Consider the following 61517-nt stretch of genomic DNA (forward strand, 5'->3'; position numbering starts at 1 on the left):
TTACTAAAATATTAAATCTCTTATAATATATCAATTTACAATACTAATTTAATATAGTTTCTTTTTCCAAAATAAATAGATTATAGGCAAAACTTTATTAATTAAAATTTTAAAAAAATTATAATTTTAAGTAAAATTAAATACAACTTAACTTCAATCAATACAAAAAATGAAAAGATAGGAAAAATTATACAATTAACCTAAAGTAGAATATTATTCAAAAAAATAATAATAATAAAATAATCATTTCAATAAAATCTTTTCATATACTTATACCACTAATATTTAATGATGGCAATTATTTGTCTTTCTTTTAGGGGCTAGTTAATGTATTACTTTAATCTAACACAACTTTGGTGTTTAATTTTTAGGTACTTTGGGTATTTCTAACTCACTTTAGACTCTTTGATTGTATTGCCCAAATCTTATTTTGACCTAACTAAGGTGTCTTATTCTTAAGTAGGTTGAATATCTTCTACTTGCATTGAATCTACTAGTCTAAGTCTATCTATTATTTAGACCTTATTTTTCTAGATCTACCACTAAATTAATTGGGCTGGTCACTATTCATTTTTTACAACTTTTGTATATTGTAAAACTTACAGAAGTTTTACTTTTGTCACTTTCATCCATTATATATATATATATATATATATATAATATTTTTCTAATATTTCTTTAAATTTAAAAAATTTAAAATTGGAGATTATTTCTTAGATTGTTTAATCTTAGAAAAGACTTTTTTAAAACAAATTCATAAAGATTACAAAGATAAACTATATTGTAAAAAAAACTTCTAGTGTGATTAAAGATGTCAATGGTGTGATCTATGGTAATAAGCTTTTTAGTGTATACACAAGGCCAGTAGTAGATATTTATTATATTTTTTAAAATACTATTGGTAGGAGATTTTTATACCTATATTTATTAAATAATTGCAAGTAATAACTTACTGTCAAGGACAAGAACTCGATGAAAGCTAAAGAGTAAGTGAGACTTTTCTCAAAGAAATAGGACAAAATAGAAATATGTATATTAAGAAAGAAATTAGAATGGCTATTGCCAAAATATAAGAAAACTAGAGACCCTTGAAACTAGACTAGAAGCAAGAAAGGAGTTGACAAGAGTGAAGAGGGCTTCACTCTTGCCTCTATATATACTATCTAACTAGAAGCCACATGGCGATGTTCTATAAGACCTCCAATATATGTTGACTTTCTAGGCCACATGCCTTTGCTTACAAGGCAAGTTTTCTATGGATGGACCACGTAGTTAGCTTGTTCTTTAAGCTTCCAACATGTGTGGCACATGGCTAACTTGTTGACCAAGTTTCTAGCCTAAAAGTCAACTATAGACTCCTATAAAGTCAAAGCAGCGTCTATGAAGCTTCTAAGAAGCTTCTCTAGAAGATATTACACAATTAACCTACTTTTATCTACTTTTACATACTTTGATCTATTCATATAGGTAATTATATGTATGTCCGTGACATTACCCCTCCTTCTAGGGACGAGTTCCACGAGGAGCGGTGATTATATATTGAGAAAATCTAATATGCGGCGAATTGTATTTGCTACATACTCTGATCTTTGTTCTCTTCGAAGATAGTTGATGGGTCCTCTTAGCCATCGATAGTGTCCCATTCCAGGGCGAGAAAACCACCCTGTTATTTGATCACTGTTGAGGCCTTCATAACTTCCTTCAAATAATACATTTGAAACACCATCAGGAGTCGTTCCTATCTCCAATAATATCACCAAACATCGAGAATCTCTTCCAAGGTCGTGATACCAAATGCGTTGTATCTCACCATCTATTCGAGGAAGAACATGTCGTTCTTGAGGATCTTCATCTCGGTTGCATCGTCTTGAAGGTTGTGACAATCGCAATGTCTCATCCGGTAAGTCAGCAAACGAAGGTTCTTGAGTTGAATCCGCTGGTTGTTGGCTCTCCATCTAATTAGCGTCACAAATGCAAAGAAGTTACAAACAAGGATAGGAAATTGAATGTTATCTTGCCTCAATCTTGTCTCTTTTATAAGAGAGGTTTTCATCTTGGTTTTGATGGATGTCGTTGATGAAAAACTTTGACTTTAGCTGATGCATTTGCTAGATTCCTGGATGGCTCCCATGTGCGCTCATTAATATCATATCCGCGCCAATGAACAAGATATTCCAGCTTATTTCGGCGCCGCCTTGAGTCTAATATCTCTTCCACCTCAAATTCTTCATTATTATCTACTTCTATAGGAGGCGGTGGCATTTGTCTTCTTCCTTGTATATCCACTGTCTTATATGGTTCAAGAAGAGACACGTGGAATACAGGATGGATCTTCATTGACTCCGGTAGATGTAACCGATATGCAACTGGGTTGATCTGTTCAGAAACAGAAAAGGGGCCAAGCCTATGATAGTCCAATTTGTCACAAGGTCGAGTGGTCTTGATATTGCGACGAAGTAGCCATACCTTATCACCCACGTTGAGTTGTGGTTGCTCTTTACGATATACATCTGCATTTATCTTTTGTCGTTCTTGAGCTTTCTTCAACTGCGCCTTCATTATTGCATGTAACTCTGACAACCGATTTGCCATATCTTCTGCTGCAGGATTATCAACTTTTGAAAAATCAAAAGTATCAAGTCGTGGATGATAGCCATAATTAGCAAAGAAAGGTGTTTGTTGCGTGGAAGAATGTACTGTATTATTATAAGTAAACTCTGCCAATGGCAGAAGGATTGTCCAATCATCTTGTTGGTAGTTGATGGTACACCTTAAATACTGTTCCAAGACTTGGTTTACGCGCTCTGTTTGTCCATCAGTTTGAGGATGGAAAGCTGAAGATAGCTTTATGTCCACTTTTAAAATCTTGAAAAGAGTCCTCCAGAATCTCGACACAAATTGAGTTCCCCTATCCGATATGATATCTTTAAGTAATCCATGATAGCGATAGATATTATCAATGAAAAGCTTAGCTGTTTCTTCACCTGTGATAGATTTTGTACATGGCATAAAATGTGCCATCTTGGTGAAACGATCTACTATCACAAATATAGAATCATAAGATCTTGAGTTTGGAAGATCTGTGATGAAATCCATAGAAACAGAAGACCATGGTTGTTCTAGTATAGGTAATGGCTGAAGAAGTCCGTAAGGTCGATGTCGAGGAATTTTTGAACTTGAACAAATATCACATGATTGTACAAAGTCTTTGACTGACTTCCACATTTGTGGCCACCAAAAATCTCTTGATATGAGTTCCAGAGTCTTATTATATCCAAAGTGACCTGCTGCTGGAAAGTCATGACGTGCTTGAAGAACACGCAAACGTGCTTTTCCTTCTAGAACATATAGGCGTCCTTCAAAATATAATAGATTATTCTTGAACTCGAACTTAGAAGAATCATGAGACTTGAAAGAATTATTCTCGATATCATGAACAAGAGGGTCTGAGGACATACTGGACTGGATTTGCTTGAGAAAAGTTGAATCAACAGTCAGTGTTGATTTCACTGCTCGGAGATGAAATTGCTCCGGTTTCAAGAGGACCGTTCTTTGTTGCTCAAAAGCTGCATCTCCTTCTTTTGGTGCAAAATAAGAACGTCTAGACAGGGCATCGGACAAACCTTGTTGTTTTCCTGGCCGATAAGTGATAATGAAGTCGAATCTTGACAAAGACATACTCCAACGAGCTTGACGACGATTCAACACGCGTGCTGACATGAAATACTCGAGGTTCTTGTGATCTGTATACACAGTGACTGGACTAGAAGCACCTTCTAGATAATGACGCCATTCTTGAAAGGAATCCACGATTGCAAGAAGTTCTTTATCGTGGATCTCATAATTGATCTCGGCTGCTGAGAATTTTCTTGAATGAAAAGCTATCGGATGAAGTTTGTCATCTGTTCCCATTTGTGATAAAACTGCACCCAAGGCAAAATCCGATGCGTCTGTTTCCATAAAAAATACCTTGGAAAAGTCAACACGATATAAGACTGGTGCAGAGACAAACGATGTCTTCAAGGCTTCAAATGCTGCTTCCGCTTCTTGATTCCATTGGAATTTATCTTTACTAGTCAAGCGTGTAAGTGGAGCTGCAACTCGTGAGAAGTCTTTGATGAAGATCCGATAGTAATTGGCAAATCCCAAGAAACATTGGACATCTCTTACAGTCTTTGGAATCTTCCAATCCATGATTGTTTGGACTTTCTTAGAATCCATCATAAGACCATCATTTGAAATGATGTATCCTAAAAAGTCAACTTGAGTAGTATGAAATACACACTTTTCCATCTTGGCGTACAATCCTGCATCTCTGAGTTTTTGTAATACTTGACGAACATGTATTTCATGTTCTTCAACATTCTTAGAATAAATCAGGATATCGTCTAGGTAGCTGACGACAAAATTGTCTAAGAATTCACGAAATACATCATTCATGAGATGTTGAAAAGCAGCTGGTGCATTCGTGAGTCCAAAAGGCATGACATTGTATTCAAAGTGTCCGTACCTGGTTCGAAATGCAGTCTTCCATTCATCTCCTTCTTTGATCCGTACTAGATTATATGCTCCTCTTAGATCTATTTTTGTATAGATCTTAGCTTGATTTAACTGGTCAAGGAGTCCTGATATCAAAGGTAATGGATACCTGTTCTTGATTGTGATCTTGTTGAGTCCTCGATAGTCAACACACATTCGTAAAGATCCATCTTTTTTCTTTACGAATAAAATTGGAGCTCCTGCTGGAGATTTTGAATGGCGTATGAAATTCTTCGCTAAATTCTCGTCAATATATGTCTTGAGTTCAGCCAACTCATCTTGCGATAAACTGTAAATTGGTCCAAATGGTGGCTGAGTTCCTTCCTTGAGATCGATTGAACAATCGTATGGGCGATGCTCAGGAAGAATATCTGCATTGTTTTTCTCAAAAACGTCTTGATAATCCTGATATTGACTTGGAATGCCACTTGAAGTCTTTACGCTTTCAGAAATAGGTGCAGCATAAATAGCAAAAGTTGATCCTTCTTTTGCTGCGTGTATAAATGCTTTTGTACCTATAAGTGCGGGTTTTACTATACTAGACTCATGGTTTTTTACTTGATTAATAGAACTGTTACTAATGCTCCGAGGAAAATCAAGTTTACGAGAAATCCAATCTATTCGAGGATTATACTTTTCTAACCATGATAAGCCTAAAATTACTGGATTAGAGGGAGATCTAATTATATTAAAAATTACGCAACTACTATGACCATTTATTACTACATCTACAGGAAGTGTTTCGTGAGTTACATCTCCAGAAGACAACGGACGACCATCTATGACTTCTACGTGTACAGGTTTAGTTTTTTGTATTAATGATATTCTATGACATCTAGCAAATTCTTCATCTAAAAAACAAGCTGAGGCTCCTGAATCTATCAAGGCAGAGGCTTTGTAATTATTAGGTCCTAAACGCACATCTATTATAAAACAAGGAGATGGTTCTGAGGAGAGGATAGGACCTTCATTAGAAGTTGTACAAGATTCCAGCCGCACGGTCCCTATTGTAGCTGGACGTACTCGTTTTCCGACATACTGTCTTCTTTGACAGCCGTACTCCTCATTTTGTAGTTACGTCGCTTCTTTGGACAATGTTGAGCAGTGTGCTTAGGTTCTCCACAATATAAGCACAATCCTTCTTGTCGACGATGAGACTTTTCTTGCTCAGTAAGAGGTTTGAAACGTACCGCATCAATTTGCATATCCTCTACTTCTGAAGGTATGTGTTGAGGAGACGTCGGTGTTGCCATTGAATTGTAGTAACGTTGAGGCCTACTTGTGTGACTCTCGGATCGAAATTCAAAAAGTCGATTGTCGCACTTCACAGCAAAGTCAATTGCTTGACTCAATGTTTGAGGATCAGATAAATTAAGCATCAATTTCTTTACCTCATATTGTAATCCATAGAGAAATTGACTCACAAGTGCGGCATCATCCCACTTGATATCAGTTGCAAGTTGTCGAAATTGCGAAGCATATAATGTTACTGATCGATTGCCTTGTCGCAAAATATGGATCTTGTTGGTTGCAACACGAATTGCATCATGTTCTCCAAACATGGATCGAAACTCCGCCAAAAAAGCCTCCAGATTATCCAATATTGGATCTCGTCGTTCAAGAAAAGATGAAAACCATGACAATGCTGAACCTGAAAGAAGTGTACCAATGAATCTAACTTGTGACCCTGGAGTTGGATAGCTCTGGGGTTGAAGTTCAATCACTAATTGGACCTGATTGATGAATCCTCGAAACTTGGATCTGGTACCATCAAACTTCTCGGGCAAGGCCACTCTCGGTTCTCTAACACTCGAAGGATGTTCCATTCTGGGAGAAGGGACATGGTTTGGTGGAGATGTTGAAGCAGCCCCAATCATCTCTATATCTTCACTTCCTACCATTCTTGTTGCTCCTTGTGGTGGTAAATTGAGTTGATGCATCGCAAGCATTAACTCCCTCAATTGTTCTTGCATCTGTGCCATTGCACTCTTCATTTCAACAAGCTCTGCCATAGTAGCACTTAGAAAAGAGAAGATGTCTAATAACGCTCAAAACAAATAGAAGAGAGGAATTGATAACAAAGAAAATACTAAGAACAATATCAGTTTAAAAGAGGGTAATCCGCAACTTCTAATGCGCTTATGTCTTATCAAGAAAAAGGGGTAATCCACTCTTAATCAAGAAAAGACAAAGCTCTCATATTGTAAGTGTACTCTTGTCAATCTGTCAAGGACAAGAACTCGATGAAAGCTAAAGAGTAAGTGAGACTTTTCTCAAAGAAATAGGACAAAATAGAAATATGTATATTAAGAAAGAAATTAGAATGGCTATTGCCAAAATATAAGAAAACTAGAGACCCTTGAAACTAGACTAGAAGCAAGAAAGGAGTTGACAAGAGTGAAGAGGGCTTCACTCTTGCCTCTATATATACTATCTAACTAGAAGCCACATGGCGATGTTCTATAAGACCTCCAATATATGTTGACTTTCTAGGCCACATGCCTTTGCTTACAAGGCAAGTTTTCTATGGATGGACCACGTAGTTAGCTTGTTCTTTAAGCTTCCAACATGTGTGGCACATGGCTAACTTGTTGACCAAGTTTCTAGCCTAAAAGTCAACTATAGACTCCTATAAAGTCAAAGCAGCGTCTATGAAGCTTCTAAGAAGCTTCTCTAGAAGATATTACACAATTAACCTACTTTTATCTACTTTTATCTACTTTGATCTATTCATATAGGTAATTATATGTATGTCCGTGACACTTACTTACTTGGCACCACATTCGATATTGCCCACATCATATGATATCTTTAATTAAAAAATTATTCAATATAGTTTTTAAGGAGAAAGTAATAGTGAAGAACAAGTTATATCTTTGTTAGTATAATATAACAATAAAGCAAAAAATTTGAAAAGAATTCATCATTAAGATAGTTTTAGGTATTATTTGAAATGGAATTTTTGTCATTTCAATCATTCAATTATCTAATTCAATTGTCCTATAAAAATCTTTTTTTATCCAAATAAAATTATAATATCTATCTATCTATCTATCTATCTATATATATATTAATAAAAAAGATTTGTATGTACATTTAATAAAACTTCTATATACTATGGAGTCTATATTTTATAATGATATTAGAAAAAGATTAATTTTAAATAACAAAATATATTATAAGATATAATTTGAAATATGAATTTCATCTTTTTTTGATGATACATAGTTTAAAATGTTTAAGACAAAATTTAAGTTAATTTTTAAGTAACCAAAGTGCCTTTAAAAGTGTCTTAGAATATAACTTAAATTGTAATTTAAGTAATAATTTTTTTTGATAACGGTAGTAAATAGAGCTTTTTATGGATACTAAACTCTTGCAATATTATTTTTCTAAAACATACTTTTTAATCATAAAAAAATTCAATAACTAAACTTTCAGTCTTTTTACTCATTCTATTCAATTTACTTAAAATAAAGAATGTCTTTTTTATAAATATTTTTTTAAATAAAATTTTAGATACTATATTCTAAAAAAATATTTAAAATAATATAAGAATATACATATATATATATATATATATATATATATATACACACACACTAATGTATTCAATTAATATTAATCACATTATTCACAAATCATTCATCACTTGGTAAATATCTATAATGATCATTAAAAATAATATATTTAAATTTATAGAATATTTATTTAAAATATATATTGTATCTTTACCATGGTTAATTCATCATAATGTGCATGTTGGCGCCAATTGAATACAATTATATTTTGATTTAACTACCAATTTCAAAACTTTGCAGAGATAGATTTAATTTTTATGAAGATGGATACAACTTTACAAAGAACACACTAGACTTTGCAATAACAGATTGGACTTTGTAGAAACAAACTTAATTTTATAAAGACAAATCCAACTTTACATATTGGAATTCATTTACTTTGTAATTTAGTTTCTTTCTTGGATATGCAATTCTATTCATTGCAAGTGGCATCTCATGTAAAACAATTTAACATGCATATTTTATTTGCTTATTGTGTCTATTTTTTCTATGAAACCAAATTTGTTTAATATGAGATTCAAATCTGAAACAATGGCTAAAACCGTGAAACTAAATTCTACATCAAAATAAGTCTAGATAGATGTATTTACATTTATACCTCAAGCTTTTAAAATTTTGTAGAAAGTTAAAAAGCTACAAGTAAAAGTAATGAAATACCCAAAAAACTTCACTAAAAACCATGAATACTATATACAAGTAAGTCACAAAGGTACACTAAATTTTGAAAAGAAGCTTTATATTGCCCATGCTACTGAGTCAATCTCATTCCGGGCATTCTTATAAAGCTCTAGACGCTGAGAACAAGCCTTTCTTTGTTCTATCAATGCTGGATCTTCATCCAACATTTGTGCTAGCGGTTTTCTCTTTAAATCAAATGCAAGTCTGTGTGAATCAAATGCTTTGCAGCAAAAAGTTAAAAGATAACGTGACGGAATCATCTGATACCCCTTTATCATGATATTAGAGTGATAGTTTTCTCAAGTTTTGTGGTTAGAGAAGAATCTTAACATTTTAATAACTGAACTGAGTATTACAGGGTTCGTGGAGGGATTTCGTGAGTTGTAGACAGCCTCCATATCCATATACCTCAATTTTGCCAACCCATGCGTAGAACATGTCCAGTACAGATTGCGTTGCCTCTAGGACTTAACAGTGCACTACAGCTTTCGGTATTGTGGTTGTTAGTACTTTGCTGACCATGCCAACATAGGCAGACACATTTGAACCAGCACTACGAGAAACGAATCATGACTGGTTACTTCTTAGATGAGTCTAATCATATCATTCAGCTTTGCGTGATCTGAATAAAAAGTGGTGCCAGAGGCAGCGGTTACCATCATTACAAACACACCACAGCAGAAAAAAGTGAAGCAAAAATCACCTATCCGTCGGTAGTGCACATCGCTATAACGGTCCAAATTAGTAGGAACAGGATTCCTCCTTTCTCTAAATCTTGAGGAAGCTCCCTGAGGAAATCGACCGTCAAATAAACCTGTTCCATTTCGACCAATTTGGCGGCCATCTTTTTGCTGTCATCACGGAACTTCTCCAAAGATGCAGTTGCAGCTGCAGTAAGTTCTCCTTGCAAGGTTGGGAATCGCATCAGCTCCTTTAGGATACAGGATAAACTTCGTAGTTGCGGACTGAGAGAAATGTCCTCAGATGGTCATGCCGAGACCAAAGTTACTTTTTCTACTAATTACGATGTTTCGACCTTTAGGAGCACAAAATTTGTGCGATTCCGCTGCGTCAACACCTAAACCTATCTAAATCTACTTAAGCTTTCCATTACTGCAGAAAACATGCCCAAATCTAGTGTAAATAGTATATATATACACACTCTCTTACTCCCAACCTCTCTCTCTAAACAAAAAATTGTTAAAAAGAAAAACTTTACTTGAGTTTCACTAGCAGATTTGCGAACAAGCTCCCTTAGAATAAAATGTACCTGCACATAAGAACAATATGCACGTTCTCATCTACCTATTTCCGTATCCTAAATGTAACAATAATACACAAGGCTTGGCTCTGAAATTTCGAACTTTATTCCAAAATGCCCCCAGGTTACTCTAAGAGGGTATTGTAAGACTACCACATCAACTGTGGCCTCCGCTGTACCGCGGAAAAGCTCCAAAGTCCCGGCAACAAGTCTCCTGTAACCCTGTTCTGGAGCAATCAAATGTGGCTGATAACCATCTACCTCTGATACCACTTTTCGAATGTTCTGCATTGAGAGTTTTTTAACAAAAGGGGAACCAATAACCTACCCCGCATCAGCTGAAATTGGTCTTCCTAGTTGATTCATATTATTTTCCAACTCGTAAATGCTTTATTTACATTAAACAGAATGTTAGGAATGCGAGCTTTTATTACTGCCTCCAAATGCTGCAATAACAGGAGAGAAGAACTAAAGGTTGCCAAAATAGACTCAAGAAATTGCAATAAATGTAATTAGAAGACAGAGAGAAAGTAAAAGAGGAAGAAAGTGCGAAAATAAGAAGAATCTCAACTCGTTAACTTGTTATTGTTGATAAAAACTAACGTAGAAATTACATGCAAGTATTAGCAGTCAATCGATCATCACTAAGAATACTGAAATTCAAATATTGATGCAGTTCTATCTTTTGGAGTTTCATGCTCTGAACACAGGATAAGCAGTGCCAAAACCGACATATTTGCGATCAGTAGTACCTTGGATAGAAGCTTCGCTAGGTATTCTGAGCCCATCCTCTCAGCCATGTATCGATAATTTTGAAAGTAATCTCTCTCCTTGCGTCTTGCCGCTACAATATCAGTATTTCTATTGATGTCGGTCTGGAATCTCTTGGCCACTCCAACCCATGGATTTGCAAGACGATATGCTCGACCTTCCAAAACCTGCACGTGATGTGCAGAAGCATATCTCATAAATAGAAGATAAGATATCCGAATGGTTAATCATTGACTACTCAGATAATCAGACCATAAAAGGAAACCTCACTAGAGAACGGAAAGGATATTAAGGCACCTCCAGGATCGACGTCACGTGCAAGCTTCATTGCATCTGACGTTGCAATGTCTTGATTCGCAGGTGATATTGCCAAAATGAGGGAGTTTGGCTGCAACAAGGATAAACAGACTACGCCTGGTAAATTGATTAAGAAATCAAGTTGTTGGAGAAGGCAGAAACCGATGTGGTAATTCCACAATATATATACACACACACACACAAACGTATTTATTGCAACAGCAAACATAAGCAATTTTATTTTTATTAAGGAAAGACTACCGTGGGAAAGGGTTACGACCAACCTTTTTAACATACGACCTGACCATGTCGTCAATGTCACTCACAATACTGTCTGGCTGTCCCTCTGAACAATGAAAACCAAAAAAGCGATCACTTCGAGTACATTTCTAATGTTTCTGACTCTGCATTTGCATATAAAATCAGCTTACGAAGAATTCAACACCATCCCCTCCGCAGAAAATAGATTATAGTGAGTCAGATAATACTTACCAACAGCCACCTTTGTGAGACCAGGCAAGTCAATTAAGGTTAATTTCACCACTGAAAAATGCCAGAGTGAGATGTCAATAAATTACACGTGCAGAAATTATTACAATTTTTAACAAAATGAAATCGTATCCAACAGCTAATTACCTCATACTCAGTGCACTCTGATATGGAAGACTGGTTTTAAGTTAGAGTGTTACCATGGGGTGAGTAAATGCTAAGATGTATTGGTACAGGTGATATCTGCTTGCTTTGTCCTACAACTCTATCAGTCTCGTCCTGAATCTCCTTCCGGACTTGTTCTACATCGCAAAATGAATACTTGAACAATCACCTCAACACATGGAGATTAAAGTAACCCCATCTTATTAGGCTTTGCAAAGGAAATTCCTTTCTTCCCAACAGCCACCGCTGTATTAATCATTCGTCAACAATTTCCGAAGGTTGGTGCAATTTCGAAATGTTGGTCTTAGGTTTTGACAACATATAGTTAAGATAAAGAAAAACAATAATCTACTTACCAAAATCATAAAACCTCTTCCAAGGAAGGTGTAGAAACTCGCCATACTCGGGTACTACTTCGATCTTGTGCAATTGAAGTACAAGAGGTCGTCTGGTAACAATTCCAGACTCCACAAAAACAACAGTTAAAATTCAATGTCCACGGCATTGCTTGCGAATCACATCTTTGCTTATAGCTCTGAAGGTGGAAGTCTCTTTTGCATGAGAATCAGCAATAAGAAGGATCATCGATCATGCCTGAACCACGAGGTAAAAATATCACGTCCTACGATGCTCTCCAAGACGGATGACTTGCCAGAGCTCTGATTCCGCATCCATTAAATCACGAGTATTTCAAGACGAGGTTACTTTCTAAACGTCGAAAGTTTATAAATCTTACATTTTCTACTGTGGCGGGCACAATGATTCAGCATCTGCTGGTTGAATCAAGGCGCTCCTAAGACAAGATTGTAGTTTGGGAACATGTCTCTGTTCTGGATTCAGATCAATGTAAATTATAAAAGAGCCTACCAATTGTTAAAAATTTGGCACGCAACATGAAGAACTTATGAATTCATTGTTATACCTGACCTCCAACCACAATCGTGGGCAAAGACTCCCACAGACTGGGTAGATAGGAATCTCTTCCATTGTATTCAAGTGCTGTACTCGCCCTTTGAATTCGATTCACCAGTTCTATCAAGTTCTCCATATCAAGAAATTCGCACCAAGAGATTACAAGCCTCTCGGCTTTCTCTACAATGGGAAGCAATTGGCCAATAACTAGATTGAAAATCTGCTCAAAAAACTAGCCACAGATTAAAAACAACTTCGTAGTCCAATAAATTCAAGCGCGGTGACGAAGCACGAGAAATAGCGAAGAAGTAGTTCGTGGCCATGAATCCTCACATCAATCACCGCAGCTGCTGCAGCGACACAACATATTGCGAAGAACCGACTGAATTCACGAGATCTCGTGCATCGAAGCGCACTCGCTGGCCAGAAAAAGGCTCTGCTCCGTTTGTTTGTGTCTGTCTTCTCCCATTGTTCCTATTCCCGCCATTTCCACGTCACAGTGCAGTAGTCGGCCACCTCAGCTCAGAACGAGAGAATTTTGATGTGTCACGGTTACTCAAGGGTCGGTTTTAAGGTAGGTGTCTATGGTTGCTGGGGATGTTGGATTAGTTCTTCGAAGGGTCTAGGATTAGGTTCAGCCTTGGAGAGTGGTTCAGCTTCAAGTTTCTAAGAATATGTCTCCTGAAAATCGCACGTTATATTTGTAGAGATGTTGTGCTGTTCGTACGTGGGCTCGTGAGACTTCTGCATGGGTGACGCGATTTTGATTCAAATGTAATATGTGAATGATACAGAGGGTCGTGTACACTGAGTTTGCAGCATTTCAATTCACCTAGCACAGTTCTGGATTTGGGGACTGAAACTGGAATGATGGAAACTTTGTAGGTTATTTGAATACCATCTGAATGCATTCCGAATGCTAGTATGGATTGAGTACATCCAGCATGAACATTCAAAATACAAGAACAAGCTGCTTGGGCAGATACCTCCTGACCAGGTTAAATGTGGCGATAACTACGTCGGAATTTGCCTGGCTTATTGGTCCAGATTACTATTTCACGGTTTGAATGAAAGTTGATCAGCTCAAATATCATTTGAAATGCAGGCAAGCAAGATTAGAGCGAGATTCTCAGTGTGTTCAACAAACAAGCTCATTCCACATGATTGTGAAGTTCACCAATGCCCTCAATCTTAATGCAAATTTTGTCCCCGGGCTTCAGATGTCGTGGTGGGTTGAATCCTGATCCAACTCCTGCTCACAGCAAAACAGACGGTCATATTTGACGATGTGATTGTGTAATTGCAAACCTAAAGACAATGCGAGTGTTCATGAAACATCAAATCCTCTAACAGCATACTCGCCATTACTCACAGCCAGTATTCCATACCCATTATTCCTCGTCACCCGTCTCCTCATCAAGGTCATGAAATAGAGTACGATTGGAGGGCACACTATTCCCAGCTTATGGAATCACTGCAATCATGGATACTCACCAGATGGTGTGCCTGTAGCTAGTATGTCTCCAGGTTGAAGTGTAATTCCGACAGATATAGTTTCAATCAGCTCCGCAATCGAAAAAATCATCTGAGATGTCCTCCCGTTCTGCAGATCGAACAGTGACAAAGTGCTCAACTAAAGTGTTACTTTTGCCAAATGAGAACCATAGATCAGAAATAACAGAAATGTAGGATAGTAATAGTAGAGAATAACAAAGCTTTCAACGTGAGTATACCTGCCGAAGCTCATCATTGATCCAGCACTGTAAGGCAAGATTCTGACCGTCTAGTTGAGATGCTGGTACAATCCACGGTCCCATGGGGCAAAAGGTATCACAACTCTTGCCGAGGAACCACTGTTACAAAAACCAATAGTAATTTCACGAGCATTCAGCTAGTGTTACCTTGTATGTTAAAGTGTAGCTCATTAAGTTGGTAGTTACAAAGTTCACAATTGTACAATTTCATTCTCTGACCACGGAAGTGTAATATGCACGACCTCGTAAAAACTGATGAGTAGGAACCTTGCACACGACCATCTGTTAGTCACAAGAAGGACTTACCTGTTGGTGCCGCTTTTGAACTTCTCTCGCAGTTACATCGTTGATTATGGTGTAGCTGATCCAAACACGCGCGCGTGCGGGCACACACAAACATCAAATATATTATGCCGTGTAGAATCACATTGATTGTGTGCCAGACACGTCAGAGGAGCAATAAAAATTGAGTAAAAAATTCCGAATAGACCAGATAAGCTACAAGAAGAATAAATTAGTAAATGACACTAACATGTTCCCTTGAAATGACTCTCACCCAAAAACATGTTTTAAAGCGTCCTCTTTGGAAATCCCCCGCCCAGCCTTGCCAATAATCACCGCTAGCTCTGTCGAAACCACATATACTAGTCATCGTAATGAGCAACAAAAAATAAAAATAGATAAAAATTAAAAGCAAGAAACAATAACTCAATGTAGCATGACCAAAACATAACTCGTGCACGCACTTACCTGCTTCATAATCAACACGATCAGACCACCCATGAGGATAAACAATAGCAGCTCCAGGTCCAACAACAGACTGTGGTGCCTTTGTAAAGACTATGGGATGCTGTCAGGGCCAAAAACGAACTATTTAATCAGATGCGCATACAGTACATACATTGTATTCATAACACAGAATGCTTGGAAACTAGGGTAATGTAAAGGTAAACAGAGACACTAAAACTTGGCAGAGCGATTCTCGAGGTGGTTCCTATCCAGGGTGAAAGTCAGTTCATTTCCTAAGTCTGAAACTTCAAACTACAAGAATTAACAGAAAGCACCTGCAACTTAAGACATGAGAGAGGGGCAAGGTTAGAGCCCCTATATAGACATGAATGACCTTAGGAGCTTCTGGTTGTGTAATGCCAGGATCAGTCTTCCACGTGTCCACTTCCTTCACGTGATCCAAATAGTTTTTCCCAATGCACATGATAGTGCCCGTCGGTCTGGGTATAGGAGCTTGTAACTTGACATCGCTCAAGTCAATTCCCTCTCCCTCCGCATGTATGCTGTCATCACAGTGTGTCACTTCATGTGACAACTCTAGATAAACCTATTTGTTTCATATTAGAAGAAAACAAAATTGTGTTCAGGAACTGAAGCTACCAGAAATATCAAGGATGAGTAGTTTAATGGACAAGCACATTACTGCTTTTAACTAAGTACTGTTAGAACATGGGTATTGGGAGGAAGACGTAAGAATACAAACAAACGGATTGTACAATGTAAGTACCTATCCTTGATAAGATCCCAATTCCGGATAACAGAAACCATGTCATTCACTTGTAATGGAGTGCTGCCAGATTGGAATTTCAAAACCTCCTGCAAAGGCCTATACAAAGCCTATTTAGTTTGGAGCATTCTGCTGTTCACGAAATAAAGTGACTTGTTTCAAAAAAATTAAAAAATAACTAATCTAAAGTACTGATGAGAAGAGTATGCTAAACTGGTAACAAGAGTTCCAAATTGTTTTGGAAGCAAAAACTATGTGTATTTGATAAAAGTTCTACAATGGTCTTGATCACTAAAACTCACCATATAGAGTTTTCACGAACTATTCCTACCCGATCTTCATCTGTGTTTGTTTTGAATGTGGCCAGCTTGAAGCCATGGTCTGCATCGAACATGTCAAACGGTTTCTCTAGTTCTCTAGATCACAAAAACAAGCCAGAAAAGAATGTAACAGTCGAACTCTCACATAAACCAAAGGAAGAAGTTCGAAATAAGAAGACGACCGCAGCAAAAGTTAAACGAAATTGAGCCAAGATTGGACTGGAATATTTTGAAGAATATCTACCAGAACTTTCATTCAAAGATGCCCTGAGTGCAGTTGACTGCATTCTCCTCTGAGACATGTTTGGTAGCAATCGTTGAGTGGGTAAGCATCTATGACCAATGCTAGAACGAAAGGAACGGTTCACTTTCACCGCATAACCCAGGCACGGACGAGCAGCAGCCATAATGCTGCTCATAGCTCCTATTTATCTTTCCAAGGGAAAATGCCTCACATAAACGCAAGAAGTAACAAGGCCTACAAAGGAACACAGATAGAGAAGATATGTGCAGTAAGTACGCGTACCCCTGTTGCAATGAAATAGGAGAACGAACAACTATGCAATAATATAGGTTTAGAAGTACCTAGAAGAAGTAACCTGATTGCATTATGACGTACCAAATGACAGCAGAGTAGGAAACTCAACTCTACAACTTCCCCCCTACATAGTAACCATATTGCGAATTTGGTCATGTAACTTGTATCATGTCGAACCGTGTATAAAGAAAATGCTAGCAAGATATAATCAATGTGGCCCCACCGGTCTCACATTGACATTGAACATGAGAATGATTTCGTCTAATATGGTAGTGTCCATGTAATCAGTAGATAGTAGTAAACTAAGCTTCAAGTTGCAAACATGGGAGGAAGTCAAAGTCAAGGAAATTTATAACAAAACAGCATCTCAAAATGAAGGAGATGAAGACTCAAAGCGAGCTTTGAAATCAACATTTCTTAGCAAGCGTTACTAAAACGTACTTTGCCGCCCCTCACAAACTCAGCACAACAATTTACAACCTCTTTCAGCTACTTGAAGATATCTCCGTCGACGAAACACATGCCGCGACTAAAATAGGTTAGAACATGCTACATTAAACTTCTTCTCAGCTTAATTCTTCCACTATTTTCCACCACTGCATTTCCGAAAATCTCTAAAAAGAAACTAAAAAAGACACAAAGGTGATACCTTCAAACGACACAACAATCATTATATGAACATTGAAATTGAAATTGAGTACACAACCTTCTGAGAGGAATTGCGATCAAGAATAGTAACCACATCCAAACTAGTAGTGCAGGACACAAAACACACAAAATACCTTCACAACTTCAATCTGAAAGAGCGAAGGCGATCAAGTAGAATCATTAGTAAAACCGCATTTCACGGTACAAAACATTGTTCTTAGACACTGCACTACAACAGCATTCCGCAAAGTAAAGAAGAATATGCTGAATGACATGACAAGCATCCAAACGAAACTAGGGCATTCGAACCCCGACTCAGCCTGAGGGATCCTCCCCGAAGATTAACCTCACAGACGAACCTCAAAAGCTGCGATTACTGAAGCCGCAAGGGCTGTCAGTCACAAGTCAAGCGCTCCGTCGCCAATTCGAATCCGCGAAAATCGTAAATGCATTAAAATACGCGCTACAAGATATGGATGAGGAGTAAGCGAGCGGACGAGCACCTGATGGATCGGGGTGGAGACGCTCCTCCGTGCCTGCCATTGTCAGGATCCGACGTCGTGTTGCGATGCTTGTCGCGTGTGTTTGTGTGTATGTCCGCTCCCTGGAGCCCAGCGAGATGTTTTCCGTCGACGCCGCAATTGCACACTTTTCCATCGATGCAGAGCTCCCTTCGCATCGGCAGGGTGTGCAAAAGGGCGGGCAGATCTGGGGTCCAAGGCATTAGGATGCAATTCATCCACAAGAAGCCTGGTCCAGGTTCTGTTTCTGCGTGGCCCAGTGACGTCCCCACTGAAATGCTCACTCGACTGGTAGGATAATACACATTCTTTTGCTGACCATTGGTCTGAGATTAGCATATCAACTCTAAAGGACTTATTCTGCAGCAATCATGCCGCACGCTTGGGTGAATGTGTGGTGGATCTCTTGATTCTGCTGGATCTAGGGTTCAGTCTACCAAGAACCCCGTTTGCTCGACGGAGGCTCTCTAGCCTCTCTTGCTCAGCCTCTCTCTCTCGCTCTCTCTGTTTTTATCTATCTCTCTTCCTCTAGTTTTCCTCTCACTCGTGCTCTGGTCTTCTCTCGTTTTCTGTTTCTTCCGCTTCTTCTCTCATTTGTCTATCACTTGCAATTGGTCGCCCAAGCCAGGCGAATCCTTCGTTGTTTTTATTCTAGGTCTGATGCCAAATGTTGACTGGGTGTTGCTAGTCAGTTGTGTGTGTAGTGTATTCAGTTGTTTGTGCAGTGCTCAATACAGTTGGACATACCGAAGTCATGTCTCATGCACAACGGTCAGAAATTGAATTGAACCAAAGGCAAGAGGCTGTGAGTATACCAAGGGAAGCTTGGAAAGCGCAGTTTCACATTGGGAGGCGGTAAATCCTTCAGCAACAAGGTGATCGTATATATTTTCAGACGCTTCGCAGCCTGCCTTCTCTGCCCTTCAGTAAGAGATTCCTCGGCTTGAGACGTGGATTGATTACTGCCCCTGGTATTTAGAAGCAATCTACGCAACCGAACCACATTCTCCGTCAACAAATTCACTCGGGCAATTCCACGGCTCGCTCCTTGATTCCCAGCAGCGGCAGCTTTCGCTTCCTTGCTGGATTCACCAGCCTTGCCAGAGCTTTACGCCTTGGTCTTCTTGGGAGGCATCTTGTCTGATTTCGATTACGAGCTTCTTACATCGCGTACATTCTGCCACTGCAAAACCGAAACCCTAACTATCAAAGATTTGACATTGCTACAAATATTAATATTATTGTTAGTTTTTACATCAAGTAGAATATATATTGATGAGTTTTGACTAATTTCAAGTGAAATTAATGTTTTTATTTGAATATGTGAATGTGTGATTTAGAATCAAGTTGAAATACTTGAATGTTAGTATTTCATCATGACTTATCTTCTAGAATCATTTACAAATCATTTACAAGGTTTTTATTAATGGCTTGGCGGGTGGTAGTGGATTTTTGGATTTAAAGATTTATAAACAATGTTGAAAATATTGGTACTACATTAAGTAAGATACTAATGAAGATATTTGGAAAGAATGGAAGAATGCAGGTTTTATTGGAGAAGGAAGATCATTTGAAGAAAAAACAATATACAAGTCTATGCAAGAAAATCGATTGTGTTATGAAGATCTTTTAGTAGCTAATGACTTGCAACAATGATAGAATACAATATAGACTTTATTACATGAATTATTTGTTATAGTGAGTAAAGTTGAATCATTGATAAAGAATTGTAGAGATCAAAATTGGTATCAAGGGTGATATTCCAATTAAAGAACATAGAGACTTTTAGAGAACTTCTTTGGGATTTAAAGTATTGTTATGATGTGGCAAGTATTGCACTTAGAGAGTACAATGGGAAGACATTTGAAGATACTACACTTACTACTTTTATTGGTTCAACCTTTAATGAAGTAGAAGCTAATAATAAAGATCTATATATGAGGGTGATTTACAAGTAGAGATGAAAATTTTGAATATTGTAAATTAGCAATGCATCTATTACAAAGGTTAAGGACATGCATTGCATAGAAGGTGGAGAATTAGATGTATTGAAGTTGTCATTAAATATGACAAATATTAAAACTATGGAATTTATAAGCAAAGTATCTTTTGGAGAAGTTTACAAAGTAAAGTGAGGGAGCTTTTGTATACAATAAAAAATATTCATGTTGGATTTCATAAGTTTTTTATTAGGAAAGTGAGCAATATGGATTGAAGCCATCCCAACTTCATTAAGTATTATTTTGCAATGATAAATGATGATAATGTGATCATCAATATTATGCTATAAAAAACACAAATGGAAGTTTATATTTGGAAATAGAGTTGATGCAAACAAGCTTCAATAATATGTTGAAAAAAAAGAAGAAAGACCATATGTTTTTCTTGTTAATAATGTTTATCAAATTGCAAGGGGAATGTGCTATTTGTATGACATGTATATTGCACATTTAGATTTGAAGTCAAACAATATCTTATTTAATATTGTAGAAAAAGAAATAATGAATAAGACTACTAAATGTGTTGATATAAAATTAATTGATTTTAGAATGTCTAAAGTTGATGTTGGAAGGAATCCAAAAACTACAAACAATAATAATTTCTATAATAGTGTAAAGTACATGGCTCTTGAAGTATTAAGAAACAAATTGGAATCAATAAAGTTGTAGCCATATAAAGTGGATGTACATTCATTTGCAATGGTATGTTTCAAGATTCTTCCAAATGAAGATCCATTCTACAATGCTAATATACCAAGTGAGATATTAAAAAGAATAAAGAAAAGTGAAAGGCCAAAGTTGCCTTCAAATTGTGATGAACTAACAAAGCTTGTTGAAGAATGTTGGAGGTGGAATCCTTAGCAATAACCAAAATTTGCTAGTATTTGCAAAAGATTGATGAAGTTGAAAAAAAAATTGGTAGAAAATAGTGTTGTTAAAATACCTTATTTTGGTTTATGGAGAGAGAAGATTCATCAATTCATACAACTATGAGGAACTCACAATAGGATGCCATTAGTAAGACTCATACAAACAAATATGGTGAATATACACAAAGTTATTTGGATTGATTTTAATGTTATATAATTACTTATCTTTATGATGTGATAATGATTAGATGCCTTTAAATAAATATGAGTTTATAAAATTAATATAATAGAAAACTTGATTGATTTATGGTTGTATTTGTAAATGTAAGTTGAATCATTGGAAGATGAGTTATTGGGCAGAACACAATATCTATTGCATATCAAATAACTATGTGCAAAAAATATAAAGGCAATATGTCTTAGTGGAATGGATGGAATAGATAACACCATAATGACAAAGATTGCATTTAATAATGTAAAACATATGTATGATAAATCATGCTTTGTTAAATATAATAAAAGTGGTGGAAATTACTTTATAATATGTTGCAAAATTTTAGAAAAATCTTAAGAGAAATCAAAACCAAAAGATATAAAAGAAGCTTAAGAAATATGAAAATCTTTCTCTATAAAGAATAAAATCATTCTAGTACTTAATGATGTAAAGAAAAAAAGCCAAATTGAAGACATTGTGGCTATGGATGTATTGTTTGTAAGCAATAATAATACATTAATTGTGACAACTCAAAATTAAAAATCAACAAAATATTTTGATGTAAAATTTTATAAGATAAATATTGAACAACTTGATGAAAAAACAAGTATGAGGTTGTTTATTACTCATTCTTCTGGATATGAAGAAACATTACCTAATGAATTTATTGAAGTCGGCAACAAAATTTTAAAAGCTTGCAATGGCCTAACTTTGAGTCGTAAAGTCATGAGTGTATTATTAAGAAGCCAAAAGAGGTTGAGATGTTGGAAGAGAGTTTTACAAAGATTGAAGAAGAAATGAGATTTGGATGGAGATAAAAAGAAAAATAATCACAAGATATAAAATATATTAAGAATAAGCTTTGACAACTTGAAAGATGAAGAAAAGAATATGTTTTTAGATATATGTTGTTTATTTGATAATAATGTCTATCTCTAAGGCATGTTGAAAGAAAGAGCCTTGCAAATATGAATTAACAATGAAGATAATATTTTAGAAGAAGTTGTAGAAATTGCATTGGATACATTGATCTATCAATCATTGGTAAGAATAGATAAAGGTTGAAATATAACAATGCATGATCAATTATGAGACATGAATCAAAATATTGTTGAAAGTGAGTTGAAATATAAAGGCACAAGAATCTAAAACATAAATATAGAGCTATTAGAAGGATTTGAAAATAAGGTATGTTCTTAACTTTTATCAAAATAAAATATATAAAAGTAATGATGAAAAACACAAATTAGTATGTGGATATTGGAAATATGATGTTTTTATATTACAGTAAAACTTTTGTATATTTTAAAGTAGGTTTAATAAAAAATATATATATTTTGATTTTAGGTTATTATAATATTTGCATATACAATAAGTAAACTAAAAGTGTCACAATTTTAAAGTGGTTATGTTTGGATTGTATTGTATAATTGAAAGGATTATCTTACAATAATAAAAATAATAACATGATTATTGAAATTAGATGATATATTTTTCAAGAATTCAAATATTAAGCTCTAATATTAGTCGAATTAAATCAAAGGATGTTCTAAATAATTTGAATAGATTTCTTATGTTGGTAGAATATTCTATTAATTTAAAATATCTATCATTACAATTTTAAAAACCATCATAACTATTAAATAAAAAAAGCTTGACATCATTGCGACAAGAATTATGTGCCTTCATATCTTTGACTACATTGAATATAACAGAGCATTAAAGCTTTATATTATTACCAAATAAAATATATAACTTTACATCTTTAATTATTTTCAATATAAGTTGGTGTTCAAAGCTTGAAATCATTGCCAAAAGAATTGAGAAACTTCAGATCTTTGATAATATTAAATATATCAATGTGTTCAAGTTTAACATCATTGCCAAAAGTATTAAGCAACTTCACATCTTTGACTATATTAAATATAAAAAAAATTTAAGCTTGATATTATTGTATTATAGCATGTCTATTGGTTGAAAGAAAGAAAGAAAGAAAAAATTATATTATAAAAGAGCTTAATTGAAGATATTGTAGTAATTTACTTTATAAATATAGATAATAATCAAGGATGTAAAAAACTAATAAATTTTAATATTAATTTTTTGTAAAATAAGATTCTACTTATATTATATGGCCATAAATAAGGTAAAAAAATTAAATAAGAAAATAATTAATGTAAGCATCTTTAAAAAGAATTAAGAATAGTTTTAGCAAAAATTACCTATAGAAATTAAGAATTGATATTTAAAAAGATAAATTATGAACTAAGATCTAAATCGAACCTTGAGGCATAAAATTGCACATCCATAGCAGTTCTAAGGTCCTTATTTTAATTGGAGAAAAAAAAAATTGAGAGCAAACTATAACAAAGTTTTTTGAATCATAATTTTTAATATTTTTGGATTGTAATGACTTTATAAAGGCTTTACAAAGTTAGAGTTTTTTTGAGGTGGTGTTGGATTTTTGAAAAATATAAAGGATTTATACTTCAATTTTTTTTGTAAAATTGGTAGTTGATCTATAGAATAATTTTTTGTATCTGTAGGATTAAAGTTGTATTAAATGTGTGTTATGAGTTTGGACTTGATCAAAAAATTAATTTAAAGGTTATTGGAATTCAAATCTATTAAGATCTTAGAAATTGGAGTTTAAAGGATCAATGAAGGTTTTTAAGATTTGTAGCAATTTTTTTATTAAATTGAGATAAAAAAATTTATATTTGTAGCAAACATAATTTTTGATAATTAAGAAAAATTTAAGAGCAATTGAATGATAAATTAAAGGAATTTTTGTGCTTGAAGATTAGCATCAAGGATGTAGAAGATGACTAGCTAATGTTCAAGCAAATTATGAGATTTATCTTTCATTTGGTAGTTTTGATCTTCTTTAAATTTTGTTGTTTTAGATTGATATCATTATTAAATGAAATAGGTAACCTCACATCTTTGAAAAAAATGCATATATGAAAATATAAAATCTTGACACCATTATCTAAAGAATTAGGCAACTTCATATCTTTGTTTGCATAGAAGATTAAAAGGTATTCAAGCTTGCCATTATTGCCAAAAGAATTGAACAACGTCACATTTTTTACTTTATTGAATATAAGAGGGTGTTCAAGCTTGAAATTATTTCCAAAAGAATTAGATAAGTTCACATTGCCATATAGCTCTTAGTTAAATAATATATATGAAAGCAGGAGTAAAAACTTTTTTTTCTTGTTAAAGCCTATCTTATTGTTAGTCTTGTTTCAAGAGTCTTTATTCTTCTTATATTTGGCGATAGATATTTTAATTTAATACTAAATTATCTTTGAATAAATATCCACTCTTTGTTAATGATACAAGAGTGTACTAATCTTTTGCTTCTTTGTAATTCATGTCCTTAATAGTTTGACAAGAATGCTAATTTATTATTTTTATTTTATTTTAAAAGTGAGTAGATTATCCTATCTCTTTTATTATGCTTTAAAGATTGTAGATTATCCACCTTTAAATTGATATTTTTTATTTTTTAATATTAATTTTTTTCTTAAAAAAAATAAACTATCATTTTTTTATAATTTTTTATTTAATATTAGATATTACAAATTATCTTCATATAATTTTACTTGTAGATTTATTAAAGTTATTTGTTATAGAAATAGAAGAAAAAATTATGAATGTTATATTTGATAATAGCAAAAATATATTTGTAATTATTAGAGATCTTCATAAGCTTTTCAATCATCTTAGGATATAAATCTCACATACTATTAATATCAATTATTGAGGTAATATTTCTATGCCTATGGAAGAAGTCAACAATGATATCCAATGTCTATTCCAAGAAGTTATATATTGAAAAAAAAAAAAGTAAATCAACCTTAGAATTAAATCTAAAAAGTCTTGCTATTAATAATATGAAATAGATAAGGATTAATATGCCAAAAAGTTTTGATATAATTAGATCAAAAGTTTAAGGATTTCTACAATAAATCAAATTCTATCAAAGGTTATATCTTTCTCAATATCTTGATGGATTTATTCAAATAAGATTCATAAGAGCATTTCTATTTAAATATACTCTCTTACTTTATAAATTTGATAAAAAAAAAGATTTATAATTCTTATATGAAATTTATTCTTGAAATTACTTACAACTATATTTTAAGAAAGCAATTGAAAAAGGATAGCAGAGAAAAAATTCATATTTTTATGAAAAGGATTACAATTTATTACTATATTGTTGTTGAATTCCAAAACCTTACTTGTAACATAGATTAAAATAATAAATTCTTTATTGATAAAATTTTATATGGATTAAAAGATAATATCAAAGTTTTTTTTATTGTCAATGCCAAAAGAAAATTTATTAGAATAGTTTATTCCTCAAGTTGCTGTATATAATAATCAAATTTTTAAAAGATACTAAGAAAAAAATTATAGTTACAGAGGAATAAGTGAAGTTATGACAAAAATTCTTAAGTTTCCATAAAATCATTTATCAAACCTTAAACCTATACAAATTAAACTGATAAAGTTTATCTTTTATAATAAGATTAATTTTTCACTTAGTAAGAAAATATTTGATATTATCAAGAAAGATTGTACTTATATTGTAGAAAATCTAAGCATATTTTTAATATTGTCCAAAAAAAAGTAATGAAATTGTAAAATAAAAAAAATAATTGATAAAAAAGATGTGTTGAAAAAAATATATATTTGAACTATAATAAAGACAATGTGGTTAAAATCTTATACAATATCTAATAAATGACTAATTCTTTCTAAAATCTTATAAAATATTTAATAAATGTGTAATAAAAATCTTGTATAATATCTAATAAATGTCTTAATCTTATATAATATTCATTGATATCAAAGTTAGTCAAAGATGTGAGATTGCTCAATTGAATTGGTAATGATGTTAAGTTTGAATACTCAGTATATTAAAGATAGTCAAAGATGTGAGGTTGTATAATCATTTAGAAATAATATTGGTATAAAAAGTACTCAAAGATGTGAAGTTTCTCAATTTATTTAGCAATAATATCAAGTTTGAATAATTTCATATTTTAGAAGTAATTAATAATGTAATATTGTACAATTTGTTTTGCAATGATATTAAGCTTGAGTATCCACTTATATTAAAGATAGTCAAAGATATAAGGATATTCAATTCAATGGACAATGATATCAAGCTTAAGTACCTACTTATATCAAAGGTTGTCAAAGATGTAAGGTTTTTAAATTCATTTGGCAATAATATCAAGCTTGAGCAATTTCTTATATAAAAAGTAGTCAAAGATGTGATGTTGTCCAATCCATTTGGCAATGATGTCAAGCTTGAAAATTTCTATATTCAGAAGATAGTAAAAAATATAAGGTTATTCAATTCATTTAACAATGATGTTAAGCTTGAGCAATTTGATATTTAGAAAGTAGTCAAAGATGTGAGGTTGCTCAATTTATTTGGAAATGATATCAAACTTGAACGATCTCACATATATAAGATATTTAAAAATAAAAGATTTCTTGATTCTTTTGAAAGTGATATCAAACTTGAATATCCACTAATATCAAAGATAGTCAAAGATGTGAAATTGCTTAATTTAATTAGCAATGATATCAAGCTTAAACATCCACTTATATTAAACATAATCAAAGATGTGAGATTGTCTAATTTATTTGGTAATATTTTCAAGTCTAAGTACATTCTTATAATCAAGTTTTTTAAAGAGAGAAGACTTCTCTCTGATATTGGTACTGATCTTAATTTTTTACAATCTTGTAAATTTAGTATTTTCAAAGAAGTCATATACTATGGTTTATTTAATAGAATAATTAAGTTTGAGCATTCTTGCATATTAAGTTCGAGTAAGGTAGAAATTTTAAAGAATGAATTTAGAAATTTTTCTATAAAAGAATAATTTCTCAATTATGAGACATTTAAGCTCTCAAACTTTTTCCAATCATCTTTATGATGTATCATTTACAATACTATGTTTGATAATATGTGTTTTAATTTATATATCTTTTGTATGTCTAATAGAAATTATTTTAAATTATATGAATGCTTTACCAAGACAAAAAATATGCTTAATATGCCTATTATATCTTTGGATGCAATAACACCAACATTATAACTTAAAAATTGATATAATAATAAGTGGAGATAACAAAGTAAATAAATATATAAGATGTGAGGCTTCTATTATATATAAATATTTACATATTATTAATTACATACATATTTTTTAAATATTTGATAAAGAATATTTAATTTACTTAAAATAATGCATCTTAAAACCATTAAGTATATTTAGTACTAGAATAATCACAAATTTTAATGATATCAAATTTAATTTTTAGATATTTTTTTAAATTATAAATTATTTTTTATTTATTTTTCTTGATTATTCTTTATTTTATTTTATTTATTTATTAATAACTTAAACCATCTAATTAAGTCATAAGAATTTAGATGAGTGAATGTTTTTCTAAGATAAAGCCTCTAAAATTTATCAAATTAACATTATAAAAGATGATTAAGGTTCCCATTAAAACAAAAAAAAATATATATATATATATATATATATATATATTAATTAGAAAAAAAAACAATTTCTTTTGTACTTGATATTATCTTTTTGACAATACTTATTATCCATACTTAAACTTTTTTTGTGAAAGATTAATGGCAATTATGCTTTGATTTAGATAAATTTGGATTGAATTCACTCATATTATTATTTAAATTAGAATAAGCATCTGAAATGCATGCATCTATTATATAAATAGAGCTTTTTGCTTTTTATTATAGAAATTACAGATTTTAAAATGACTAACAGATTCTAACTATGGATTTTTAGCCAGCTCTCTTGCCATCAACAGTGTTGATTAATCCAACTTCAATAGATCTTAAATAAAAAAAAAAAAAAATTATAAATTTTCTTATAATATATAATTTTTTATTTATAGCTTATAAAATAGGTTTAAAAACATGGTGAACACACATTTAATCAATATATATATATATATATATATATATATATATTCCTAAGAATTTTAAATTTTATTTTATATAATATATATTATATAAAAGTATAGAAGATAATTATTTTGTTATTTTCAAATTATTAAAGATAGAATATAATACTTAAGTTTTTTTTTTCTTTTTTTTCTTGATATTATGGTAGAACTTTTATTTTATTCATGTATATATATATATATATATATATATATATATATATGTATATATACTTTTTATATCAAAAGCAAAAGATCTAAAGTTTCTAAAACTTTAGAATATTGTTGATGATATGCCATGTGTATATTTATTTATTTATTTCAATAATTACCTAAATAATATAAAAAGATAGAAGGAGATAAAAGTAGATAAATTGAATAATATCTTAAAGAGAATTTTTTTTTTTAAGCTTCAGAGAGGTAGCTTTGCCCTCATGTGTGTGTACAAGTGATTGATAAATTGAAAACTTGGCTAATAAATTAACCATATGTTTCATATATTGGCCACTTGTGGAACAAATTAGATATGTGGCACACAAACAAGAAGCTTGTCTTGCAAGTTAGATACATATTGGATGTCCAATTGGACATCACTACATAGCTCTTAATTAGTTAGTATATATAGGAACAAGAGTGAGGCATTTTTCACTCTTGTCAGTTCCTTTTTTGCTTCTAGTCTAGTTTCAAAAGTCCTTAGTTTTTCTAATCTTTGACAATAGCCATTCTAATTTTTTCTTCAATATATATGTTTTTTAATTTCTATTTTTTTATCTCTTTTTGATACACATCCTACTTTTTTATGTATCTTCTTTAAGTTCTTATACTTGAAGTGGTAATACTAAAAATTGATAGTATTGTAAGATCCATAAATACCCAATACAAGTGGTTGAATAGTAGGAAGTTAAGCAGTGTTAAAGACATTAATAGAATATGATTACATAAAAAAATATCAAAAAATATATACTAATTTTTTTGTAAATAAGTAATATTTCATATATTATATTATTATTATATTATACAAATTTTTATGTATATAATTATATTTAAATATAATCTAGTTAAATTTTATTATCAAAAATTACAAAAAAATATCAAATAGTTGTTCTAATATTCTATGGTTTTAAAAAGTATTCATTTTTTTAAGATATATTTATTTGAAATATATTTTATTTAAAAAAACTAAGATATATTTTATTTAAATATATTTTTAAAATTTTTCTTAAAATTTATTGAAATACCTTATTTTTTTTATATGTATCTTTAAACATAAAGAAGACATAATGCACCCTATGCATAGTATTAATTAATTTTCAAGCATCCATGATTTCAAATAGAGTAAGTCATTAAAATGTGCAAGTAATATGCTTGTTTTATCTAATTTTAAGATTAAAAATATTACAAATTTAAAAATCAAATGTTATTTCTAGTTTAAAAAGTGCAATAATTGCATATTATTCTTAGTTAATGAAGTAAAATTAGAATACTAATTCTTCTTTTTTATACATACAACCAAGTTATATTAATTAATTTTAAATATAATTCTAAATAGGATAAAAATTATACACATGCAGCAACACTTTTTCAATTGTTAAGTTATACATATTTATACATATCTGTTATAAGATTTACCTATACAGACCACAAAGTCATAAGAGTTATTAAAATGACATCAAATTTGTAATTTCTAAACCTATTATCATAAACATTGTGGCTAGTTATAAAATAATGATTTAAATTGTAGTTGTACAATAGAATTATATCCAAGTATTAAAATTAACAATAATATTTATCAACGCATTAAATGAGATTTTTTCTACTAGATTTATAAATTTCTAAAATTATAAATTTTAACTTGATGCAACAACTTTATTAGCATTTAATTAAAGCAATGTATTTTAAGCTAATTTATAACTAATACTTCAAATAATAATAAAACAAAATAAAAATGTTACAAAAATATTCTAGCCAAAATATAATTTCAAGACCTTATTAGATCAATAAATGACTATTTATTTTTATAAGAATGAAAATTAATATACTACAATATTGATTAAGAAGTCTACCATGATACACTTTGCATCTTGCAACTAGTAAATTAAATATTTACTTTGTTAGCATTATATTGATATTTTCATAAGAAAATCCACAAATTTAGTGCCTTTACAAAAGATACATCAATAAAAATAGAGTTGAGTCTTAAATGAGATTACTTCCTAATTTAAGCTATAATAATTTATTACCATCATAAAATTTAAAGTTTAAAAATATCAATTGCCAACAATAGGCATTGGCAATTGATGCAATAATACATGGGTAGCCAATCAATAACAGATGCAATGATTGCCTTCAACAAGTATTAATTATTATTCTAGCAATATATGATTGGTAGTTAATAATAGATGTGATAATTGCTATTACTAAGAATTGGTGATAATTAAGTCAATATATATTATTTTATAAATGATTTTTTAAATAAAAATATTAAAATATAATTCACAAATCCATACAAGTAAAAATGCTCTAAAAATTTGTGATACTTGTAGTACTACCAAAGAATTAATATTGTTCTAATATTACTAATCACTTGTATTTAGATTACTAACAATGAAAATAAAAAAAATAAAAAAATAAAAAAAATTGATGAACAATGTAGTTACAAATTAATAACAAAAAACAATAAAACAGGGAATATTTCAAAAGTAAAAAAGATAAGATAATAAAACAATGCAAGTGATGGTTGAAGCAATAATGATCTCAAAACAATCCATAGTATATGCACATACAACACCAAATAAGTATAAGAGCACCATGCTACAAATAGATTTAAGTTTGACATATCATTGCATAACAAAATAAGATATCTTAATTGACGAATACATAGGCTTAATATTTACTTTAGTGGTTAATAAAACTTTATTATTTATAAACAAAAACGAAGATAAATTTAATAGCATCTATATATGAAACCTTAAAATCTATAAGACCATCTTTTATGCTACAAAGCATGAGAATCTATAGTAATATATTTTTTTAAAGAATCCATACCTTTTTGTTTCAACAAATTGATTTATTAGAGGACTTTTTATTTGGAAATTTTGATAAGTAAATCATTACTTAAAATGAAATTAAGTAGAGATAATAAAGTAAATAAATATACTTAAGATATAAGATACCAAGTTTTTCTATTAATTTGCATTAAAAATATCTATTTCATATGTTTAAGTTTTTTAACATTATATTATTATCATGGTTTGTATTATTTACAACATAAATCATATCATTGATCCAATGGGCATATATAATTGATTAAAGTTTAATCAAATAAGATAGTTTATCTTTAATAAAGATACTCTTTGAATAATTTGAAAGTATATTCAAGGCCCAAAAAATATTATTAATTGTTGAAAGAATTTTTAAAGAATGTATTGACCAGTCAAATCAAATTTAACTAATCTGCAATATTTAGTGTTTATAAATTCTAACAAACTTATTTGAGAAACCATATATCAATTTTATCTAAACTTATATACAGACTCAAAAGAGCTCATCCCTCCATCTTATTTAACTAAATATTTTATGAAATAATTTATAAAAACTGAAAACAATTTGTTTTAAAAAAAATGGAAATAATTCAAGTCATATATACATGATTTTATTTAAGAAAATCAAATAAGAATATAGAGCTTCAAAAATTAAATTCTTTAACTATTGCAAAATAAATCTAAATAATAATAATATAATAATGACAACAATAATAATAGTGCACAAACCCTATATCTTAAGTTAACATTAATTCTTATATTGCAACCAAATATACCAATATATTATTTGATATTTAAAATTATTTATTTGTATATTACATAGTAAATAATAAAAGATTTTTTTTTTTAATGAATTCTTAAAAAAACTTTTAGATAAATATTAAACATTAATAAAAAACGACTTTAAATTTGAATAGACTCTTTTTTATGCCTTCATACTATTAAATATATTTGAGCCATTTGTGTAAGACCAAATTACTAAATTTTGAAATAATTAAAAGATAATATAATTATATTAAAAATATATCATTTAAAAAAAAAAAATCTTCACATCAAATATCTATGATTAATACAATAATTCATAAGTTGACGATTTTAAGATTGTCTTAATACAATAATTTTATTTGGTATTTCTTATTATTGAATATATAAAATAAATCTACTTAAGAAATGATAATATTAGTATTATTTTTTTTTTTTATCTCAAACTGTATATAACCTCCTCTTTAAAGTTGAATAATTGCTTCTTCTAAATTGTGTACTTAAGATTCTTTCATTTTTTCTTAGAAGTTGTATCAAATCTAAGAGACATATAAGTATATACTTCTAATTGGAATTAAGATCTAATTATGTTTTAAAGATACTTTTAAATTTTTTTAAAACATGTACCAATTGGCACTCATTCACTCATCATCTATCTCTTTTAATACAGAGAGATGCCTAGCTACATAGGATAAATAACAAGCATTCAATTGTTAAAGTAGCCTAAATATTTGCAGCAAATGTTCAAGTTTCTAAATTTAAGACATAAAATACACACACACACACACACACATATATATATATATATATATATATATACATACATACAAGTATAAAATCAAAAGTAAAAATAATTTCAAAATTAATTTTTTAATATTAAATAGGATGAAATATTTAAAATTCATCAAAATATTTTGATATTGGAATCCGTTTGGACTTTTTGTCCATCCAACACCAAGTATAAACTGGATACTTTTTCGACTATGACCTTAATTTAAAACACGTAACATGAGTTGAATCAATAATATATAAATAAACACAAAATTTGAAACAATCCCTAATCATTGACCATGTAAAGTGACAAATAGATAAGCAATACAAATAGCTTAACGGATAAAACATTTTCATTTAAACCAGCCAAGATATTATGTCGTCAACTTAAAAAGGCAACGAGCAGGTTTACAATGAAACTCAATCCAGATCGACAAAAGAATACTCACAACTTCATCCTCACGTTACCGGTTACAGGCCATATTGTGAAGGAAAGAAACTCAGAGACATTCAAAGGTTCATCGATGCGAAGGGGTAGTGGATAAGAGACAGGATCCAACGTCACAATTACAATATAAAAGGGTGGCCCTGGGGTGGGCAATACTGAAAAACATTTGAAGTTGGCGGTCGAACATCTAAAAAAATATGGTGTCTGCATGAGAATCTTCCTTCGACAAGCTGCACAACAGTCTAGAACTGCCTAAAAATGAAAAATATGGTTCAATCAAGAAGGTGATCATGTTACCCACTTGGAAAAAAGCGTGGCCACCAGTAAAAAAAAAAAAAAAAAAAAAAAAAAAGAAAAAAAAAAAGAAGTATCAGTGCTTGACATCGGGGTCACTATCCTCGGAGAATGAACTAACGCTCTCTCACCCTGTTCCTTTCTTGGTTAAACCAAGAATCGTTGACACCATGAGTTTGCTGTCGATCGGTTTTGTGAGGTATGCATCCATTCCCACTTGCAGGCACTTCGCTTCATCGGATGACATTGCATGGGCAGTTAAAGCAACAACCGGTAAGTGCCAATCCTTTCCCTCCTCCGCTTTTCGAATGGCTTTAGTGGCCTCGTATCCGTCCATTCTCGGCATCTTTTCGACACAAAGACTTGTATTAGTGACTTCAATCAGGTGCTAGACAGCCAGGGCTTTCATATGTGTATCAACCAAAGAAAAATGAAGAAAATATGGACGTTGACTGAATAATGTACCCTAAATTACGCAGGAGATACGAGGATATCAATGCACATGACCACATCAGATTAATATCCAAGCAGCAATAAAAAAAATGAGATCATACATAACAAAGTGTCTCAAAAGGAAGTATTGTTCGGTAAGTGATGATTACCTGACAATCCATAAGCACAAGATCGAACTTGTCTACAGTCGGAGGAGTCGTGGATTCCCCAGTCTCTGCAACGTTTTGAGCTTCACGAGATCTGCCAATAGTTTCAACAGCTTGTAATCCGTCACCCACTGCAACAACGCGCGCACCCATCTTTTCCAACATGATGGTGGCAACTTTTGCCAAAACTGGTGTGTCCTCAGCGAGCAGGATGCGAATGCCAGCCAATGCATTACTGGGACCCAACCGATTCGCAGAAGCCTTTCTGGCTGGAACACTTCGTGTACTTGGCTTTGCGTCAGAGGCGGGTCGTGAGACAACAGGATTTGGTGAGGGCGAAACTTGAGGAGGAGGAGGAGGTCCAGGGGATTCTATCTGATTACTAACAGCATGAAGAACAGTTTCATTCTTGTGAACATTTTTCAAGTCTCGTTCTCTAGTTCTGTCCTCAAGTTCATGGAGGGTTCGAGGAACCCCAATGCCCGGTGGATCGCCATTCCCACGAATGCTTGGCTCCTTAGTCTCATTCGAATGAGTAACTAAGGCTTGTGTCTTGGTGGCATCCTGATTAGACCAGTTCGATGCATCTTGGGGTTTAGATGCCTCTGAATGTGATTGATTCGATAGAAGACTCATGGATGGAGAGATATGCACGACATGATGACCATCGCTTCCATCTCCTCTAAAATTGCTCATGGGTAATATTGAAGGTGAATCTGCGTTAGCAGAAAGAAGAGGTGTTTCCGGCAACTCGCTGGAACCGCCGGTGGCATCAATATTCGAGCTAACAGGTACACTAATTGGATTACCTGATGGACCATAGTTACTGAGGATAATGGACTCTAGTTTCACATGCTCATGTGTCAAAGGCAAGAACCCCTGAGCGCCGCTTGGATTGTTGTTAACTGAGTTTCCAGGTTTTCTTTCAATCACTGAAAATCGCTTAGATCCTTGATCCGTGCCTCCCAGGTCCTTAGAAGGTAGATCCTCCAGCACCTTAGGCAGAGACTTGCTGGATCCTGAAAGCCCGAGCTTGCTCTGAACCTGATGTAAGGTGCCACAGCCTCGATTAAGTCCAAATGGCACGTGAACAATTTCACCGAACTTTAAAATAACAGTGTGTATCAGGTGATCACTGTTGCATCTAGATACCAATTTTTACTCAAGACTACCGTTTGCTCTTAGAATCGATATCAGATGTCATCTCATTCAGCGTAACTGCTAGCAAAATGACTGCAGAATGATCCCAAAGACACCGGTCACAAAGGCAATTCTCGTAACAGACTGAAACTGCGGTTACTCTAAATTTTCATACAGTAAACAAGACACATACCTGTGACTGTTGCTTTTCCAGTTCATAGCGGTCAATAGCAGCAGATTTGATGTCGTCAAAGTATCCTGAATTGCGGTGTCCGTTGCTCATTACAGGCGATGCTTGAAGGTCGAAAATTGAATGCCTAGAGCTTCCTCTTTCTATGCATCCCAGCATAGAAGTCAATAATTGCAACAGTTTAGACTTATATAAAGGTTGATTTGCAGTGATCGAATAACCTCTTCGCCGCAACTGCGTCTTGAGCGCATTTGGAGTATCATGTGTGAAAAGCCATGAGATCAAAATGCCCCGATCTCTAAATTCATCTAATACATCAAGCATGGATTCGACTTGTTTCGAATTCTCCGACCAAGGTATTAGCTCAGAGTCGAGTACAGCTAGAGACTTGAAATTCTGCATCTCCCATTGCTCTGGATTTCCTGATAAGACCAAGCTTACTTCATCGTCAGGTATCTCCTTAGCATCACGAGATGCTCCGATTGATCGGCCAGATTTTCGATATTTTGCTTCGGGCGAAACGAACTCACCTTCATCAGTGCCATTACCCCAGCTACCGCTATGCTCATCCGTCAAGAGATCTTCAAGAACTTGAACTGCTTCATCCCACTCAGATGCCTCATACACATGAAGCCCTCTGTAATGCATCCATTGAGCCAGAATGCCTCTTCCTACATCTCCTTTCATTGCAAGTAGCACCTGACACACACACACACACACACACATACAATATTAACGGGAAGCCATATACCTTGAATGTTGCACTCAGAAAGTGAGGATGATTGTTGCAACAGCGAGCCGTTAGTTTCAGAGAGTACAGTTGTTCTGCTCACCTTAGCGTTCTCCAGCTCGAAAGGAACAGACATACGAGGCATCTCAGGTTCACTATCAACTGGTTGGCCAACCACAAGGTACAAACGAAGCAGTGTCCCAGGCCCTTCTTTCTTCACAATTTTGATGTCTCCTCCCATTTTCCGAACCTGCAGTCAGTTGATCTCGTCTTAAATGGACTGTCCATTTCAATTTGCTAAAATAGTCCTTCGTTCAACCGAGAGAGACGTCTTGCTACTTTTGTAACGCAGTGGAAAGGAGATGAATCACTTACCAAAGAACGAACTATACAAAGTCCAAGGCCTGTTCCTCCATACCTGAATAACAACGAACAAAGAAGGAATAAATAAAAATATATAAAAAAATAACCAAAACATAGTAGGCGAAAGTCAATCGTAAAAAGGACACACAGTACCGATATTACTAAACCATCGCTGAGGTAGTACATTCCCAACCAGATAAACTATGATGCTATCACAGAGAACACGCATAGAAACTTTACATACGTTCTAGTAGTGGAGGGATCCGCCTGAACAAAACTGTCAAATACAGCTTCCCATTTGCTCGAATCAATACCTGCCATAGCATATTTCGAATTTGCGATGTGAGTGGAATATAGTAATGGAGATCAAAGCATAACTCTGTTTTAATCCTTCACCTTTGAAATAATAATATTAACCTTTGGCTTTTACAGAGTTGCAATGACATCAATGTACCACTGTGTAAGCTACAAAATTAAGTTTCACCTTCACTATATCAACAGAAAATTTGAGAATGATAGTACTACACCATGAGAAATTAACACATAATAATGCTACGTATCGTCGACAACGTTATCAGCAGTTGTAGATAGCACAAAGGAGGAATAACATGCTTTTCGCCACTAAGAGGGAAAGGCTCAGAAAAACGGAGATGGAGAAACACAAGAGGCTGACTCGTACCACATCCAGTGTCTTCCACTTCAAACCACAGAAGAAACTTTCCCAGATCCTGATTGTTAGTTCCCCCTGTTACATCGCCCTGCCAATTTGGTTCCCACATATCATTTGTGCCAAACAGCAACCCACTCCTCATTGCATTGGCTGACATGTTTGTAGAACCGCTCCAACCTCGAAGAATCACATGCCCAGCTGTTCGACAGAACAACCAAAACATATACAAATGAGTTGGTCTTTAAGTGGTAGTGGTGCCTCGTAGGATGCTGTTTCCCAAACATTAAAGAAAAAGTTAATCTCAAGATTCCGAAGGCGTGTGTAGTTGTTCTTCAATCTTACAAGAAGTAAACTTGACAGAATTCGCAATCAAGTTGGCAAAAATCTGTACTGTGCGTGCAGAATCTCCTCTGACCATTCGGGGCATATCATCTGTCCGTAGTAGAAACATGAGAAATGCTGAGTTTAGCAAGGACGCAATTGACGATCTATATTTCTATATTCATATATATGCTCTTGTTGCGTGGACGAAGTACGTGTATTTTGCAGACCTCAAATTTAATAAAGGAAAACTACTTTGAGAGCTCATGCCTTAAAACTTCTTTTGATTGAAACAATGCCCTCCGCACATTGACCTTTTCAGGAACTAACATTTTGTATCAATCAGAATGTATCTGATTCCAAATTAGACAACTTGTAGACACTTCCATAGATTGGCAATATCTCAAAAAAAGTATTTGACAAAGAAATTCGAATAAACTTACCAGCTAAGTCCAGTACAATCTCAATGTCATGGTCCACGCACTGCACTGAAAACATATCCACTAAACCTTCAAGCTCCCGGTTAAGATCAAAATCGGCCGCTTCAAGGACAAGCTTGCCGGACTCCACCTGATTCGAATGAAACTACCAGGTTATGTCAGACCCCAGAAATAAAGATCAACTTGGAGCATACCATTTGTCTCTTATGTTAATTCGAACTGCTAACAAGCACTAAAAGTATGGCTATAATCCTTCACCTTGACTTCGACAGGTACAAACTAAACCATCATAAGTGCCGAAATACAACTAAAGAGCACCTTGCTGATATCCAAAATGTTGTTCAGTAGGCGAAGAAGTGCTGTGGAGCAGCGGCGTATTTGAGACACCATGTTCACTTGCTCCGATGAAAGACAATCGTCAGATAAAAGTATGTCCAGAAGACCTATTACAGCAGCCATCGGTGTCCGGAGCTCGTGACTACAAAAATAAAATGCAACAATTACAAATTAATTCAAGGTTCAGTGAAAGAAGAAGCCACATTAGGTTCAATATCAGATGGTACGTGAGAATACTTGAAATCTCGACCCAGTGGACACTTAAAACAAACATCAGAAGCCTGCACAGAAAAAGCAAATACCTCATGTTTGCTAAAAACTGACTTTTGTAGTTACTAGATGCCTCCGCTCGCCTTCTTGCATCCAGATGTTTGATTAGCTCAGCTCTCAGTTTCATCTCAGTGGACACGCCACTTGTAAAAAATATGATAAAGACGCAGCCCACAAGAAGTATGCAACTAGAGATTGCAATCAATATAGCCAACGTGGCTTTTCCCCTTCGATCAACTTCCCCCATTACATACGTTCTTGGTATGATAATCACACCAACCTGCGAAACAATCCGGAGAATACAACGTCAGCGTTCACATGCAAGTTAGACGGATGCAGAGGATTGTGGAACCTCCGTTTGCAAATATCATGGAGTTGCTAAACGACTGGAATGACAAGTGAGCATGGCTGCAGTTATGAACACGTCCATGTAGAAGGCAGGATAACGCTACATCAAACGCTGAAATTGTTCAAATCTAGTAGCAAGGAAAGAAGTTATTTTCTGCCAAGTAGACAGTGCCAGATGCGTTACCATTTTCAGTCGGGGAAGCGACAAACAAAACGTGTCGATGTAATAACGTTTACCCTCCAGGACGACATTCTCGGCATGAACCACCGTTTGCACTAGCCCCTCAAAACCATAGCGTTCATTCAGCCATTGAGCCCCAGCTTTTATGACTGCGTCGCTGGATTCATTAGCCATCACAAGGGTTCTAATGGGCCCCGAGGTGTTTATCATTGATGAATTCGTGGAAGCCGCCAGAAGCTGACCCTTCGATGTTGTTAAGTACAAGTAGCCGCTGTGCGTAGACGTGAGTTCCCGAAGGAACTGGCTAATACTGGAGAGTGCAGTTGTGATGCCAGTCACCGCCACAATCATGTCTGAACCCTGATGACGAATAGGAGCCGCACTGGACAAAAGCGGTGTATCCTCGAATTCACTGACAGTCACGCGCCATGTGACCTCGGTGTTCCTCAGAAATAGCACGTCGTCGATACTTTTCGACAAATCGTATGATTGAGTGACATTAGGCGGAGAACTGGATCCACCGGTGTAAGAGTTGACCGTCTCGGTGTACCAGGTTATGTTGCTAGTATTAACAGGACCATCCGGCCACGTCGTCACCGGAGCATCTGTTAAAGGAGCAGCAGCAGGAGAGGGGCTAAGCAAATCTACTCCGCCCAAAGGGTCGCCAGCCGATGCATTTGTGTATACATAGATGGTATTGTTGGTGGTCGAATCTCTATCAAATGCTTGCAGTTGGCCATTTCTGTATGCGACTATAATAGACTTTGCAGATTTCCGACTAGCGAAAATCGCCCAAGTCGCATTCCTCATGCTCCTATGAACCTGCAGAAGTGTACACGTGCATTCCAGATCAATGTCGTCACCAGTTTGTGTTCCGGTAAATCGATAGAGAATTCATCCTTTCACCGGCACCCTGTGGAAACTGTGATAGTTGAACCACTTCAAAACATGTTCTCGTCTTTAACGTGTGACTTGATCGTGCATTTGAAACGGAGTAGCGCGTTTCGTGTATCTGACAATTGGTGCTTTAATGTAAACATTGGAACCAGAAAGTTGAATGCTATGACAATGAACCCACCTGCACTTGCGTGGCTGCATCCATCGGAAGAGTGTATTGCCCTACCACGAACTGTGAGAGCTGGACCTGGCTCAAAGTGGCTTCAACCGTGTTGTTCAGCAGGTTCCACATGCGAGCAATAGGGCGGTTCAAAAGCTCCGTGCGTAAACCATACGCCAAATTCTTGATTGATCTTGTGGTGTACACCGTGGTGAAGTGCCACGTTAAAATGGTCAACAACGCTATCAAGACAGCTAACATGATCTGCCGAGGTTTACATAAATCACGCAGAATTCCCAAGTTAGATAAAAGACAAACTAAAATACCAAAACAGAAAGTTCATTCAAATGTCGAAAAGGAACAAGCGCTGATTCAAAGGCAAGCCAGATTCCTCCCACTTTCAATCATGCCTACATGGATGGAACTGCAAATTAGGTCTTCATTTATATAATTTTCTAGCAGTTGCAACAATTTATTGGCCACTACCAACATTGACAACAGCACCTTAAGCTTCTATTCCTTCTATTAGCGCGGGCGTCGTTTTGAACGCTAGGATACTTAGCGTGTTTATAAACAGCTCATTTCGAAATACAAGGGTGGCTGTAGAGAAGACACACACCATGATCGCCAGGCGAACAGAGAACATGCTGTAGTAGTATCTTCGACGATGCGAACGTCGAAATCCATTGTCCTGCTGCTCATTTTCAGGATCGAAAGCACGCGGCGGGCTAAGCCGGCCCCCGCGGCAACGATCATAACAATGAGAGAGCACCGTGAACCACTTCGTCATGCTCCCCCACATTGAAGAAGCACAGATATTCTCTGGTGTGTCTTTAGCTGGGGACTCATGCTCTCCTTTCAACTTTTCTAAATAAACTGCAACAGCACTACCAGTGCGTTAGAAACTGAAAAGAAATGACGATTTCTTAAGTATACATTGACGTCCATCCGACACACCTTGCCCTACACCATGGGCAATTTCGTAGGCTTCTCTGATTCTTGCACACGATATCACATACATTTAATCTGAAAACTTCTTAGACCGTCGACGACGCGTCGTAGTGTGATACAAAATAGGGCGGATCGGATGTATTAAAGCGAATATGAATGAATGACGCTAAAGAAGACCCCTCTATTTGTGGCAATTAACCTAATTCAACAAACCTGATCTCGACAACTTTCAGGACAATGCTGAATCTGAAAAGAGAAACACAAATTGATGGCAACAACGGCTTCACATCACGCTCTTGTGTGTGAAAAGAGAATACCGACAACATTCGCGACCTCCAGTCATATACTCAAAACATTAAACGGAAAATTGAGCATGAGAATATGCTCTGGTGAGAAATTTCTGAAGGATGGTGCTTATATCGCTGAAACATTACATGGAGCATCCAGCACAACTGCGCAGAATCTTTCTGCTCTGACTGCTGGGACGCAACTTGTGGGTGCTAGATGTTGCTCACTACTCATCCTCCTCAGCTGGCTGCACAGCTACTTACCTGTGCTTCAAATAAAAGACAAATTTCAGAGACCAGGAAGAAAGCAAACGGACATGGAGAGAATACGGTCCCCACGCACATAATTGTCACAATGTCTGCAACGAAGTATTAAAATTTGCAGACGTTGACCGGCGACAACTACGTAGACGTCTAGAAGAAGATAAAGCGGCCGCTCATTTCTGACTTACGGAGAGAATCGTAGGGAACCTCATTTTGCAAGGATTTGATGCACCCATATCCATTTCGATAACTCGCCCAAATTCTCTCCCCAAGGCCCTCGCCCAGTGTTCAAGTTATGCTCTAAGGTTGATGGGTTGAATACGAATGACAAAACTGCAGTCATTAACACCAATATTGTCAAGCCCCATGAGCTTGACTGGTACATCGAAGTACCGCGGTGGTGAGCACGACGTCACATGGATCCCTGGGCCACACCAGGTTGACCTGATGACTTGACCTGATATGATTGACTACGGCGCCCTCATCATATTTCGTACGAACTACGGTCGGCTGCGAGGTGTATCTTTCCGGGATATGGTACCAGCCTTGAACCCAATCAGAAAGCCAATAACCCCAAAACAACTTCCTCAAATCCTTCACTCATACTCAACTCATGATCTCGCACGCGATGGCGGTATCCCCTCAATGTGCCTCGCTTCTCCAACGAAACAGCTCCTTGACATGAATAAGAGTCGCAGAAGGGTTAAAAACACCCTTCTGCCGACACTGCTACTAAATCAGCCCCACTGATTCTGGGGATAAATCTCTCCACAACCTCCGACACCAGCAGTGTCCGCTAGAGCTTGGCAACCCAAACTTCAAGAGAGCAAGAGGAGCACTGTACCATTCTAAGACGTCCCAAGTGAGGCCTCCTGCCGCTGGTGACGACACCGAAAACCCAAGATAAGGGATTCAGGTGCAAATCGCCTAGGCCAACAAAAAATCCGCTGAACAATCTGCTGCAAACGGCGACGCGCCAGGAGTCAGAAACACACAAGGAACACAATTACGAGCTAACCCTAGATGGTTTCAGTGGGTTCGCCAGTCAGTGAGCGAAAGATCACGGGAAAAAGAGAGCAGACGCGAGGAGAGAAGAAAGTGATGGTGAGGGAGGACGCGGAAGGGAGGCCATTCCATCCAACCCGGCCTGACTGATGGCTCGGGGCTTTCGGAATCATGCCGAAGAAAAGAGATACAGCGCGAGAACCAACAAAGAACAGGGCATTTGGAAGGCAGGAAGCAATCGAGGGGGTAGGGAGTGAGTCAAGACTGGCCTTGTCTACTTCTGCTTCTTTTTCTTCTTCTTCATCAACGTCATTTGCTCCGCTCCTCTCCTCCTCTTCCCCTCCCTAGCCTTGTTGCTCTGGCATGAGTCCGCATGACATGTACTCTAATCACGCCTAAGCAGTCCCAGACCCACATCCCCAGTCCAGACCAGCATTCGATTTTCAATTCCCGCACCGTAATCCCTTTCCAAGTTACCACGTTTTGTCGCATCCGACTTCGTCCTTTCCTCTCCGTTGACTTGCGTTCACGTTCCTGGTCGAGCGACACCCCACTGATCCCCTTCTTTGGACCCAGACCCCATTTATCAAACCCAATCCCACTTTCGTTCAGGCTTGCCTTTCCGGGTCGTGGCTGCTGACTGGCCAACGTCGATGGCGAAACTCGGGGTTATCCCATTTCAGTGCCCGGCGGAGCTGTGCCAGTTCAGGCCGTTTCAGGTGCGAAGGGATTCTCCTTCTGCCTTGTGACTCAGAATCCGCAGACGCGACAGATCGGCGTTCGTGGCGCTCTGGCACCGGCTCGATGAACAGCTCAGATTGCGACCAGGTGACAATCGGAAGACCGCTAACTGTGGTGTTCCACAACTTCTCACACCAATCAGGTTTGAGCCACATCGGCCGCGAGATTGCAGTCACATGTATGCATTGCTCTGGAACGGCATCTCTCTCTCCTTCCTGCTCCGAAGCCTGCGGGTAATCCTGTCTCCCACTGCATGTGAGATGTCCGCTCTGGGACTCTCGTGACAACACTTCCTGAGTTCTTGTGTTTCAACGCAAACCCGCATCATCTACAACACCACTCAACTAGATTCGTCGCTTGCATGCTTACTTGACAGTATGTGCTACGTATGTCGATCCGGAACACGAGGTAGAATTTTCAAGTATCTCTCTTCAGAGCACATGCTCTGGTGGTGACGACGATGACGCTGCTGTAGCAGCCCAACGTCGGCACTTGGATTCACCATCCAAACGCTTCACACAACTTGTCAGGTTTCGTATTTACGGATCAGATGCAGGCGTGGTGAGTAATAATATGGCAGGGCCATGACATAGTTGCCTCGGTGGGGCAGAAACTGATTACAACTTTGCTGTAGAAGTCTTCCATAGTTGAAAACTTTTTCGTGCACGTGCTGTCCTACACACACACACATACCATTATATATATTTATGTGTGTGTGTATATATATATATATATATATATAACGGTGTGATAGTAAAGCTCAGCGGACTCAGAAAAGTGAATCTTCCTTCAGCAGGCGTAGAAGGATTTTTTTTTTTTTTTTTTTTTTTTTTTTTGTGCACAGGCTCCGGCTTGATTAAGACATTAAACATTCATTGTTGCTGCTTGTTTGCATATGTTTGTTTGTACGCGAGGGTCCATCCAAGTGACTGGATATTAAGCGTCGTCCAACTGCACCAGAGCTATGTTCCACGTCCTTCACGGCGGCTGGTTCCCCGTCATTGCACCGTTGAAGAAAGAATCCAAAAAATAATCAAAAACAAGAGGAAACTGAAAAACTAGTTAGGCTGGGTGAGGGCGTGGATACAGTATAACACTAGACAGAAAGGCAATACAATAAACGTCACCGTGTTTAGAAAACAAGCAAAACAAATCAACAGTAATTGCAAACGCACTCTAAGCGAATCCTCCCCGTAACAACTTCACAAGCCCATTCATTCATCCATCCACAAACTCAATTGTTCATTCATTTACTTTATTTTTTCATTCATTCGTTCCTTTTGTCAAAAGAGCATGGGAACGTGCTCTTGTGATCGTTGTTCCCAGTGGCAGTTTGCTGCATCTCCGGGCACAACGTTCCATGTGGATGCAATTCTGTCCCTTCATTACATTTGTCAGTATGTCCATTCCCACATATATTTATTTATTGTCCTAAATATTAGTAAGCTATATTTAAATGTATATGTTTCGGTTATTGTTTCTTATATAAAGCATATGAAAACAACCAGTTCCCCTAAACATGGCACCAATGGGCCCTTCTGAGCTTCCCAAAAGGGCAACGTGAGGACGTTTCCTCGAAGCTGGGTCCTGAGGACCCATCATCGCCATCATCCTCACCGTCCATTTCGAGCCATGGAATCTTGTGTTCGTTTAGTCTTATCATGACCAGAATTCTTCACCACTTTATTGGAAAGATAAATATCATGTAGACATGGGGCCCTTTATTGTTACGTTTGAGTGTTTTGTACAATGAATTGATTAGGGTGTAAAAAATGCTTGCATGAGTTCAGTTAACAGTTCCTTGCAAAGTGCATGGTTTATGTTACAAAATTTATCCTAGTGGTTTTTAAGTTGATCATTAGATCATCTTTAAACTAGTTTTCTATGAATAGATAATAATAATAATAATAACAACATTACAAACACACTACAAAAAACTTGGCAAATACTTTATAACCCAATATGCAAAAAAAAATAACATGAAATATTAAGACATATTATAATTAACAAAAAGTCGCAATTTGTTAATTCTTGTATGAGCTTGTGTTTAAATTTTAAACTACTTTCAGAAAAAAAATAGTAGAAGATATGTGTACTTCCTTTTTATTGGAAATAACAAGCAATGCAAAGACATTACATTTTCAAAAAGTCTAATCTAGTTAAAATTTATAATATAATTAAAGTTACGATGAATCAATGGAAATAACCAAGTAAATATCAATAGTAATTGCAAATTACATAATACACTTGTCATCAATATATTAAAGGTTTTTATATATTTTTTAGATTTTAATTCAAGATTTTATACTATAGTTAATATATATATATATATATATATATATATATAGTCAATTGAGAAAGACGACAACAACATATTAATTAGCTAAAACATTTTGCCAAATATTGGATGCTTTAAGCTAATGAAAAATAAATTGTTTAGTGGTTTAGACTCTCAAAATATATGATAGTATAAGTTATTATTATTATGATATCTGTTGAGTAGATTTGTACATCTATAAAAACATAAAGGACCATAAAAACAAGAATAATTCACATATAACTTCAAACCGGAATTTTAATTAGAAGTATTTTAACTTTAAAAAGAAAATTTTATCATATTTTAATGAAATTTAAAATATAATAGTAACATGTTTGGGTTTAAAATTTATTGGAAAAAATTTGGTAAAAATTTGGAAAAAATTAAAGGTGTTTAGATATTAAATACAATTAATCTTCTACAAAAAAAATATTTTCTCATATTTCAGGTATATTTTAAGTAGCTACCATAATATACATCTAATAAAAATTAATGTGTAATTAATTATTTATTAATTATTAAAAATATGTATTAATATATTAATTTAAAAATTGCAACATTCTTCAATAGAACTGAATACATAGAATAAAAAATTATACAATTCAAATGATGGAGTAATAAAAGAAAAAAAATAACTAACATTTATTGGAATATTTAATATAAAGTAATAATTAAGAATAATTTTAAAGGCTATATGTATAGGTATAAAAAAGTATTATATACCCACATAAATAATAACACCCATGGTAATAAAAACAATACAACAAAAACATAGTTGTTTCCTTATACTTGAATTTACTAGTTTGATGTTTATACAATTATATGTATTAAGTGTAAATAATAATTTTTCATTATTTGATAGTTTTATTATTATTAATATTATTAACTATGATTGAATTTTAAACTTTGTTTAAATTTTATTACAAATATAATATTAATATATCAACAATTCATAATTTAACAGTATTTAAATTCATAACAAGTCTGCTAAAACTATATAATTTAAAAGCATCTCTCTAATGCCATTCCAAACCATTACAATTGAAAATATAAAGTACTACCTTATATCTATTCTAACATCATGTTGTTAAAACAACTTTAAAGTTTTAATGTTTGTATAAATTAAAAATTATTAATATCTTTATCATAAAAACCACAATATAGTAAATCAAATTCATTTCAAGATTTATTAATATAATAATTATTACTATTTCACATACAATAGCATGCACAAATACAAGTAGATAAAAGATGATAAGAATAGTATAATAATAATAAATTAGATTTTTTTTAATAGTGGTGATACTATACTATGTTAATTTTATAGTAATAATAAGAATAAAAGTAGAGGGAAAAAATTATCAAACAACAAAATAAAAATCAATAAATAAATTTTAATGCCACTCTAGATCTTGAAACACAAATAAGAAGTATATACAAAAATATGTATATATATATATATATATATATATTAGAAGTTGTTAAATCCACACTCCAATGTTATTAAAGCAACACTCCATCTTACTATCTCATAATCAACTCCATCCATCCTCATCTCCATCCCTTGTTCAATATCCCTCATCCCTTGTTTCCAACTCCCATCCCTTATTCTATGTTCCTCAAAATTAATCATCACATGGTTTGAAAAATGTGGGTTTAACAATATTGGGGTGTGGCTTTAACAACTCCATATTTATATATGTATATATATATATATATATATATATATATATATAATGTAAAGCATACAATTGAATGTTTAAAATAGAGCACAAAACAACAAAAATACATGATTACAAAAGTGAAGAAGGATTTGCACTCAGTAAATTATATGTTGATAATTATTTTTTAATTTAATTTTTAAAAAATAACGTTTTCACTTTTGAAAAATAAAAATCTCCATCAAAAAACATTCCAAAATCCATCTTGGTGCAATTCTAAATATGATATAGAAAACATTTATACTTCTACTTTTATTCTTATTATTATTTTTATATAATTTGATTAGATAAATGTTTTCACATAAAATTATGTGAATACATGATAATTAGAATACATGATATAAAAAAAAATTATCTAATAAAATCAATAAAAGTAAATTTAAGTAGTTTTAAAAACATAATTAGAATGTGAAACCTGTATAAATCATGGGATTTGACCATAAGTTGAAGTTACATACAGAAGATATATAGTACATATTATAAAACATATAACAATAAAATGTAAACCTGAAAATATTTTTATGAAACTTAAAATATTTTACTAAGAGTTTTTCATTTGTTTTTTTTTTAATTAATAAAAAAAATCTGCAACCCCACAAGTTTAAATGCATAAAAAAGATTCATAAAATTTTAAACATAACAAGTATAATAAATTTGAATATAACTTTGGTTGCCATATTGTCTCTTAGACATGATATTCATCTTGACAACACACGAGATTAAAATATTTTGAATAAAAGTCAGCACTGGATAGAATTTTTGGTCTTTAGTTATTCACATAAACTTGCAGAGGTACTTTTATAAAGTTTACAATAAAAGATACTTTTAAACTACCTTGTACTTACACAAAAAAAATATAAGTTTTTGTAAAAGCCCTCATTTAATGATTCAATACATTTCAAGAAGATTCCCAAAACATTTATCAAAACTTGCAAATAAGGTTTTTATAGGAACAGTATTCATTTACTTTTAAGATGGTTCCCAAAGACACTGAAAGTATTTGAAATTATATTGAGTTACAGTAAAATATCATATTGAATTAAAGTTTATAAATGGATCAGATTTGCTATATCCATCAAAACCTAATGAAAAATGCGTGTATTGGTAAATATACATAGATTTTTTTGATCTCAAATCATTCCAATTTTTAAAAATAAATTACAATAGACAATAAAGTTCATGATAATATTATTTATTACCATTTCTTTTCTCAAGATGGAGGTATACATTGAAATGACTATACAAGAAAATCACTTAAAAATCAAAATTATTGTATACATCATAGGTTTTATTACAAAGTAAATTAAAAGACAGTAAAAAAAACAAAAAAACAAAAAAAAAAAAAAAAACAAACAAGCAAACTAACAAAGTTTTATATGCAATACGTATATTTTTTTGCAGTACAGAGTAAATAAATTGCTAATATATACATGTACACATATATGCATATAAAAAGTTATGAAAAATTGATTCAAATATAAAAATAATTCAATAAATTTAGGAGTATAATGCCTAAACTAATTCCAAATAAAACTTAAATTGTGATACTATCTTCTACACATATGATTCATATATATATATATATATATATATATTCATTAATATTTAAGTTTGATAATATTAATATAATTTTTATCCTGTTAGTGATATTAATAAAATTAAAAATTTTAAGTTTAACAATTTAAATTATTCCAAATTTAATCCAAATTGAATTTTTAAAAAATTAAAAAATTTAATATAAAGACATAGATTTAGAAATATAGTATGAAGAAGCACAAGGCATAATTTGATTTATGTTGGATATTAGAAGTTTGGTATAAATATTACAATAACTTATATTATTAAAACACAAGTAAGATCCTTTTATAACATCAAAAATTGACGCTGTAAAAGGAAAGTTAAAAAAAATTAAAAAACATGAATTGTATTTATATGAATTAAGAATATTATTAAATATCTTTTTGTAAAATTAATTAAAAATAAGTAGAAGGTTATAGAATCTAATTCCTATTGATTAATAAATATTCTATAATTTAATAAAATAAAAATTAAATTAAAATGCTTATATTTTTGGATTTAATTTTATATTTTTTAATATCATAAAATAATAAAATAATAAAATTAATCAATCTAATAAAAAATAATGTAAAAATAATAATATTTACTTATTATTATTTATATTTTTTATAAATTACCATAGACTTAATATTATCTATTATTAGTATTAAAATATTACTATCAATGATTTTATAAAATTTAAAATTTTATAAAGTACTTATATTTATATAATATATTATAATATTTGAATTTTTTAATATAATAATAAAAAATAAAAAAATAAAAATCATTCTACTTTTATATCTAAGATATGAATAAAAAATAACCAAATGATCAATACACTCTTATCACACAAGAAAAGAATAGATAATCACCTAAATATATTATAATATTAAAACTATAAATGTTATTGTCAAAGATAAAAAGATTAGACACTATTGAAATAAGATTAAGAATAAGAATGGAATTAAGAAGAATATAGAAGGCATTACTCTTCTTTCCATATATACTATCTAATTAAGAGCTATATAACAACATTTTATAAGATCTCTCACACATATCTAACTTGCAAAATACATATCTAATTTGTAAAATTATTTTTTTACATGTGCGTCATATGGCCAACTTATATTACAAGTCATTAATATATGCAATACATGGCTAAGTTTTTGACCAAGTTTTGAATATATTAATCACCTATAAATATATAAAAAATCAAATCTTTATCTATAAAGCTTCTAAGAAGCTTTTTTATAAGATATTATTAAATTTATCTACTTTTATTAATTTTTATATATTTAATTATTTAAATAATTATTAGTGTCAATTATATTTGTAACAGAATGCATCTTTTTAGAAAGAAGTTATATGAAAAGCAATGATCACATCTAGATTTTTTATTATAATTTTGATAGATGTATTCCCTAAAAAACATCAAACTTTTTTGAAGTATTTGCAAGATTACTTGTTAGTTCTTGTGTAAGTTAATTATTATCATACTTATACCATTGTATAAGATATTCCAACCTATTTTGGTAATTCCTTCAATTAAAGACTTTTTCAATATCAAATTCTTAATTATTATCTATTTCTACAAAAAAGAAAAAGATGGCATTTGTCTTATTTCCAATATATCCACTATTTTTTATGGCTCAAGAAGAAACACATAAAATACATAATAATATTTTATAGACTCTTGTAAATACAATGGGTGTGCAATTAAATTGATTTGCTCATAAATAAAAAATGATGTAAGTTTATGATAATTGAACATTTCAAAAAGATAACTAGTCTTAATATTACAACAAAGTAATTATATCTTATTGGAAATGTAGAATAGAAGTTATTTTTTTTATAGGCACATATGTTAATCTTTGTTATTTATTAAATTTATTTAATTGTATCTTATAAAAGATATGAATTTCAAAGAAAGAAATCTTCAATATATTCTTGTGTCACGGACACATTCATGTAAGCCAGTAATTACATATATAAATAGATAGAAGTAAGTAAAAGTAGGTAAAAGTAAGTTAATTCTATAGTATTTGATATAGAAGCTTCCTAAAAGCTTCATAGACACTGCTTTGACTTCATAGGTGTCTTTAATTGATTTTTTGGATTAAAAACGAGGTCAACAAGTTGGCCATGTGCCACACATGTTGTTAGCTTGAAGGCCAAGCTAACTAAATGGCTCACATGTAGAAAAACTTACCTTGTAAGTCAAGGCATGTATCCTACAAAGTCAACACATATTAGTGATCCTATAGAACTTTGCCATGTAGCCCCTAGTTAGATAGTATATATAGAGACAAGAGTAAAGCCTTCTTCACTCTTGTCAACTCCTTTCTTGTTTCTAGTGTAGTTTCAAGAGTCTTCATGTTTTCTAGTCTTTGGCAATAGCCATTCTAGTTTCTCTTTCAATATACATACTTGTTTATTTATATTTTGTTACCTTTCTTTTAGTGAAGGCTCACTTGTCTGAATTGCTTTTCATCGAGTAGAGTGATATTAGACATCTTCTCTTTTCTAAGTATTATCATCACAGAACTTGCTGAAATAAAGAGTGTAATAGCACAAATGCAAGAACAATTGAGAGAGTTAATGCTTGCGATGCATCAACTCAATTTACCACCACAAGGACTAAGAAAATTGGAAAGAAGTAAAGATATAGAAATGATTGGAGCTGCTTCAACATCTGCACCAAATCATGTCCCTTTTTTTTATGGTGGAATGCCCTTCCAGTGTTAGAGAACCAAGAATTGTCCTACTCGAGAAGTTGGATGGCACCATATCTAAGTTTCAAGGATTTATCAATTAAGTACAACTTGTGATTGAATTTCAACCCCAAAGTTATCCAACTATAGGATCGCAAGTTAGATTCATTGCTACGCTTCTTTTAGGTTCAGCACTATCATATTTTTCATCTTTTCTTGAATGACAAGATCCAATATTGGATAATCTTGAGGTTTTTTTGGTGAAGTTTCGATCCATGTATGGAGAACATGATGCAATTCATATTCCAACCAATAAGATCCGTATTTTACGACAAGACAATCGATCAGTAACGTTGTATGCTTCATAATTTTGACAACTTGCAACTGATATCAAGTAGGATGATGCTGCATTTATTAGCCAATTTCTCTACAGATTACAATATGAGGTAAAAAAATTAATGCTCAACTTACCTTATCCTCAAACATTGAATCAAGCAATTGACTTTGCTGTGAAGTGTGACAATCCCCTTTTTGAATTCTAATCTAAGAACCATACAAGTGGACCTCAACATAACTATAATTCAATAGCAACACTAACATCTCTTCAACACATACATTCAGAAGTAGAAGATATGCAAATTGATGCAATACGTTTCAAACCTCTTACTGATCAAGAAAAGACTCGTCGTCGTCAAGAAGGATTATGTTTATATTAAAGAGAACCAAAACACACTACTCAACATTGTCTAAAGAAATGAGGCAACCATAAAATGAAAAATATGGCGGTCAGAGAAGATAATATAATGAAAAACGAGTTTGTCCAGCTCCAATAGGGACCGTGGGGTTGGAACCTTACACAACATCTAATAAAGGTCTTATTCTCTCTTTAGAACCCTCTCCTTGTTTTACATTAAATATTATTTTAAGACCTAAATATTACAAAGCTTGTGCCTTGTTAGATTCAGGAGCCTCAACGTGTTTCTTAGTTGAAGAATTTACTAAAAGACATAGCATATCTTTAGTAAAGAAAATTAAACCTGTTCATGTAGAAGTCATAGATGGTCGTCCATTGTCTTCTAAAGATATTACTTACGAGACTCTTCCTATAGAAGTAATAATCAATGGTCATAATAGCTTTGTAGTATTTAATATCATTAGATCTCCTTCTAATCCAGTCATTTTAGGTTTATTGTGGTTAGAAAAATACAACCCTCAAATAGATTGGATTTCTCAAACTCTTACTTTCTTTAAAAGGTATAACTACCAGTGGAATTAATCAAGTAGAGAGTCATAAGTTCAGTTCAATTAAACCCGTGTTTATAGGTGCAAAAGCTTTCTTGCATGTTACTATGAAAAAATCACCATATATTATTTATGCTACACCTGTTTCTAACGGTGCAAAGACTTCACGTGGCATTCTAAGCCAATATCAAGAATTTCAAGTTATATTTGAAAAAAAGAATGTGGATACACTCCTAGAACATTGTCCCTAAGATTGCTCAATTGACCTTCAAGAAGGAGCACAACCGCCATTCGGACCAATCTACAGTTTATCACAAAATGAGTTGACTGAACTCAAGGAATATATTCAAGAAAATCTATCCAAGAATTTCATACGCTATTTTAAATCTCCGACAGGAGCTCCAATTCTATTTGTGAAGAAAAAAGATGGATCATTGTAGATGTGTATTGATTATCGAGGACTCAACAAGATTACCATCAAAAATAGGTATCCACTACCTTTAATATCTGGACTTTTTGATCAGTTGAATCAAGCTAAGATATATACAAAAATAGATCTCCGAGGAGCATACAATCTAGTACGCATCAAAGAAGGAGATGAATAGAAGACTGTGTTTTGAACTAGGTATGGACATTTTGGATACAACATCATGCTTTTTGGACTTACAAATGCACCAGTAGCTTTTCAACATCTAATGAATGATATTTTTCAAGAGTTTTTGGACGATTTTGTGGTTTGTTATCTAGATGACATCTTGATCTATTCTAAGAATCCAGAAGAACATGAACTACATGTTCATTGTGTATTACAAAAATTAAGAAATACGGGACTCTATGTCAAGATAGAAGAGTGTGTATTCCACACTATTCAAGTCGATTTCTTAGGTTACATAATTTCAAATGATAGACTTATGATGGATCCTAAGAAAGTTCAAACTATTATAGATTGGAAGATCCCAAAAATGGTAAGAGATGTCCAATACTTTTTGCGACTGGCCAACTACTACCAGATCTTCATCAAAGACTTTTCTCGAGTTGCAACTCCACTTACACGTTTGACTTGTAAAGTCAAACTCCAATGGAATCAAGAAGCGGAAGTTGCTTTTGAATCTTTGAAGACAGCGTTTGTTTCTACATCAATCTTGTATCGTGTTGATTTTTCCAAAGCGTTCTTTATGGAAACAAATGCATCAGACTTTGCTTTGGGTTTTGTCACAAATGGGAACAGATGATAAACTTCATCTAATAGCCTTTCATTCAAGAAAATTCTCAGCAGTAGAAATCAATTATGAGATCCACGGTAAAGAACTTCTTACAATTGCAGGTTCTTTTCAAGAATGCCGTCATTATCAAGAAGGCGCTTCCAGTCCAGTCACCGTGAATATGGATCACAAGAACCTCAAGTATTTCATATCAACACGTGTATTAAATCATCGTCAAGCTTGTTAGAGCATGTCTTTATCAAAGTTTGAGTTCATCATCACTTATTGGCCAAGAAATAACAAGATTTATTTGATGCCTTGTCTAGACGTTTTTATCTTGCACCAAAAGAAGGAGATGTAGCTTTTGAGCAACAAAGAATGGTTCTTTTGAAGCCGAAGCAATTTCATCTTCGAGCAATAAAATCAACATTAACTGTTGATTTAACTTTTCTCAAGTAAATCTAGTTAAGTATGTCTTCAAATCCTCTTATTCATGATATCAAGAATAATTCTTCTAGATCTCATGATCCCTCTAAATTCGAGTTCAAAAACAACCTACTCTATTTCAAAGGACGCCTATTTGTTTCAAAAGGAGAAGCACATTTACGTGTTCTTCACACTCATCATGACTTCCCTGCAGTATGATATTTTGGATACAATAAGACTTTGGAGCTTATATCTAGGGATTTTTGGTGGCCTCAAATGTGGAAGGCAGTCAAAGATTTTGTACAATCATGTGATGTTTGCTCAAGATCAAAAACTCCTCATCATCGACCTTTTATACTTCTTCAGCCATTACCCATTCCAAAACAACCATGGTCTTTTATTTCTATGGATTTCATCACAGATCTTCCAATCTTAGGTTCTTGTGACTCTATATTCGTGATAGTAGATCGTTTTACCAAGATGGCACATTTTGTACCATGTACAAAATCTATCATAGGTGAAGAAACAGCTAAGCTCTTTCTTGACATTATCTATCGCTATTATGGATTACCCAAGGATATTATATCAGATAGGAGAACTCAATTTGTATCAAGATTTTGGCGGACTCTTTTCAAGATTCTAAAAGTAGATATAAAACTATCTTTGGTATTCCATCCTCAAATTGATGGACAAACGGAGCATGTTAATCAAGTTTTAGAGTAATATTTAAGATGTACCATTAATTACCAACAAGATGATTGAATAACTCTTTTGCCATTGGCAGAGTTTGCTTACAATAATACAGTATATTCTTCTACAAAACAAACACCTTTCTTTGCTAATTATGGTTATCATCTATGACTTGATACTTTTGACTTTTTAAAAGTTGGTAATCCCACTGCAAAAGATTTGACGATTCATTTGTCAGAGCTACATGCAATGATAAAGGCGCAGTTAAAAGAAGCTCAAGAACAACAAAAGATTAATGCGAATATCTATCGGAAAGAACAACCATCATTCTATATAAGTGATAAGGTATGGCTACTTCATCGCAATATCAAGACCACTCGTCTTTGTGACAAGTTGGACTATCGAAGACTTGGACCATTTTCTATTTCTGTACAAATCAATCTAGTTGCATATCGTTTACATCTACCGGTATCGTGTTGTAACACGTCTATATGATGAAAATTTAAATGAAGAAGATTTATTAATATTTAGTCATCTTGGATGTTAGAAGCGGCGGCCAATTCCAGTGTAAATATAGAGAGGCCAGGTTCAGTCACCCCGTTACAGTCAGCTGGGGCATACTCACCAATAACGAAATGCTCCATTCGATTCTAGTAACGGGAGTTAGCAAGAAGGGAATGGACCAATTCAACGTCGGGTGAGCCTGGTTCGAAGAGCCAATTGGATGCAATTTCAATAGACATCTAATCCAGGTCCTATTATAGGCCTCTTACCTAGTATGAGATTTGACTTGGTCGGGCAACCTAATGTGGTCCAATTACGGGGCTTCGATTCCGTTTCACGCTGTTCTATTCTTTGCGGCATTCCTGGAACGTCCTTTCGGTAAAAAGATCTCTTAAAGGCAAAAATGGGGGGAAGAAAGGGGGGGTCGGCTGTTCCAAGTTGGGGAGTCCAAGGCGGAAGAATAGGATCTTCTCAAGGTAAAGGAGGAGGGTAGGTTAAGAAATGTATTATTTTTTTTCAAGAATCAGGGTTTTAGGTCGGAGAGCTAGCTTCATGCTTTCCGGAAAAAGACGGAAAATTGGGATTTTTTTTATATATAGGGTTTGGAGGAGACTGAGAGGAAGGTTGTTAAAAGTTAGTGTTATATTGGTGAACAAGATTTTTTCGGAAGAGAGAAAAGGCTGGTACTCTTGATTGTTGATGAAATGGGAGATACTTCTGTGGCATGAAATTCAGAATTGTCTAGAAGGTTGAGTATGCTGAATGCATGCGTGGTTGTGTTAATCTAACTATATGGATAGAGGATATCTGCCAATAGTTTAAAGAGGTATTGGGAGTTGGCAAATTGGGAGTTGTTTAGGATTTCTATGATAACTAGGGACCTACCGACAGAAATAAGAGGAATATCGGCAAGCATCCAAGGGACATTGGTGCGGATTGCAACATAGTCTCACAATCTGTAAGCAGGATTGAACTGAAACTTCTTGAGCATTCGAAAGGGCTTACTGAGACACTAGCGATAGATGTTTCACAACAAGTCGGAAGGATAGATTGAAGATCACAGCTTACCGAAATTCACGTTTTAGGATTAAGGTAATTAACAATAAAGATAAAATAAAAAACATAAAATAAAATAAAATAAAATAAAATAAAAATAACAAAAGAGATTAAAGTTATATAGGGTCTCTAGGCATTTTATATTGGAATTAAGCTTTTATATTGCAATCCGATATAGATTGTATTTGGATAGTCAACAACCCGATAGACTGCTTGAGTACTAGCGAAACACCATACTACCTTTTACAACCAGATGCTCGACGCATTTTCAAGCAAGATAGCACGTAATACGACATAAGTGGTGAACCTGACGTAAAAGCTTGATGTGGAAGGTATTGAATTTCGTTTGATTTTATTTTTATGGAGAATGAAAATAAAAATTTTGAAGGATCTTTGGGAGGAGTTTCTGGTGGGGGTTCTTCTAAAGGACAAGGTATGCACATGGATCCATCTATTGCTAGTATGTTTCAAGCCTTCTCATTATCAATGCAGCAATAGCAAAGCAATGATCGAAAAGAAGCTTTGGCAACCTAAGCATTGCAAGCAATGGTCAATAAAATTGATCAATTTGATGGAAGGAATATTTCAAGGTATTTAAGATGTTATGTCCGTGAAATGGAATTAAATTAGGTTTTTGAGAAGAAAATGGTTGAATTATTTGGACTTGCTATGATACTGGAGATAAGAGACCATATTACATCGATTATGGATCGTTATGGGAATTCATGGGAGGTTTTTTCACATGCATTGAAAGACGAATATTTCTTGAAAGATGGTGATCGCGTTATTAAGAAGCTGTTTCTGGAATGGATTGAATGGCCTGATAAGAATTTACAAGCAACAAAGCTACTAAGGGAATTTGAGAGGCAGTACTCTCAATTATCGAAGGTAGAAAAATTGACATTGGAGTCGAACAAGTTTGATCTATTTCTTGAAGCTGCTGATGGAAAATTGCATGGAAAATTAGAACTCCTTCTTGAAGACAAAGAAGAAGATGAAGGATTGACAACAAAGTAGAAGGACATTGAAGATGCGGTAGAGTTGCTTGCAAAAAGAGAAAGGAAGAAGGATAGGAGCAATATTCCAAAAATAGTACAAGCACCCAAAGCTCCAATACGTACAACACCACCAACAATGCCTACAGTTCAATCTTCGACATCCTTATCAAAGAAAGCAGATATGGAGATGGAATAAATTATACGGGGAATGTGAGATCTTCAAATCAAATTGGCAAGACTTGAACAGAATACTTCTAGAAACAATTCGAAGAATGTTTCAAAACAAGAATATGTACAAAGATGCATTTGGTGTGATGACGCTTCACATACTAGGAAAGATTGCAATGAATTTAATAATATGATACGGCAAGGAATTAATTGCTGAAAAGATGGGAAGATAGCATTAAAAGATAGGGAGGATCTTCTTCAAATCAATTTTGGCAAGGGAGGAATGAGAGCATTGGTTCAAGATTACTTAAAAGAGCATGAAATAGTTCCACGAAAAAGTGCAAGTTATGGTACTAGAGTAGATGATGACCTTGGTGAAAGTACGAAAATTAGTGAGTTTTGGGCTTTTGCCATTTTTACAATATAAGAAGGAAAATTACCTCGAGAAGCGTTATTGAGGACTGCAGCTATAATACAAGGTACAACAGGTTACGAGGATCATGTTGAGTCTCTTTCAGTTCATGCATATATTGCTAAGAGCCAACATGAAGCTTTGATGGAAGAAAAGAGACGAGGAAATTTTGATGATACGAGAGAAGGAAATTCTTCTAAGTGGCAAACTCAATGAGACAAGGCTCAGGAGGCAGCTTCACAAGAATTACTTGTAAAGGATACCTCAACACCATTGGAAGAAAAAACAAGGGAGACAAAAGATAAGAGTAAATCAATTGCTTATAAGCTACTTTCTGAAATTGAAGCGGCAACAAATTTGAAAGGGGTGTTGGAAGAACGTATATAAAACGCTAAGGTGGAATTCACATTGAAAGAAGTTTTGGGAATTGCAAAGAAGGAGTTTCATGATGTTATCATTGACAACATTAAGCGAAAGAGGTAATTAATGGGCAAAATTGGAATGAGTCATGCTATTGATGCAAGAATATATAAAGATGAAGAAGAGGTTGATATTGGTTACAAGCGACCAACAAATGAAAAGAATGGGTATAATCAACGAGTACGTTTCGAAGATTATAGTGATAAAGGAAATGGAAACTTTGAGCCATTATACTCGAAAGCATTGGACAAGGGCAACTACTGAGGTATTGGTGAAAGTAGGAGATATAGAAGAACCAATTGTTGCTTTAGTCAACCATGGTTCTGAAATAAATCTTATGTCTAAAAATCTTTATAAGAAGCAAAAATGGCCAATTAATATGGAACATGGATGGGCAATATGAGCAACTAATAACACATGGGGCGAATTATATGGAGCTTGTCCAGATGTCAAAATTTGGATTGGAGATGTTGCGACGGAGCAACATTTCTTTGTTCAAGATACAACGTCTTATCCATTGATTTTAGGACAATCTTATATTATGACAACACAGATGGAAACAAAAGTACTTGACGATGATGCTGCTTATGTAAAGGTACGTAGCGAAGATGGGAGAAAAGCTGTATAATTTCTAACAATACCTCCTAACCATGAACGGAATCGAGATAGGTTGAAGGAGAAACCATTGCCAAAGATTATTGAAGGATTTAAGGATTTTGGGGAGGTACCACTATAAAGCGAGATTATGGAGGTACAAAAGAAGAGGTACTCTTGCGAGATGAAGGTGCCTTTGATGCGATTTTTATTGGTATTTTGGAGAATGGAAATATTATGTATAAGAAAGTTGATGATTTTAAAAGAAAAGAAAGAAAAAGATTATATAATATTGAAGGAGAATTATGCAAGTTAGGTACATTGTAAGATGATGAGAGGATTTTAGGTGTTTATGAAGAAAATGGACTGGAAGATTCATTGGAATTGATTACATCTATTGGATTAGGGGATAATGATAAGATTGTTGAGATTCATTCAAGAGAGGTTTATACCATACTTGAATCTTTTCAAACACTAGAAGTCATTGTAGAGACGAGATATAAAATGGCAAATAAGAAGGTAAAGCCTGTTGCCAGACCATTACCAAAAGATTCTAAAGAACAAATGGAAGAAGCATCAAAAGAAGCAAGTTTAAGAGATCCAATGAGTATTGGACATCAGTTTACTAAAGAAACTTTTGAAGAATTGAAGATTGGTTCTGATGGTTCTTTATTGCTAGAAGAAATTACTTGCTTCAAAAAGATGTTGGCTAAACAAGGTAGATCATTTGCCTTCGAATCTTATGAAATTGGGTGTGTGGATCCGAATATTATAACACCTATGGTTATCTTCACTGTACTGCATGTACTTTGGAATCTAAGATCGATTCCAGTATCGAGGACACATTTACCTAAATTGGTGGAACTTTTAAAAGAAAAGATGAAGATGAAAATATTAGAACCCTCATTTGCGCCGTATTCTAGTCAATGGTTTACGGTACCCAAGAAAAATGGGTCAGTACATTTTATTCAAGATATGCAACCGGTGAATGCAGTAACTGTCAAGAATGCAGGAATTGGACCTATTGTGGATGAATTTGTTGAGGCATTTACAGGAAGGGCGATCTATTCGATGGGTGACTTGTATTCAGGTTATGATCAATTTCAACTTGTCGAAAGAAGTAGAGATATGACAACGATGAGAACACTACTTGGATTGGTTAGAATATGCACTCTTCCTCAAGGCGCCACCAACTTAGTTGCACATATGATGAATGGAATGAATAAGGTATTGAAAGATTTTATTCCGAAGAAGACTATGCCTTTTCTGGATGATGTTCCTATAAAAAGGTACAGAGAAGGAGATAAGGATGAAACTTTAGATAAGTGGGGAGGTCGGCTATTCCAATTCGGGGAGTCGAAGGCGGAAGAATAGGATCTTCTCATGGTAAAGAGAGAGGGTAGGTTAAGAAATGTATTATTTTTTTCGAGAATCAGGATTTTAGGTCGGAGAGCTAGCTTCATGCTTTCCGGAAAAAGACGGAAAATTGGGATTTCTTTTTTTTATTATATAGGGTTTTGAGGAGATTGAGAGGACGGTTGCTGAAAGTCAGTATTATATTGGTGAATAAGATTTTTCCAGAAGAGAGGAAAGACTGGTACTCTTGATTGTTGATGAAATGGGAGATACTTCTGTGGTTGAAATTCAGAATTGTCTAGAAGGTTGAGTATGCTGAATGCATGCGTGGTTGTGTTAATCTGACCATACGGATAGAGGATATCTGCCAATAGTTTAAAGAGGTATTGGGAGTTGGCAAATTGGAAGTTGTTTAGGATTTCTATGATAACTAGGGACCTACCGACAGAAATAAGAGGAATATTGGTGAGCGGCCAAGGGATATCGGTACGGATTATAGCATAGCCTCACAATCTGTAAGCAGGGTTGAACTGAACTTCTTGAGCATTCGAAAGGGCTTGCTGAGACACTAGCGATAGATGTTTCACAACAAGTTGGAAGGACAGATTGGGGATCACAGCTTGCTGAAGTTCACGATCTAGGATTAAGGTAATTAACAATAAAGATAAAATAAAAAACATAAAATAAAATAAAATAAAATAAAAATAACAAAAGAGATTGAAGTTATATAGGGTCTCTAGGCATTTTATATTGGAATTAAGCTTTTACATTGCAATCCGATATAGATTGTATTTGGATAGTCAACAACCCGATAGACTGCTTGAGTACTAGCGAAACACCATACTAC

General features: G+C 33.7%; 3 protein-coding genes across 25 annotated transcripts; all 3 read right to left on the reverse strand.

The window, feature by feature from the left end:
* Positions 1-9775: 9775 nt before the first annotated feature.
* LOC112283705 (dynamin-related protein 5A-like) lies at positions 9776-13427 on the reverse strand. The gene is made up of 12 exons (XM_090251574.1): positions 13027-13427; positions 12704-12913; positions 12385-12440; positions 12301-12307; positions 12138-12246; positions 11817-11918; positions 11620-11670; positions 11412-11473; positions 11128-11218; positions 10927-10997; positions 10213-10383; positions 9776-10068 (listed from the first exon to the last, which is right to left on the reverse strand). The coding sequence occupies exons 2-12, from the start codon at positions 12827-12829 to the stop codon at positions 9883-9885; spliced, it is 1032 nt and encodes a 343-aa protein (XP_090107700.1). The 5' UTR covers positions 12830-12913; positions 13027-13427; the 3' UTR covers positions 9776-9882.
* A 134-nt stretch (positions 13428-13561) lies between these two features.
* LOC112283706 (uncharacterized) lies at positions 13562-20163 on the reverse strand. Of its 17 annotated transcripts, none has more exons than XM_090251377.1 (12): positions 17973-18023; positions 16903-16945; positions 16528-16761; positions 16266-16344; positions 15964-16062; positions 15571-15739; positions 15198-15297; positions 15004-15073; positions 14754-14808; positions 14427-14546; positions 14188-14296; positions 13562-13945 (listed from the first exon to the last, which is right to left on the reverse strand). In XM_090251377.1, the coding sequence occupies exons 3-12, from the start codon at positions 16700-16702 to the stop codon at positions 13845-13847; spliced, it is 1077 nt and encodes a 358-aa protein (XP_090107503.1). In that variant the 5' UTR covers positions 16703-16761; positions 16903-16945; positions 17973-18023; the 3' UTR covers positions 13562-13844. The 17 variants fall into 17 exon arrangements, with proteins under 17 accessions (XP_090107503.1, XP_090107500.1, XP_073390820.1 ...); XM_090251374.1 differs by having other exon boundaries at positions 16266-16377; XM_073534719.2 differs by having other exon boundaries at positions 16869-16945.
* A 13030-nt stretch (positions 20164-33193) lies between these two features.
* LOC112283777 (histidine kinase 1) lies at positions 33194-43600 on the reverse strand. 7 transcript variants are annotated; one of them, XM_024522899.3, is made up of 18 exons: positions 42822-43600; positions 41736-42503; positions 41431-41547; positions 40665-40921; positions 40067-40309; positions 38992-39810; positions 38492-38739; positions 38172-38331; positions 37857-37998; positions 37435-37524; positions 37102-37290; positions 36667-36736; positions 36435-36477; positions 36163-36309; positions 35860-36028; positions 35333-35751; positions 34003-35043; positions 33194-33746 (listed from the first exon to the last, which is right to left on the reverse strand). In XM_024522899.3, the coding sequence occupies exons 3-18, from the start codon at positions 41516-41518 to the stop codon at positions 33528-33530; spliced, it is 4344 nt and encodes a 1447-aa protein (XP_024378667.1). In that variant the 5' UTR covers positions 41519-41547; positions 41736-42503; positions 42822-43600; the 3' UTR covers positions 33194-33527. The 7 variants fall into 7 exon arrangements, with proteins under 7 accessions (XP_024378667.1, XP_024378664.1, XP_090107504.1 ...); XM_024522896.3 differs by having other exon boundaries at positions 35333-36028; positions 42392-42503; XM_090251378.1 differs by having other exon boundaries at positions 35333-36028.
* Positions 43601-61517: the final 17917 nt, after the last annotated feature.

Source organism: Physcomitrium patens, chromosome 6 (genome assembly GCF_059467195.1).
Source record: "Physcomitrium patens ecotype Gransden chromosome 6, ASM5946719v1, whole genome shotgun sequence".
NCBI classification, from domain to species: Eukaryota; Viridiplantae; Streptophyta; class Bryopsida; order Funariales; family Funariaceae; genus Physcomitrium; species Physcomitrium patens.

Excerpts from the sequence above, each read along its gene's own strand:
- LOC112283705 (XM_090251574.1), bottom strand. The coding sequence starts at position 12,829 with ATGGAGAACTTGATAGAACTGGTGAATCGAATTCAAAGGGCGAGTACA. Across the intron at positions 12,441-12,703 it reads CGATTGTGGTTGGAGGTCAG|AGCTCTGGCAAGTCATCCGT; the intron begins GTATAACAATGA and ends ATGCGGAATCAG. Across the intron at positions 10,384-10,926 it reads AAGAGATTCCAGACCGACAT|GTTATTGGTTCCCCTTTTGT; the intron begins CAATAGAAATAC and ends GATGCGGGGTAG.
- LOC112283706 (XM_073534716.2), bottom strand. The coding sequence starts at position 18,208 with ATGAATTGCATCCTAATGCCTTGGACCCCAGATCTGCCCGCCCTTTTG. Across the intron at positions 16,063-16,265 it reads GTTCGTGAAAACTCTATATG|GCCTTTGCAGGAGGTTTTGA; the intron begins GTGAGTTTTAGT and ends GGCTTTGTATAG. Across the intron at positions 14,297-14,426 it reads TCAATGATGAGCTTCGGCAG|AACGGGAGGACATCTCAGAT; the intron begins GTATACTCACGT and ends TTCGATCTGCAG.
- LOC112283777 (XM_024522896.3), bottom strand. The coding sequence starts at position 41,518 with ATGAGTAGTGAGCAACATCTAGCACCCACAAGTTGCGTCCCAGCAGTC. Across the intron at positions 38,332-38,491 it reads CAGTTTTTAGCAAACATGAG|TCACGAGCTCCGGACACCGA; the intron begins GTATTTGCTTTT and ends TTATTTTTGTAG. Across the intron at positions 37,525-37,856 it reads GATTGTACTGGACTTAGCTG|ATGATATGCCCCGAATGGTC; the intron begins GTAAGTTTATTC and ends TACTACGGACAG.